The sequence below is a fragment of the Vigna umbellata genome, chromosome 3, assembly GCF_029865625.1.
Source record: "Vigna umbellata cultivar VRB3 chromosome 3, Vumbellata_1.0, whole genome shotgun sequence".
NCBI lineage: Eukaryota > Viridiplantae > Streptophyta > Magnoliopsida > Fabales > Fabaceae > Vigna > Vigna umbellata.
The window spans coordinates 53620278-53692366 of NC_142167.1; the positions used below are offsets into that span (position 1 = coordinate 53620278).

The 72089-nt window shown below is 31.1% G+C and overlaps 3 protein-coding genes across 6 annotated transcripts; 2 read left to right on the forward strand and 1 right to left on the reverse strand.

Annotated features, from left to right (window-relative positions):
• The first annotated feature begins 13688 nt into the window (after positions 1–13688).
• LOC124827570 (uncharacterized) lies at positions 13689–18503 on the forward strand. Of its 2 annotated transcripts, none has more exons than XM_047300647.2 (6): positions 13689–13975; positions 14124–14219; positions 14350–14568; positions 15410–15506; positions 17786–17848; positions 17935–18503. In XM_047300647.2, exons 1-6 carry the CDS (start codon positions 13697–13699, stop codon positions 18126–18128), a joined length of 948 nt encoding a protein of 315 aa, XP_047156603.1. In that variant the 5' UTR covers positions 13689–13696; the 3' UTR covers positions 18129–18503. The 2 variants fall into 2 exon arrangements, with proteins under 2 accessions (XP_047156603.1, XP_087967237.1); XM_088111111.1 differs by having other exon boundaries at positions 17734–17848; positions 17935–18108.
• A 2327-nt stretch (positions 18504–20830) lies between these two features.
• LOC124827571 (RING/U-box superfamily protein) lies at positions 20831–24589 on the forward strand. Of its 3 annotated transcripts, XM_088108211.1 has the most exons (5): positions 20831–21074; positions 21628–22243; positions 23395–23441; positions 23546–23636; positions 23739–24589. In XM_088108211.1, exons 2-5 carry the CDS (start codon positions 21922–21924, stop codon positions 24419–24421), a joined length of 1143 nt encoding a protein of 380 aa, XP_087964337.1. In that variant the 5' UTR covers positions 20831–21074; positions 21628–21921; the 3' UTR covers positions 24422–24589. The 3 variants fall into 3 exon arrangements, with proteins under 3 accessions (XP_087964337.1, XP_047156605.2, XP_047156606.2); XM_047300649.2 differs by having other exon boundaries at positions 20834–21074; positions 23546–24589; XM_047300650.2 differs by having other exon boundaries at positions 20834–21067; positions 23546–24589.
• Positions 24590–32415: 7826 nt separating this feature from the next.
• Positions 32416–33241, reverse strand: LOC148202940 (uncharacterized). Its single transcript, XM_088109707.1, has 2 exons — positions 32989–33241; positions 32416–32897 (listed from the first exon to the last, which is right to left on the reverse strand). The coding sequence occupies exons 1-2, from the start codon at positions 33239–33241 to the stop codon at positions 32416–32418; spliced, it is 735 nt and encodes a 244-aa protein (XP_087965833.1).
• Positions 33242–72089: the final 38848 nt, after the last annotated feature.

Genomic DNA, 72089 nt, shown 5'->3' on the forward strand with positions numbered 1-72089 from the left:
ATATATATATATATATATATATTCAATGTCTTTACATATCTGATTTTTCTTTTAATTTGATATATGTTCAAAGCTTAACTAAAGATTTGAATTGAACTATAACGTTTTCTTCTAAGATGTGTCAAATTTAGGATAATTCTACATTGAAGATGATTGAGCATGCTAATGTCTATGAAGGGTTATACTGCCTACAATTTTTTCCTCTTTTTGACAAAGACTTTGTTCCTAATACTTTTCTTGCCTATACATGTGTTGATGAACTTGTGGCATCATAGATTAGGATACCCTAAAATTAAAATTCTTGAACAAATATGTAAAAGTTTCTCAATATCTAGAGTGATTTTAAAACTCTATTTGAGATTTTGAATTAATTGTTTATTTATATAAGTAGTGGAATTAATTTTATTTATTTTGAATTCTATAATTATTTGAATTGCATATTTTTTGTGTAATGTTGTTAATAAAAAAATTAGAATAGATATGGCGCGTACTCGAAGTGCATTTTCACATTACGGAGAGAGTTCCTCACAAGGTGAGAGGAGAATTACTGGTTCTGCTTGCAGAAGACATGGAGCAGCTCAGCCTGATGTTCACGTTGAGGAGCATGGAGATGTGAGAGTTAAGGAGGATGTAGTTGAGGAGCATGCACATGAGGAACATGATATTGAGGAGGAGGAGCATCAGGATGTTCCCGAAGGTGGATTTCCTGAAGGTCCAATAGACGCTTCAGTACTAATACATTACATTCACCATGTTGTTTATGCAATATGACACGGTCGGATAAGTGCAAAACTTTAATTGTAATGGTTATTATTTAGTTGAAATAAATTTTATATTAAATATTATTGTTTAGGATCGGGGGAGATCAAGTTGATCTCTCATGCGTATGAACATCTGATGTTGTGATTTTTGGATATCCATATCCAATTCATGTATGATGTGTTTTATATCTCATGCACCTGGAAACAAATTCTTCAAAAAAAAACCTCCGACCAGCTACATCACCATCACCAGTTGTTTAGAAGCACCACCTCGAACCTCAACTGGCTCGAAGCACCACTCCAAGCTCTCTCGTGTCTTAACAAAAATCATCTCAAATCTCTTTCAACTCGAAAGACCACACTCAACACGAAAATGATATGGAGTGAAAAGTAACAGACTCAATGAAAAATAAATAAAATGAGAAAGAGAGAAACACACTAAACTAAATAGAAGAGATGAGCTGATTTAAATAGGGTGCAAATGGGATGTATGGTTTCTTAATAGATTAAATGAATAGGGATGCATGTTTCCTAATGAGGAAATAGGATTTTTAAAATGAAAGTGGGTGCAAGTTTCGTAATAGGAAAAATGAGATATTATCAATGCTTCATTCAATGCACAAAAATCCTCAACAATACACAATTAATTAATAATAACCATCTCATTAATTAATTAAGAAATTGAAGATGTAAAGTGAAAAGATTGGAGGTGCAAGATGAAACAGCCTGAATTTTAAATTGTAAGGATTTTCTAGGCCCAACACCTTATGTAAGAGAATAAAAGAGATTGGCCCATTTGTCTGCATTGTACGTCCATTTGACATGCACTAATGCGACATCACTCAATATGTTTCAACATACTCTTAAAAAAATATATTTACGAAGATTGTAATTATAAATTCTAATAATTGAAAATCAACTCTTTTTTATAATTATTAGATTTTTGTATATTAAAAATAGTTTGTAGCAAAATGTTTTAAAAGTGGATATTTTTATTGGCAAAAAAATATTAACTTTTTAAAACAGTCAAAATAATGTTATACATATAATTTTTTTCACCCACGTTCATCTTTTTTATCTTTATTTATTTTTCTCATCCACATTCATTTCTTCCTCTCGTACACACGTTTGTCATCTACACTTTTCTCACATTTATTTACTTTATCTATTACAACCTTTTTTTCTATTTGTTATTTATATTTTATTTTTTAGATTATGAAGTGTTGTATGTGAAACTTTATTTTTTAAATTACGTCAGTTAAGTAAGTTAAACCAACACATAAGTATTAAAATTAAATTATATTTAGCGATTGTTTATTGGACACCAAATTAAATGAATTTTAAAATAAAAAATAGTAGCGTTAATTTGACTAATGTTAAACTGTTTTAAATTAAAAATGAATTTAAAAATTATTGGTGAATTAGCATTGGCTTAATTAAAAATGAATTTAAAATTTATTTCACAGATTTTAAATTTTGATGTAATTTTTTTTTTGAAAGTTTCTTATGATTTTTTTGGTGCTTTTAAAAAGAAATTCAAATAATTTGGAGCTCGTTAAAATATACTATCAGTATTATCCTAAGTATGAATATATATTGTGTATGAACAAGAATCAAGTTTAACAATAACAACAAGTTCAACCCATTTATAGTCCATAAAAAACGAAAACAAAAACAAAAATTCATAAAAAAATGAAACTAACCTTCTTGAAGGTGGGTTCGTCTGTAAAATAAAATAAAAATTACATGTGTTGGTCACCCAAAACTTTGTCTATGAAGGATTTGAGCAGAGAAGAAGGATTCACACAAAGATAAAGTGAATAAATTTTTACATTCCTACCTAAAGTTTTAATGAATTCACTAGCATATAACATCTCTAAAGTGATATTCCTATGTCTTATACTTCTTTGACTAGAACATTTAATGTCTTACATAGCTATATTTTCACCTTCGCACCAAGTATTATCATCAAATTTTCCCAATATGACGTCGAAAATTGAGAATTTTGACATCTAATGATCATATGATGTCAAAAAAATATAAATTTCAACGTCAAAATTTAACATTTATTTACAAAAACGTCACAAGTCATTTTTTACCTTGGTTTTTACGTATTACGACATTGAACGCTAGACATCAAAGTCTTTTTTGTACTAGTGTGTTTACTTTTTTTTATAAAATTAAATTTTAAAATGAAAGATAAAAATGTTTTCACATTCATTAGAGTATAAGCATTAGTGTGATCATATGCACCGTCCTAGTGTTTGTATCGTCCTGCCTTAACAATTAAATAATTATCTTTTTTTCTCAGTCATGTTAAAAATATAAAAAAAATACAAAATCTACAAAAACTAAAAATACTAACATTTTCAAATAAATAATCTTTTAAAGAATTATATAGAGGTGATTCCTCATTCTAAAATGGGAATACATAAAAACAATGTCAATTTTTGTCTGAAGGTTAAAACCAAAAGAAATATTTTTGTTTCTTACAGTGTAATTTTAGAAAATTTAAACATTTTAAAAACTACGTCGTACTTTTGTACTGACACGATAAGATACTAATACTTTTCGTATGTATAAGTGATTTTCGAATTTCATAGATTATGTCTTATTTTATTTTATGTTTTTTTATAATTTTTCATAATAAAATATAGTAACAACTTCAAAACTTCTTTTTCTAAATTTATTTTTTCCGGTTATGATTCTGTCGCGATCCGGTTATGACATGCTATCAAATTTACAAAAAGGAAAAATACATATTTATGCAGAAAAAAAAAAGAGAACACTATAAATTGAAAAATAAGATGAATTTATTAAGTGATGGAGGAAGAGAAACACTATAAACTGGTAGTTCACTTTTCTTAAAAGTTATCATATACGTATTAAGATATAATTTTTAGATTGCATCGAATTTTATTATAATTAATAATTATGTCTTAGAAAAATATTTGAAATTAAAAATTAATCACAGTTTCAGCAAAATATGAGATATTTTATTTTATAAAGATCAACTAAAATGTTATTCCAAAGGAAACAAAATCAACAAATTCAAATTTTAAAGATAAAATTAAAAAAAAAAAAGCGTAGAAAATATTCATATTTATGCCAGCTTTTAGTATGTCCAGAATGACCACAAAAATTGCAATTAGAATTAGCACCAACAGCATTAATAGAACCATGCCTGGTCTCAGTAGTGAAAGGGTCAGTGACAGTGAGCTGTCGTTCTTGTTGTGCAACATAAGAAAAAATTTTGGTGATAGGAGGCAGCGGATCCAACAACAGAATATGAGAACGAACATTAGCGTATTATTCGTTAAGCCCACAAAGAAATTGCATAGCTTGATTTTCAAGCTTACATTGAGTAGAAGAAACTTTACAGGTGCATTTAACATTGCAGGTGCAAATAGGATCTGGTCGAAAATTCTCCAATTCATCCCAAATAATTCGAAGTTGAGTAAAAAAATCTGTGACGGACAAATCACCTTGTTTAATGGAAGATGCCTCTAGTTGCAGAGCAGAAATACGAAGGAGATCGCCCTGAGAATAACGAGATTTTAATGGAACAAACGAAAAAGAAACTCGAGGGATTTACTGAGAAAAAGCTAAAATCAAAAATGCTAGCATTATACAGGGACGTCTGCATGTAATATAAAGGCATGCAGAAGGTACTGAAACAGAGCAACTAACTAAACTAACTAAAACAGAAAAGAGAATTTGAATTATAACAGCTAACACTCTCCCTTAATTCAAATTCTCGAAGGACACCATTCCAATTTTTGATCGCATATTCACGAACTTATCAATGGCTAAAGGTTTGGTACATAGATCTGCCAATTGTTCCAAAGTCCTGCAGTATGTCAACTTGATCCTTTCCTTGTTAACAACATCACGTAAGAAGTGAAATTTCACTTCAATATGTTTGCTCCTCCCATGGCTGACAGGATTCCTGGCAAGGTTTATGGCTGAAGTATTGTCTATTCTCAGTTCCACAGGTTCTTCCAGAACAATTCTCAGCTCAGATAATAATTCTTCAATCCAAACTCCTTGGCATGCAGCATAGCAACCTGCAACATACTCGGCTTCGCAGCTGGACAGAGCAACGACAGTTTGCTTCTTGGATGACCACGAGATGGGTGCTCCATTAATGAAGTATATGAACCCGGAAGTACTTCTCCTCTCAACAGTGTCACCACCATAGTCAGAATCGCAAAAACCTGTGACCTTCAAACAGCTTTCCTGGTTTCCAAAAGGAAACAATATTCCATAGCCAGTGGTGCCTTTTACATATCTGAGAATACGCTTGGTAGAGTCCATATGACTTTTCCTTGGTTGGCACATGAACCTGCTTATCAAGCCTACACTAAACATTAAATCAGGTCTACTGTTACACAAAAATCTTAATGACCCAACAACCTGTTTGTATTTTGTGGCATCTGCATATTCTTCAGCATCGTTATTCCCAAGTTTTATATTTGCCTCTAAAGGACTTTGAGCTGCATTGCACTGGTGCATTTGGAATCTCTCAAGTATTTCATTTGCATACTTCTGTTGGTGCATAACAATACCTCTTTCAGACCGTGTGAACTCCATCCCGAGGAAATAATAAAGTTCTCCCAAATCTGTCATATCGAAGTCTCTTTTCATGTTCATCTTGAATTTATCTACATCCTCCAGCCTTGATCCTGTTACAAGTAAGTCATCTACGTATAAACAAACAATTAACATATTACCTTTTGATGTTTCTTTCACGTAGACACTGTGTTCAACCTTGCATTTTTCAAATCCTTGATTTATTAGAGAAGAGTCAATCCTCTTATTCCAAGCTCTGGGTGCTTGGCGTAGACCATACAAGGCTTTCTGCAACCTATAGACCTTTCTCTCATCATTCTTAATCTTAAAACCTGGAGGTTGTTGTACGTAAACCTCTTCTTCCAACACTCCATGAAGAAAAGCAGACTTGACATCAAGCTGATAGATCTGCCATCTTCGAGCACAAGCAATTGCCACCACCATACGAATGGTTTCCAATCTCGCCACTGGTGCGAAGACCTCGTCAAAATCAATGCCCTTTTTCTGCAAAAATCCCCTGGCAACGAGACGTGCCTTATACTTTGACACCGAGCCATCTGGATTTAGTTTTCTCTTGAATATCCATTTGACACCAATGCTACATTTTCCAGGTGGGAGATCAACTAAGCGCCACGTGTTGTTCCTTTCAATGGAGTTAAGTTCTTCCACCATTGCATTCTTCCAAACAGATTGTTTAAGTGCATCATCAACACTCACAGGCTCTGCCTCTGCCATTAGAGCTATGTGGATTAGACTCCCTTCCTCATCAATAGCAGAATCTGAGTATGTCTCATAATCGGAGAGTCTTGAGGATCTCACAATCTGCCTTCTTGGTCGTTGATTACCAACTTCAACACTGATGTTCTCAGCAGGGTCATCCTCAGTTTCAGGTACAACCTTTGTTCCTTCTTCTTCTTCAAGATTTTCGAGAGTTTCTCGTATCACGATTCTTTTAGGATTCTTATGCATGCTGCTCCAGTCCCAGGTTTCCTTTTCTAACACAAGCACATCCCTGCTGATGACCATTTTTTGCTTCTTTGGATTGTAGAGCTTGTACGCTCCCGTGGAATGATATCCCATGAACACCATAGGTTCACTCTTGTCTTCAAGTTTGGTACGTTTCTGATCTGCAACATGAACAAACGCAAGGGAACCAAAGATTTTTAAATGCTTTACAGAAGGTGTGTTACCTGTCCATACTTCGAGAGGCACCTTTCCTTTGATACGCTTTGTAGGACATCTGTTTAAGAGATATACAGCTGTAGCAACTGCCTCTGCCCAGAAATCACGTGGCACGTTCTTTTCTTTCATCAAACATCTTGCAGTATTCAGGATAGTGCGGTTTCTTCTTTCTACAAGAGCATTATGTTGTGGGGTATATGGAGCAGTAACTTCATGACTTATACCTTTCTTTTGGCAGAAATCTTCAAACGCATGAGAGGTAAACTCACCTCCACCATCAGTTCTAAGAACCTTCAACGTTTTTCCACTTTCTCTTTCCACACCAGCAATATACCTCTTGAACACATCAAGAGCTTCTCCTTTCAATTTGATCATATAAACCCAACACATTCTGCTGAATTCATCCACGAACACGATAAAATACCTATTTCCACCAAGGGATGGTGTATCTAAAGGACCGCAAGTGTCCGCATGTATGATATCAAGGCATCCTTTTGATCTCATCTCTATTTCAGATCGAAAAGCTTTTCTGGGTTGCTTGCCTGCCAAACAAGATTTACAATTATCATCTGGTATAAAAAAATGTGGCATACCTATTACCATATCCTTTTCTTCGAGCCTTTTCAAATCTCTGAAATTTAAATGTCCATATCGTAAGTGCCACTTCCAACTTTCCTCGTTCTTAACAGCTGATAGACATTGTATATTCTCGGTTCCATCGAAACATACTTGAAATGTTCTATTCTGAGAAATCTTGCTAACCAAGACTAATCTATTTTTGCTGTCGTATAGCTCAACCTTATTTTGATTTCCCATAAACACAGTAAAACCTTTCTCAACCAATTGTCCAATGCTAAGGAGGTTGCATTTCATATCAGGAACATACAACACATTTGAGATAACTACCTGAGAACCATTCCTTCTATTAATCACCACATCTCCTGCACCTTCAACCTTTAATGTGCTATCATCAGCGAATTTAATTTTGCTCTTCTTGGTCTGTTTAAGATTCACGAGCCACTCCTTGTTGCATGTCATGTGATTTGAACATCCAGAGTCGAGATACCAGGTCTTGTTTAAAGAATTTGTACCTTCTGTTGCTGTTAACACCATCAGAGTTAGCGTTGTCTCTGTGTCCGAGTCTTCTTCAGCAACATGCGCTTCTTTCTCCTTGCTCTTCTTCTCTTTGGATTTCTCTGGAAAACACTCAGACGCAAAGTGACCGTACTTATGACAATTGAAGCATTCTATATTCCTTTTATCTTTCTTCTTTTTCCAGCTTTTCTTGTAACCTTTCTTGTCTTTTGAATCAGATGTACTAGTATCGGATTTCTCATCCGGTTCTTCATTATCAGCGTTATTTCCTTCTTTCTTCCACTTCCCTTTTCTTGGTTTTCCTTCCCATTTCTTGATCTTCCTTTTCTCTTCTCCTTTTACATATCTGACTTTCAGAGCTTGATCATCACGTTTAGATTTCCTTTCAAGCTTCCTCATTTCATAGGCTTCTAAAGAACTTTGAAGTTCCTCAATCTTGAGTTTAGAAACATCCCTTGATTCCTCAATGGCAACAACTATGTGGTCAAACATTTCCGGTAACGACCTCATGATTTTCTCGATGACCATCGTGTCTGTAATCTCTTCACCACAGGCTTTCATTTGATTTTTGATCGTTATGACTTGACTAAAAAACTCATTTATTCGTTCACCTTCCTCCAATTCCAGATGCTCGTACTGTCTTCTGAGTGCTTGAAGTCGCACCTTCTTCACTTTTTCTCCTCCCGAATAACATCGCATCAAAATACCCCATGCTTCTTTAGCTGTAGACGCGTTCTGAATCTTTTCAAAATGGACGTCATCAACACATTGATGAATGAGCATCAACGCTTTATCATCTTTCTGCTTGAACTCCTTTTCTTGTCCTTCTCTGCCGGAAGAATCATCCTCTGTCTTCTCAATGACTCCACTTACACCTTGCACACGAAACACCACCCTCATCTGGGTGCTCCAGCGGTTCCAATTTTTATCTGTTAAAATTGGAAGTTGTGATGATGAAAGATCAGCAGCCATTCTCACGAGCCAAGAACAATAATCTTGAACAACAAGAAAGACACCACCGGACACAACAACGAACAGGAGAGAACCCACGAAAAACCCACACGCCCAAGGTAAGAGAACCAGGCTCTGGATACCACTAATGGAACAAACGAAAAAGAAACTCGAGGGATTTACTGAGAAAAAGCTAAAATCAAAAATGCTAGCATTATACAGGGACGTCTGCATGTAATATAAAGGCATGCAGAAGGTACTGAAACAGAGCAACTAACTAAACTAACTAAAACAGAAAAGAGAATTTGAATTATAACAGCTAACAGATTTTAGGTCACGCCAGATTTCCTCAGCACAGTCCATCCAAAGTATGCTCTGGCGAATAGACGATGAAACAGAATAAACGAGCCAGGAAACGACCATATTATTACAATGTATCCAAGCACCATATGTTCGATCAGACTGTGATGGTTGTGGAGCACTGCCATTGATGAACTCTACCTTGTTTTTGGCACTAAGAGCAGTGATCATAGATCTGCTCTAAGAATGATAATTCGTAGAATCAAGCGAAGGGGATACAAGGGCCATAGCTGGATTTTCATTGGGATGTAAATATAGAAAACTATGAACATTAAGAGATGGATCATTGTCACCATTCATGGTTGCAAAGAAAACAGAGAGGTGTGATAGAGGAAAAGAGAGAACCTGGCAACATATCCTGGGCGCTGCCCAGTCAAAACAACAGCTTGTCGTGGGAGAATGATGTTCTGGACTTGGAGAGTGTGACGATGCATGAAATTGGATATTTACTTGTACTTGACCACTCTTTCTTGAATGATTATGTTATGTACCCTTACGTTTTGCCATCACAACAACGAAAGATACAACTCTCGAACTCCGACAAGAACAATCGTCTGCAACAATATGTTAACGTTAGCTCCGGCGATGGTGTGTAGTTGATTTATAAAGTGAATTTTTTTTTAAAAAAAGGTAAAAATGAAGAACGATAATAATAAATGAATGTAAAAAATTTGTGTTTTAAAGTATATTTTTGTTATAAGTATAAGGAGAATAGTTCCATTTGGAATAAGATTGAGGAATGTGTTCGTCACCCCTCCAAGATCGCTTTCGTTTGAGTCGTGTGGATGTATGTTATTGCATATATGGAAATAAAAATGATTTAGTTATAAATTGGAAAAAAAACACTATTAGTCTTTTTCTATTCGCCTCTCAATATTGTCATTTTTCTATTATTAAAATGTTATCTTTCACTAGGCTTGTCAAATTATAATTTTCTAAAATAAGATATTTTTGAATTGGATGTTTCGTTGTTTTCCACAAGATAATAATATAATGAAGGTTTTACTTATAACAATACATACAATTTTATTTTAAGGTGACAATGTAGGTCGATCCAATCCAATCCGTTTAGACCCGTCCCATATTTGGCCTACAAAATATGGGCTGAACTCAATTGTTCCACTTGTCAAAAATGGGTTGAATAATGTTACATATCATCTCGCATTCCCAGTTGCCTGTAGGTTCATGAGCTAACCCACATCACTTTTAACCAATTCAATGTTATATTGTATATGATCATATTAAAAACTACACACTATATTTCATTTGTTCTTGAATCCTTACTTTTTTTTTTTCAGTATCTTTTAACTTGAAGTCACTATTCTTTATTTTCTTTTAGTTTTGCAATTCAAGCAAAAAAAACTAAACAAATTTTCCTTCAAACTCAAAAATTCATGCAATGTTAAAGTAAATAGTTGATTGATATAATTAATATAAAAACACAAAATAGATAATTTCCGTGAATGAAATGTAGAAATGTACAATTGAACACAAAAAAATTAAAAACTCAACAAAATTGGATAAAACCATAAGGATTTTACTTTTTACAAAATTCTAAGAACAATGAACCAAAAATAATTTCAAAATATGCGCATAACACAAAACATTAAAAAAAATAGGTTTCTTTCCTTTTTATTTCATATGATAGAAAAATGAGATAAAAGACAAAATTCAAACGCGGATGATACAATCATACACTAAAGAAAAAGTATTATTGTTTCTAAATTTAAATCCTCAAGTGGTACAACAAAAATAAATCAGAGAAGAATGTGAAATAAGATAGGGATGACGAAATCACTGTCTAACAAATTGATAAGTTAAAATGAAGATTTGTGATAAAGATTTTAATCTTTGATAAAAATTAAGGTTCTAATCCAAGAACCAAGATAATTCTTTATCAAATAATGCAAATGCATATAGTATGACTCAAAAGTGTCTACATAAACTTTTGTACCACTATACATAAGCACATAAGTTTAAGAAAACATAAAAATCCTAAAAGAAAACCCAAGCCTAAAATCATAAAATCATTTCTAAGAGAAAGTCTAAAAACGTAGAAACATAAACTAAAATTTTCTAAGAACTATTCTTCAAATGTGCTCAAAGCCATGATCTTCATGTGCTTTGAATTTCCAATTGCTTATAGCATAATGAGCCTTAAATAGATTTGTTTTTCCAATCTCTTGCTCATTGTTTTTATCATAGATATTTTGAATTGTAAAAATTTATATCTTCGAGTTTCTAGTATGAAATTCAGGAATAGTTATCTATCAGAAGATAAAATTTATTATTTAATAATAAGTATGCTATTATAGTAAACTTGTAGCGTTTAACGCTTATTCTAGATGGCCAAACATTCGTTAGACACTATTCTAGTTAAACACTCTTATATCGTTTAAGGTACTTAAGGTGTAGCGTTTATCGCTTCTTTTCTTTTATTCTAGACGATTAAACGTTATTTTGTTTACATTTTCTTTTGTTAAACTTCAAAATAAGGTTTGCTTAGATGATTTTATCTTAACAGAGTTCTCACCTTTCTCACCTTTCATTTCTTCAATCATGTAAATCAAGTTTTTTGTATTTCTTCAGCATCCAATTTGCTTCGTCTTGCATAATCAATGTCATAATGATATGTCTTGATCATTTTTGTGGTATTTTTGTGTGTACATAGAAGCTAAAGGTGTTTTAAGAATGTATAATTCTTTGAGGAACTTTCACAAGTGGAAAAGGTAAATTTGATGTTTTTAAATATGGTTGATTGTTTAAAATTTTGGATTGCGAATGAATTTTGATGTGATGTTGAGATTAGTCTGTTGCTTTAAATGTATTGATGAACTATATGAGTAAAGCGACTAAGTTTGACATTTCGAATGTATTTTGCTTGGTGTTAAATTGTTATTTCTCAGTGTATGATCGAATAAGGAAGTTGTACTTAAGCATTTGGTTAGATTGGTACATCTCATGGTAGGCTTTTACAATTACGTGTTAACACTACTGAGTGCCACTTTTGTCGAGAGCTTCAACGCTAAGCGCCATCATTAAACGCCTTTTTTTTCGACAACTTCAACAATGAGCGCCACTCTATTATCGTTTAGCACAATCTCTTGTGTGTTCTATTTTGTTCTTTTTCACTTTCTCTGGTTTTGTGTTTCTTTTATTATTGTTGTTTATAGAATGGTTGATGAAATTATGGATGAATAAACATGTGCATAATGGTGTATAAAATTGGGATAATGATAGGATTGTTAATGGATATGAACATGTATGAAAATATATGTTGGTTGTAATTGATATGAATATGATATCAATTAGTATGGATGAATATAAATATGAGTGATTATTTGATATTAGGAACTTGATGTGCAAATCATGTTTTATGGAGGAATGTATGAGTTTGGCGTAGTTTCAGAAGTCTCATAAGGAGATTCTATGGTGATGTTTCTTTAGTGTATGCATTGATGTAAGGATTCAAGTAAGAAAATATCCTAACATTCTAATAACCATTCAGACTCATGTAGAGTAGAATTAGTTATATGTTGAGAGTAGTAAGAGATCTCTGAAGGTAAGATAATGTGCTTAAGCATGAAGGGGATTAACTTTGCGAGTGATAAAGTGAAACTCATTTGACAATGACTTTATAAACCATAAACGTATGTGTTGAGTGATTTTGATATTAAATGCATGTATCCGAATAATTGAGCTTATAGAGTCTATAATTGTATGTTTGATTATTATAGGTTTAATGTCTCCCTAGGTCCCTATTTTTGTTCAGAATTTGAAATAGGCCCCTTTATTTTTTGGCGTCTGAATTAGGTCCTTATTTTTGTTAATTTGATGCAAATAAATCCTTTCCGTCAATTTCATCAAACGACGTTAATGAATGTGTGACGTGGCCTTACACGTGTCAATACTGTCTTCAGGTCACGTCACACATTCATTAGCGCTGTTTGATGAAATTGACGGAAAGGATTTATTTGCATCAAATTAACAAAAATAAGGACCCAATTGAGACGCCAAAAAATAAAGGGACCTATTTCAAATTCTGAACAAAAATAGGGACCTATTGAGACATTAAACCATTATTATATGAATGTTTCAAACATGTTATTTTATGATGAAATTAATTTATCTGTTGCATGCTTGTTTCTTTTGTAATTTAACTTACCTTCTCTCATGCTTATGTTTATTTTCTACTTTTATTTACCTTTATCGATGTCAAGAGATGAAGAATGATGTGATGATTATCCAAGTGAGAGATGTTGATGCAAGCATACATATAGGTCATAGGAGCTAGGTTCAGCTTCTATATTTTGAAAAATTTTGTAACATTTATGGTGAACATTTAGTTCCTTCATTAATAGATGTATAACATTATATTTATACATTATTATTTTGGATAAATATAATAGTTTAGTTATATATTTACATTTAGAAACTTATGAGATATCATCTATGTAGTATTTTATTTAATAGTTTTAAACTATATTAAATAGAATGTTACAAATTTACCTTACAAATACCAATTATTTTATAGAAACTAAAAAGGAATTTACATATAAATTTTAAAATGTATAGCAATAAACAATTATTTTTTATTTAATATGTTTCTCATTAGTATCTAAAACAAGTTTTCGTCTGACATTTAAATTAACAAATACAAATTTTGACAATCAAAATACTTTTCTCTTGGTAAAAATAAATATATTAATTAACTTTTCTAATTTATTATATTATATATGAATTGATTTCAGTGTTTTTAGTATTGAAGTACGAAAATGAGTGTTCATTGTGCTGCAATATCCTTGCTTTCCCTCTCACTCAAAGCTTCCATCTGCTCCATCAATGAAACCGCCAATAAGCGTAAGTTTCAGACACGGTTCAACTCGGGCGCGCCAAGCAAACTCAGCGCCGAGTTTCTCTCCCATGACTCACCGGAACCCACCAACAAACCATGCTTTTGTGGAAGAAGACACTTCATTGAAGCTGCAACATTGGGAACTACCTTGTTTCCTGTTCAACCTTCCGTAGCCACCGGCCCATATTCTGATTACACGGTATGTGGGCTTTTGCCACCTACCCAGATAACAGAAAACAGAAAATATCAGAACTTGGGTTCAAATTCTAGCGAAAGATTATGCTTCTCTTGACGTAATTTGAAAAAAAAAATTCTTTTATAATTTTACTTTGTTTTTGTGTTTGTAGGCTTTACTTAAAAAGTTTCACCCACCAAGACCTGATTGGTACGAGGAGTTCTATGCTGGGGTTATGAATTCGGCTACCGAGTCTTACGAAGCTGAGGTGTTTTGTACATTCTTCATTCTTTACGGGGGTTGTTTGGAGTTTTATTTATATAATTTTGTTTTGGGCGGTGCTATGTTTTTGTTGTTGTTATTGCACTGAGTTTAAGTTTGAGGCGATTGCTTGTAAGGTTGCAACGTACAAGTCTCAAATCTTCAGTAACTTGAAGGGGAAGGGTCTAAGAATCTTGGAGATTGGCATTGGAACTGGTCCCAACCTCAGTTATTATGCTAGTGGTTCTGATGTAGAGGTCGTTGGCATTGATCCAAACCCAAAGATGGAAAAGTATGCTCGATCCTCTGCTTCGTCAGCTGGACTGCCTCCTTCAAATTTTGAGTTCATACAAGCTGTATGTATGATATTCTTACTAGTTTGAAGCCTCCCTTTAAAATGGGAATAGAAACCATGCCATGCTTACTAGTCAAAACCTTTAATTACTAGAATACAGTGCAAAGAAACTTTCTTTGAGATACTTTCAATGCTTGTGGAGAATAGGCTCTATCTGGTTTAAGCTAAATGTGGATGATGAGGTAATGTCATTATTCCGTGTCAGAACTGTAATTTCATAGCCTAGTAGATAGTTGCATTTGCTTTGTGTATCTGACAACAGATACATATCAGACACTTCAATATACTTATATATGAAGTACCTAAGCCTTTAAAAAAAGTTATGAAAATCTAATACAATTGTATGAGGCATATGAGCATGTATAAATGGAAAATTAGAAGCCTTATCTCTAGATTAACTGGAAATGGAATTTATACCTTTATGGATGGTGCTGAAGAAGGGCTTGAGGAATGATACTATTTCTGTTTTTAGGTATTAGGCAGTAATTTATGATAGTAATTTTTATTTGTTTTTAGTACTTTGAAAAGTAGGCGCTTAATTTACATTTACAGAATTGTGACTACATATCTATTATGTTTTATGTATTCTTTTACATATTTTATTCTATTCTGCAAGTATTGAATCTCATATATTTTAAAAATGGTCGTATGGTTATTATTAGATATGAATATTGTATCTGTGCATCGTAGACCTAATATAATAATCAGTAGAACATGCACTGTGCCAATTTGAAGTTATTCCTAGAAGAATCACCTTTCACTAGATTGTTGTTTTATTAAATCTAGTGTCTGTTTCTTCTTGTGTTAATTGGTCTTCAAGTTTTAAAGTTTGTTATGTTTAGGTCGGTGAGGCCATACCATTAAGTGATGCTTCTGTTGATGCAGTTGTTGGAACACTGGTATTGTGTTCTGTTAAAGATGTTGATATGACACTGAAAGGTAATGAAACTTTTAGAGTCTTCAGTGCTTTTAGTTCAAATATTTTTTGTTCCCTTGGGATTTGGTGCTGCAGTGTAGTTTGTTTCCATATTGAAACAATTTACATTTTTTGATATTGAATGCTTTGTTAGAAAGTTGGTGTTAGGTATCTGAGTTAGAGACCTAACAAGTTCTTTCAAGGTTAATTGTATATTAACGTTAATTTTTTCTTTAATAAACAAATGTAATGATTACTAAAGATCAAATATGTGTTCAATTACCTTAATCATTAACTAAGTTCAAACAAAATTAACAGAATTAAAGTTTTTGTATCAAGACTGTAATTTGTTTTATTGTACTAAAAAAAGAAATATGTCAATACTTGTTGAATTCAAAGTAGTCTAAAACAATCCTCATTTAACCAAAAACTCAGAACATTCTCATTAAATTTCAACATTCAAATTGTGTTCAAATAAACCATAATCCTTGCATAAAATCACCATCTGTCCTCTTAGGATAAGTTTGGTTTCAAACCCCGGTTCAAACAGGAGAAGTATGCCTTACTAATGTGTCTTGGATGATCCACATCGTAGGGTTAGATGTCAATGAGCATATTAAACTATCCATGTGGCTAAGAGCCCTCATAGTCCAGGCACAACAACGCAATTGTCAAGGGTGTGCTCTACCATTGAGCTAATAGCCTGTCGTGCGGGCCTCCTGCCAGGATCCACTATTCCAAAAGCACGAGAAACCTCATTTCACCCTATCCATGTCGTCACACAGGACCGACATGGATGGGTGAAAAAAGGAACTCTTATCAATTTGTTCCGACCTAGGATAATAAGCTCATGAGTTTAGTCTTACTTTACCATAGAGAAACGAAAGAATATTTCCATCTCCAAATTTTATTTAAACATAACTCGCTTCTTTTTGGGTGTATTGTGACCAAGTCACCACCTCCAAATCATCTATCCTAAGGTGCTATAAAAAACAGAAATAGCTTCTATTACTTGTAATTCCTTGCTCTCAAGTAATTTTTAGTTGAAACAAGAGAATAACTCAATATCTAGAGCAAAGTATCCAAACATAACAAAAATTTCAGTATAAGTTTAGCTAAATTTAGAGGATCACTTTTCTTAATTAACCCTATTGTAATGCTTGCATAGAAATCAATACATTGTGACCAAATCACTACCTCCAAATCATCTACCCTAAGGTGCTATAAAAAAAACAGAAATAGCTTCTCTTGTAATTCTTTGCTCTCAAGTAATTTTCAATTCTAGCAAGAGAATCACTCAAAATCTAGAGACCTGGAGCAAAGTATCCAAGCATAACATATATTCAATATAAGCTTAACCAAATTTAGGGAATCACTTTTCTCAACTAACCCATCAAGATTGATGACAATTCCAAAAGAAAAGAGAAAAATAAAATTTAGAACAAACAAACTTTAATTGAAAAACTGACGGATTGAAAATAACCCTTAGCTCCTCATCTACTACAAGGTGTGATCAGATTTTGGAAAGATGAGATTTGGAGGAATGAGAGCAGAACCTGGAGAGAGAAGAAAGTTTGTTTTGTTGCATGCTTGACAGAGAGAAGAATGAAAAAAAAGGCAGCGTGTTTTACATGATGGATGATAGTACATGATGGTTTTAATTAACATCTTTAAGAACTCTTTAGGCATGACGCATGGTAAATTTGCAGGTCCACCCATCCTATTCTATATTTCAACCTTTTTTGTCATAAGAATGTGGACGATGAGGATCAATACTCTAGATCACTTGGTTGTACAGTAATACCATAAGCAAGAGCTTAAGCTATTAGATAAAGAACCATGGATTGTTGTGTATGTAGCAAATAACAATTATAAATATCATGAAAACTTTAGTTACATGATAAAACAGTCATAATACGTAGATTACAAAATTAGACTGTACAGTGGGAAATTGATCTTATCAACTCAACAATTTTCTCATGTATAAATTTTCACATTAAACCTGTTTATCATGCTGCTTTCAGTTTTTTAAAAAGTATTTAGAGGCCACAGAGATTTCAAATCTAACACATGACTTTGATCCCATGACTTTGATCCCATGTTAAGAAAGAGACTTTAAGCCTAATTTAAACTTATAAAACTACCTTGTAAGATAAGGTTTGTATATTATTATATATTTAAAATTAGTTTTATCTGTAGTGAAACTTCGACATAATTTTGGCTAAACATTCAGGATTCATTTTTGTGTAGCATTTTTAAAATTGAAGTTTATCATCCAAATCATTGGCACTTTTGCATGCAGAAGTGATGAGGGTGCTGCGACCTGGTGGACTTTATGTGTTTGTAGAACATGTGGCTGCAAAAGGTGAAACGGAACTTTTAAACGGACTAGTGAACTTAGTAAATAGCTTAATTTTGGTTAATTTTTTGTGTTTCCATGGACATATGCAGATGGAACTTTTCTCAAATTTATACAGAGAGTTCTTGATCCTCTGCAACGGACACTTGCAGATGGGTGTCACCTTTCTAGGGAAACCGGAAACAATATATCCAGAGCCGGATTTTCAGATGTTGAGCTTAACATGGCATTCTTGTCTAGTGCTACATTTATAAACCCCCATGCATATGGAGTAGCTTACAAGTAGTATCAATCAAAGCGTGTCTTTGAACCTCTTAGCCTACCATCTTCATAGCTTGGAAAATATATTAGCCATATTCAGGTTCTTCACTAGAGTTGCAGGTTTCAACACAAAAGTCTTGTGACTAACTGTGAAGCTTCGCTGTGTAGAATCTATCTACACACATGTGTGTCCTTACAAAATCAGTGTTAGTTCAACATGCATTGATCATGTGTATTGCAAAAATGGTTGAGTTAGAGGCTATGTATGCTTTGATCATCATGTAAAGTGCCCCTCTTTATATTCTCGAAGCTTACATTGAAACAGGTAACTTCTTAAAATTTGAATTTTGTTTCTAACTTAATTCAAAAAACTGTTCCTAAAGGTTGTCTTTTACTTTTATACTCCGTTATCTTACTTGTGAATGTGATATTTTCAACACTTACTATTGTTGGGCATGTTTTTAGAAAATCAAGCATATTCTATTCTCCCTCTGTTTCTTATTTAGTATATATATGTGACGTTTAAGGATTAGTTTCACAAACCAATGAAAACATTAGCTTACATAATTTTTTTTAAACAGAAAATCACTTACAATAATATGTCTTCTCTATATGCAATAAAAGTGTCAATTTTCATCTTTTCTTCTATATTTGCAATAAAATATCAAGTGTTTCTCTTACATCAAAGAGCAGTCTGGTGAAATAGAGTATCCAAAAGCATTTTTTTTGTCCTTATTTCAATGAAAATAGGTTTTTCTTTACAGTTATAAATCTTAAATTTTTTACCACTAGAAAATTTTGTGTGCTATTAAAAAGGTCTTCAAATTTCTCTATGATTCAAGTGCCAGCATTTTTTTTCTTTTTGGTGAGACACTATCACAGTTTTTTAGTTGATTTTTTGAGAGTATTTACCTATTTTTCATTTTTCTTCATGTAAACTTAATGCGATCATCATAAATTTTATTTTTTGAGAATAAAGTAAATTTTATTGATGAATGTGAAGTTAAATGGAAAGGTGAAAAACAATAAATTATCCACCAAATAATTAGCAGATAAAACTGGACTATATTTACACTATTGTATTAATGAACTCATGCAAATTCCAATTCATTCACTCCTTTTTACTTCTCTTAGAACTTTTCAAAAGAAAAAGTATAATTGATCAAGGGGGAATTTATATGGTCTTGAGCTTCTAGACAGTTAATTATAAACAAAATTTGAAGCAAAGATGAACAATTAAAAACGAACAGAGAGGATTGACATGTATAAGAAAGAAAGAGGATTTTCTTGTATAATGTGCTAATTTGATGTGAACATGACTTAACAAGAACTTGGTTAGTTTGTTGTTGCACTCATTTGTTTTTATACATCTGAATGGTGTGTTGGAGTCTATGATAATTGGTTTACCTTTCCCTTTGTTATGATCCGTGTCTCTGCTTGTCTTCATTGTACAAGTACCAACTGCTATAAACATTATCATCAAATAGTCACTCGCAGGATCATTTTTCAATTCTATGGTACCATGATTAACCACCTTGTATCAAACAAACATCATCATTGAATAATTGCACATTCATCAACCTATACTTCTATAATTTGTATTTAATGTAAGCTCCTATTATTAACCAGCTAATGGAGTTTTGCTGTCGTTTGATCACGCATTGGACCCACCTTATGGTGTGGTAGGTGAAGTTTCTATTTCGTTGGGTGTTAATTATAAGCACAATTGCTTAATGTTTATGACTAATGATAATAGAAAACGACAAATTCAAGTGTTGGTTGGTTTTGGTTACTTCCTTTAACTATTGTTTTTTGTTTTTTTTAGACATTTGCAAATTTGGTAAAGTAAGTGTATTAATATTAATCTAAGAAAAATATGTTTTGATACACATAATTTTTCTTATATTCATTTTACACTACTTTTTTTTTATTTTCTTCTTTTTCAAAAAATTACAAAAATTCACTTTTTAAAATCATTTTACCATTGTTAGGTGTATCAAATCAATGTTAATATGTGTTTTGCTACCCCTACTCTTAATCCAAATAAGAAAATGGTAGTATTAAAAAATATTTACCCTTCTATTTAAAATTATTAAGAAATTTCCCCTTAAAACAATTAACTTTAATAATAATTGAAGCTCATTTGTAAGTATAAACATGGCAGTAAAAAGCATAAGATTCCTTTGGTAAAGTTAAAGCTTTAGCTAAAAGGCAAGAGGTCTCTGTACATATTATATCAGCAGCACCTAGCTTTTGCTTAAAAAACTATCTATGTCATGTTTCACTTAAATAAATAAGAGCTTTGATAAGTTCTTCAATTATAAAAAGATGACTTTATTTATTATTTTCATAAATTTAGAAAAAAAATTAATTCAATTATTATTTTCATATTTCATATTTCATATAAATAATTTCAAAATTAAATTAAATATAAAAACATCCCTTCTCAAAGTGAACGTGTCCTTGAATTATCACTTGACTGCTAAAATAGTTAAAAACAAAATTTCATGATGAATTTACATAATTGAAATTTTGTTTCATTTTTTAAAATTATTGAGTGACAGTGTTGGAAAACATTTAAAACTAGTGACATTGTACTAAAACAACAAAACCTTGTAATTAGAATAAAAAAAATCCATCAATGCTTATGATCATGCAAAAATGAATAATAATTAAAAGGAGATTCCAGAAAGTGGAAACGGCGCGTTTAAAGTTCAAACAGTTCATTAGAAACAACACAAAGAAAAGATGCCGTTGCCAGCTGTTCAACCACTTGCTTTCGTATTCTTCTTCTTCCTCTGTTCGGTTAGTTAGGGTTTTCACAATTTCACTCTCTTCTCCGCTTCGCACAATGCGCCTTTACAATCAAACTATACAACAATGCAATTCCTCTAAAAATTGAAGACGTAAAAAGCAATTTCTGTCACTCCAGAACTCGCACGTGCCGTTACTGTCACGTGTGCGGTACGAGGTTCGGTTTCTCCCGTGTTTTTCTGGCTTTCTCATATGCTCTATTGTGTTCTGGTTTCTACTATTTTGTTTTTCTGTTTTAAAAAGAAGTTCACTATAGATTTTATTTATTTGCATTTACTCTATATTTGGTAAAGTAACATTTGAAAATTTTTAGACGTGGTTTCTGTGTAGTTCTGTTAATTGGTATTCTTTGTGTGAATGTTTGGTTTAACTTTAGTAACCGAGTTTAGAATTTTTTTACTATTATGTTTCTTTGGTTGATGTCACTTTTTGAATTTATTTGGTAACTGATACACTAATATGATGTTTATCGCTGTGCTTGTTTTTGCTTTAGTGATTTTTTTAGAATAATGTTTCTGTGATTAGATGTTACCTTTTGAATTTTATTACATTTTGTCAACTAATTTGATGTTTATGGCTTAATGTGATTTCCGAGACTAGCTTTACTTGTTTACTGTATTTTACCTCTTTCTTTTTGGTGGTTGAAATAATAATGTTCTCTCTATTTTATCTAAATGGTGAATGCGGTTCTTTTCTTTTTTTGATTGTAGAGTTTTTAGGGTGATGCTCTTGCTGGAGGTGGAATTTAGTTTCTATTAGACGTGTAGGTTGAAGGTGGAAGCTATTGAGTGTTGAATTATTTGGCTTGAGGAGTTGGAACTTGTTTTTGGAAGTGTCCCTCTTCTGTTATCGATTAAGTAGTTGATCAGTGACTGAAATAGTTGGATTGGAGGCGTTCAGAATTGGGTTTATTGTGATATTCTGAGAAAATAGCTAAAACGGGGTCTCTTTGTTGTGTGGCTTCAAGGCCACATGGATCAAATGCAGGCAGTAGGGACTGGTCTATGGGTCCAAATGAACCCTTCTGGCGAACGAATTCAAGTTTTTCGCCACCTCCAACGAGGTGGGATTTCAGATTCCAGTCTGAAGGGATGCAGTATAGTGTGAATGACAGCGTTCAACTCTACGGGTCTTCTACATCATCAAATGATAAAGAGAGTGGGAGCTGGGTCAGAGGCAACCACCTATATGATCTTCACTATTCTGCTTCAGATGGTACTGGTATTCTCCTTAGCAGTCCATCTGACCTTTCTCAGGGTCCTCAGTGGACTCCTCCTGCAATACAAGAAATCAGTATTGACAATTATGGAAATTCAGCTCGGAAAGGTAAATCCTTATATATGAATTTTCAAAGTAGTATAATGTAGATGTATATAAACCACACGTAGCAATGTGGTTGTAAAAGATGGTTTGCATACAAGATAATGGAGCCTTAATGCTCTTAGGGCTGTTAGTCTCTAAAGAGGTTGCTTTCAGAAAGGTCTTTTTAATAATAAAAAAGGTAAAAAAATTCATTTACATGCGATCCTATTTGTCTACAGCCTAGTGAAACAGAAACAAAGTATAAATAGCCAATTGTATGAGTGGTAGTTAGCTGTATTGTATTCTATATATAATAGTTTTTGCGTAGTATAAGTTATTGTATTGTATGAGTGGTAGTTCAATGTGTGTTTATTTTCTGCCATTACCATTTAATATGGAAGCCACTTTGTTTTGCACCTTGTTTCATAATTTTTAAAAAGTATAGAATAAAAGGAAAAGCCGAAGTGACATTTTTGTAATCAAAAGTGAAAATAGAAAACAAAAACAGAACACTTTCATAATCTACCGATTAAGTTGCTTCTGAGTTCCGTCCTACTGAAAAGGTGTTTGGGAAAAAAAAAGTGCTCAACAATCTTGCTGGTTATTATCAAAAACAGTTTTTCTCTACTCATTATGTTCTTGCTATGGTTATGCCTTTGACAATTAGTTTGAAGCAATGAAACGGTAAACAGTAAACATGTTTTTGGTCATTTTTTTGTTTGTAGAGTTAGGGCTTACATCAAATGGTAGAGAGCTGAACTAGTATTTCTATGAATTGTCAGGTCTTCTGTAGCATGACAAGAGGAAACCCATACATTGACAAATCTGGTCTCAATACAGAATTGAGTCATGATTTCTTATAATTCTGCCTCTAAATTATATAGCTTTAACTTTTTCATTTTTTAATTATTGAAACTCAATTAATAATTTTCCTTTTCTTGTGAATCATGACATTATTCGATTCCTTGAGGATGTTGAGTTTTGGATCATAATTTGTCTGTTTGATAATGTGTCTCAATAAGGTAGCAATTGATGGAACTGTTAAGTCATGCTGATATTAGTAACAATAAAACTGAAGCACTCAATTTTGTTTGTGGTTTATTCTTTCGCTATAAACTTGTTTGTTGTTACTTCTGCGTATTGAACTGCTCCCTTCTCATTTGTACTTTTGATAGATCCTCATCCTTCTGCGGGCAGGGTATCTTTTACTCCCAGTAAGGAGGTAGGTTTCCGGTTAAGGACTGCTAAAAGATACTTTAGTTGGGCAATTATTTCTGATGTGTTTGTCTTAAGAAATAAGCTAACAGGGAAGACATATATATGCAGGGAACATCTGTAAATCCCAACAGTGGGGGCTCAACATCATCTCTGTCGGAAAGTAGTGAATCTGAGTCTGCTACAAAATCACATTTATCCTGTCAGAGGAATTTCTCTAATCTTCGTTCTTTCATCTCTAAACCCATTCATCCTATGTCTTTTAATTACCTAACAACTACCAGAGATGCCTTTGATCCTGCAGTTACAGATTTTACAGAGTTTGATACTGCTACTCCACTCCGAGATGGCCAGCGTTGGAGTAGCGCCAGCAGCAGTCAGGAGTTTGCTGACGTTACTGAGTCATTTGAATTAGAAATGCCTGGTCAACCACATTTTCCTTCCAATGGATTTAGGTGTGGCTTGTGTGAAAGATTTCTCTCGCAGAGATCTCCTTGGAGTTCCCGTCGCATTGTGAGAAGTGGAGACATGCCTACGATTGGGGTTCTTCCTTGTTGTCATGCATTTCATGCTGAATGCTTGGAGCAAACAACACCAAAGACACGGAAAAGCGATCCTCCTTGTCCTGTTTGTGTAAAATTGGAGGAGGAAAATTCCCCTGATAACCGGGGCTTTTTGAGATTGACTAATGGTTTTCCTAGGCTTAAATCATCTCGTGGCGATGGACCTTCCAGACCTTGGGGCTGTGTACAGGTGGGTGATTGTGTTGAAGGTGCTCTGCATGCACCTCCACGCAATGGTATGCTCATGCTTAATCGAAATCGTGTTAAGAAGAACCTGTCCCTGAAAGGTAGTTTAAGCAAGGAATTTCCAGGTAAGGTGAGGAAGAATGGAACATTTTCTTCACAGCTATTTAGTGGAAGTACAGCTGATGGAAAGGAAGTTGGTTGCTCCAAGGCAACTGCAGGTTCAAGTGTGTGGAGGTAGCAAATGTTGGTAAGTTGTAACTTACACCTACATATTTGCAGAAGCTGACCGATCCCTAACCTCTTCCACATTTTGTATAGATTCATTTGTTGTATGTGTTTTGGAATTCACACCTGAACCTTGATCTTATTTTCCCTCATTTTATGTATTTAGTTTGTTTTATCTTTAGTTAGGGTTTTAAAACATCTACTTTAGTTGATGGAGTGCAGATTGAAAAAGTTCCAAGGAGAAAGTTTAATTAAATTTTCCTTAGAAACTAATATTGCATGCATAACTACGTTGAGCCTTGTAGAGGAGTATAGTATGCCATGCTGAGAAGAAGTTTTGTTTAGGATAAAAATGCTCAGTGGTCGTTTTGTCTGAAAATGATATGATTTTGCTTTTATTTTATTTTATTTTCAAGATTTTCTAAAAGCAAGAAATTAAAGTAGAAAAACTTTTCTTAAAACAAATAGTCTTTTTCTCGAGAGAAACAACTTAAGTTCAATGTTAAGTTAACTGAGTTATCTTACGAGTTAAATATTTGTGAAGATTATAAAACTTTAAATATTGGAACTAAAAGCTTTAAATTTTAATAGAGATAATACTTAACATTTTGAAATATTTTGAAAGATTAAAAATGCCACTGAATGCTCCCATTTTGCTGAAACGGAATAAATTGAAGAAGCGATTCGAACTAGTGAAAACAACTTTATTTTCTCCAACACTTCATTTCAAAGGGTGAAACGCTTCATTTGTACCCATGGAAGTTCAATCCGAATGGCATTCCAGATTGTAAGATCTGAATGTATTATTATTTCAACATATGTAATTTTAAAATATATTTGAAATTCTATAATTATAATATATTTTTATTTTGTATTTTAAAATGTAAAATATGAAATTTAAATTTGTATTACAATTTAACATATATTTCATAATATAAATTTTTATATAAGATTATATTAATACCAACATATTTATATTTAATATTTTAGATTATATAATACGAAATGTCTCCAAGTAATCCGAAACTGATACCTTTAGATAAATTTGATATTTTTAAATATATAGAAATACCGGTTCACATTATTGAAACACAGGAAGAATTTGCCTCTTAAAATGGACGAGGCTCATAACATTAGTGGCCTCACTCAAGGTTATGTACATTTGAATGGGTTATGGGCATATCTTCCTGCACCTGCAATTTTACTTTATACACTCCTAACTTTCATAATTGGTTTTTGTCTCTCATCCTTCCCTTTCTTCTCCATGCTGCCTCATGCATCCCATCTCCACTTTTCTCTTCATAAAAAAATCATGCACCTCCATCTCATACTCTAATGTCTTCGATGGTGGTCCTTCTTTTATGCATCTTTATTCCCGGTCTCCGCACCACTTCACCTAACACCTCCAACAATCTTGATCCTTGTGTAGCTTGTTTTTTTAGTTGTTGTAAGAGACTAGGTATGCCATTTTGTGTTTATGATTATTGGGCTTTAGGAGAACATGGGTGTTGACGGAGAGGATAACGGAAAGGAGGAACAAGAAGAAAACTCCAATATATACTGGATTTTCAAATCTCAAAGTCATTACCGGATCTGGGAACCATTTCCAGAATGCTCAATCTAATATAGTTTTTCTAGATTAGCCAATTCGATAATTACTTTCGGATGGGCCAGTCAATATGTATTAGAGTTTTTTTTTTTTTTTTTTTTTTGCATTCAGTACTTTTGTAGGTTGAGTTTGGTGAGGTTGTTTAAATGGTTTAAGGGGGGATAGGTTGTTTGTTGTTGTTATGATGATTTTTTATGTGATGATTTTGATATAATGATTTCCATATAGAAAAATGTATAGGACATTGAAATCCAATAATAGGTGGTGTAAAAATATAGTCCGTGGAGCCTAATTGGAAAAAATAATGAACATGGAAATACTTCGCATCACCAAATAAATGAATCTAGTCATGGTTTCATAAATCCAATTTTCAGCTAAATTATGGACTAGATCCAGATAGATCATATCATAGTCATTTAGTTACAACATGTTTCAGTAAGCAACTAACATAAGACCCATGAAATTGTTCATGCACGTTTCAAATATTGGGAAGTCGAAAAGAGAATAAAGAAGAAAAGAGGGATTTATGGTTTTGTGCCAATAAGAAGAAAGAAGAGAGCAATCAGGGTTTTCGAATTTTAGGAATTTAGGGATTTAAGAATGAACGAAGAAGATTACTTACTAGAAGAATGGACAAAGAACCCTAAACCAAAAGCATAAAGACTCAGTCAACGTGAGAAGAACAAATTTCTTCTTTGTCAGTGAGTGAGACACAATGATGTCAAGGAGTGAGCTGAGTGCGAAGAAGAAGATTAAGGAATGAGCAAGCGTGAACAGGTAGTGATTGCGAGAGTGAGTGAGGTGAGTAGTGAGTGAATGCGAGAGAGTAAGGTGAGTGACAAATTATGAGGACGGAGTGCAAGAGACAATGATGAGTCTCTAAAAATAAATTCAATTTTAATTTTTTAATAATTATTTATTTCCAAATTCAAATGTAAAATTAGTTGGTAAATTTTGTTTAACTTACATACTGATTTTATTAACAGATTATATTCTTTGCCAAATTTTCTCTTTAACGTGCCAACATTACATACAAAAAATTAATAGGTAACTTTTTTAGTCATTACCTACGAAAAATATATGTATGTAACTCAATTTACCCTATTTGTAGGTAAAATTCGTATGTAACAGTTAATTTACCTACGAATCCAAATCCATTCGTAATTATATGTAAGTAAATCACATTTTTCTTATAGTCCTGGATACATCTCGTGGGGTATATCTTTACAGACAAAAGTGCAAGTTCTATTAGTGTGTCATATCTGTAGCTATTTAGGAACCTTATGTCTTGTGACAGATATTGTTGGGGAATCGTTGCAATAATCCATATATGTGAGCAACTAGGTGATGCATACTTTGTCCATACAAAGCAACTAGATGGTTATGTAACACTCTTAATAGATATTAATTTGGTATCTCCTTTCTTGATGCATGGTTTAATTGTTTGTTTATATTTTGGTAGGGTTGAATATATGAGGTCACGACAACCAATATTTGTTGGTCTTGTAAGTGTTTTCCATCAACAAAACAATGTTAAATGCATTTAACAACTTAATTGCATTAGGGTGTGTTCAAAATAGGTCACTTACATCATCTGAAGATTCTATACATCTACTTCAATTAACATATTTATCACGCTCTAGCAATATCATTAGTTGTTGCATTTCAGTTTTGTATCGTCTCACATATTTTTTATAAGCATACCTTACATTATATAATTATTTTATTGTAGTAACATTGTCTTCATTGTTTTTCTTGGGGTAAACAATATGGTTACATGTTTCAGTACGCACTTAGTCATGTCAACAATTATAAAATGCTCATGGGACTCTAATCATTCAACATAAGACTGACTGACTGAAGTCTTTGAAAATTCATGATTGAAAGTGCTACATATTCCATTGTCAACGTTCTACCTTGTAAACTAGTTTCCTTCACAATTTAAATGGACAATCACATTTCCTTGTTCTAGTTATACTTGGTTGCAATTTTTGTATTTTCTATACTTATCATCTCTTTCACATCTAACAAAACACGTCCTCCTTTTAGAATGTCCATTAGCTTTATTAGCTTTATCAGATTTCATAATAATTACTACAAAACCAAGACTGAAAGCAATACCTCAGACTCACTCAGATAAGTCATCATACATAACGAATGTATCATCAGTTGTAAAATGTTCACTATAATCTCCTTCTACCATTTCAACTACACTCATAAACATTTCACATTCTTCCATCCACTGATCAACTTCATTTGATAGTCTATTAAAATAACCTTCCATGTCCAACAAGTTTAACACCTTTCAGAAGAACAAAAAGATTAGGTCAAAAACTCCCACTACATAATTTTTAACCATTCTGCATAATTATGTAGAAAAACTCTAGATAATACCAGATACAAAATTTGAAATTCACTTCCGGATCCGAATTGCATTCCAGATTAGACAATAAGGAATACATTTGTAGATTAGTTGATCCAGAATTAGCAAATATATACCTGATTGATCACTCGAAAATGAACCCCAAATTTGGTACTACGTTATGAAATTATTTCAACTTAATCCGATATACACTCCCAAATTTAGTAGTGTATTATGAATTACCAAATTTGAAATGGAATTAAAAACCCAAACACCTATCTACCGCGCCCCTACCAGACCCCACTGAAGAACTACAAAAGCCATAAAACAAAGTCATACCTCTTCTCGAGTTGAACATAGGCTTGGATCTTGGATATTAGTTGTTGGGTTTTGTTCTACACGACAAAAAGCAAAAAAAGAAAGAAGAAAAAGATGAACGGTAGTGACCAGTGAGGAAAAAAGGCTGGAAGAAAGAAGAAGAATAAATTTTTATTCTTTATGCAAATAACATTTCATAAGGGTAAAATAAGGATTTTAAAAGTTAGATGGTGTAGAAAAATGGATGGTGCAGGAAGAAATGTCCACGGGTTATTTGTGGACTCTGGCTTATTCTATCTTAAAATTATTTGAGTGTTTCACCCTGCACCTCCAAGTCTTTCACCCTGCACCTCCAAAATTTTCTAAAATGCCTACACTACCCATAATTAAGAAGATTTTTATATTTTTAAAAGAAATTAAAAGTGGTCAAAAGATTCTGTATTGGTTAGTGAACAATACAATTATATTTCTCTCTCTTTCTGTCACATCTCATTTTCCTTCGCTGCTTTCCTCTCCCATCTCATTTCGCACAGTAGACAGACGCACACAACCTCCACCATCACACAAGAGCCCCTCACTCTTTCGTCTCGGCTTCCTCTTCCACTGCCGATTATAGGTCGTCCATTGTCACAATCTCAATCTCTTTTTAGACGGTGTGGTTTGCTTGTTTTGTTTTGTTTCAGAGTTTTGTTTAATGGTTGCAGGCACATGACACACATAAAGAAATCTTCTTCCTGTTGAGGTTGGAAGGCTAGAGAGATAGAAGAACTCCTCCAGCGTTGGCCAGTACAACACCCACCCACGGCCCTGCGGCACAGGTTGGTATGTGTTTTTTCTAAATACGCAGTAGCTTTTTTATTTTACATTTGCATTGCAGATCCGTGTGAATCAGGTATCTAGAATCGCCAAGACTGAATCAGATCTCCATAACCGATTCATCATTCATCGGATGTCCATACCTGATGCAGTCTAAATCGGTTATGGAGATCCGGTTCAGCCCTAGTCGATTCTCCATACCCGATTTTTAGGTTTATTTTTTTTAATTATATTATGTTTTTGCGTTTGGTGTTTGAATCATTTTAAATGTTATCATTTAATTAGTTTAAATGTTTAAACTTCCTGTTTAAATTTTAAATTTATAGTTATATGAATTTTCTTTTAATTAAATTGTTATATTAATTCAAAATTTTTATTTATATAAAGAATTGAATTAATTGTATTTTTTTCTGAATTTAATAATTTTATTTATCTTAATTTTTTCGTTTAAATGTTTTTGTTTTAATTATTTTATATTTTCTGTTATAATTATTTTAAATATTCTGTTATAATAATTTTAAATTTTCTGTTTTAAATTTCTTTAACTTTTCAATTCATAGTTATTTGATTTTTATTTTAATAAAATTGTTATAATTGAATTAATTATTTATTTATATAAAAATTTGAATTAATTTATTTATTTCTAATTATTTTAATTTTTCTGTTTTAATTTTTTTCAATGTTTTGTTTTAATTATTTTATATTTTCTGTCATAATTATTTTAAATATTGTGTTATAATAATTTTAAATTTTCTGTTTTAATTTTTTTAAATGTTCTATTATAATTATTTTAAAGTTTCTGTTTTAATTTTTTAATTTATAGTTATTTGGTTTTTATTTTAATAAAATTGTTTTAATTGAATTAATTATTTGTTTATATAAAGATTTGAATTAATTTTATTTATTTGGAATGAAATAATTGTAATTGTTTTAAATTTTCTGTTTTAATTATTTTAAATTTTTTGTTTTAATTACTTGAAACTTTCTGTTATAATTATTTTAAATATTATGTTATTATAATTTTAAATTTTCTCTTTTAATTTATTTAAACGTTCTGTTATAATTATTTAAAACTTTATGTTTTAATTTTTTAAATGTTCTGTTTTAATTTTTTGAATGAATCTCTTTAGTTTAGTTTGTATATATTTAATAATTATTTTTAACTTCTTTAATTTTATAGAATGTAACTTTTTTTATTTAGAAGATCTTTTTGTTACTTTTTTTCTTTCTGAAATATTAGATTTTTCCAATTAGTTACAAATGTTTTAATTACTTTTTTATAATTATTTGAGATATTTATAATTTCTTATAAATTGAAGTTATTTTGCTTGTAATAATATACTATTTAATTTTATAATGAATTAGGTAAGTTGATTTTATTTTAAAGAAATTATTTTCAATAATGATTTAATATTTTTTACTAGTGCAATTTGTTTTAGTTATTATTATTTTTGTAATAACATTTTTAATAAACAAATTTAGAATAGACATGGCTCGTACTCGAGGAGGTTCATCTTCACATCGTGGAGGGAGTTCCTCACAGGGTGAGAGGTGGAGACCTATTACTTTTGCTTGTAGAAGACATGGAGCAGTTGAGTCTGATGTTCATGCTGAAGACTATGGAGATGTGAGGTTTCACGAGGATGCAGTTCAGGATCATGCATTTGAGGAGCATGATATTGAGTAAGAGGAGGATCCCTAGGATGTTGCTAAAGGTGGATTTCCTAAAGGTCCATTAGACGTTTCAGTATTGACACATTACATTCACCATGTTGCTTATGCGATATGGCAGGGTCGAGTAAGTGCAAAACTTTAATTTTAATGATTATTGTTTAGTTGAAATAATTTTATATTAAATATTATTGTTTAGGAACGGGAGGAGATCAAGTTGATCTCCCATGGGAAGAAGTTAAACAAATTAGGATCCTGCCACAAGGGCATTAGAGACATCGTTAATGGTTCTGGTCTGATGTCTCTAGTGGGCATCTCATATGACTATGTCGATAGGGGTCTACTGTTGGCATTTGTAGAGAGATTTCATTTCGAGACCAGTAGTTTCCATCTCCCCGTGGGTGAGATGACCGTGACTTTAGATGATGTGTCATCGTTGCTACACCTCCCAGTTTTAGGCCAGTTATGTCATCTGGAGGAAGTAGATTTTGAAGAAAGTAGACGCGCCATTGTGGAGCTTTTAGGCGTGGATGGCGGGAGAGCTGGTGCTGAGTTACATGCAGCTCACAGTGCGAAAGTCAGATTGAGCTGGCTTCGAGAAATCTACACTGAGTACTGTGAGCAGCAGTAGTGGGAGTACGCTGCCCGAGCATACTTGTTGCATCTAGTTCGATGCAGTATATTTGTTGATAAGACTGCCACATCCATTCACGTGTCTTATCTTTTTCTCTTTAGAGATGTACACACATGTGGCCGATATGTCTGGGGCGTTGCTGCACTAGCATATATGTATGAGCAGCTAGGAGATGCCAGCTTGGCTTCGACCAGACAGATGGCAGGTTATTTGACTCTATTACAGGTACAAATTTAGTTTACAATTTGATTTGGTTGAATTATTTCGCTGTGGATTACGAAATAATTTGTAATTTTTTGTTTTGTAGAGTTGGATATATGAGCATTTCCCTACATTGGGAAGAAAGCGTGTGGTGTCTTCGTACATGGAAGACAGACCGCGTGCTGCAAAGTGGGAGTCACCGAGGCTGGGCTCCACCCTCTTAGAGGTCAGGGTACACTTGGATGCGCTAACATATGATTCAGTCATCTGGTACCCTTATGAGTCACATCGGGAGACTCGTCCTTTTTATGGCGTTCGTATGTTCTCGGGATGGATCAGGATTGGTGAGACGTTGTGTCGACATTTGCCTGAGCGTGTTTTGAGGTAGTTTGGATTTCAGCAGTCCATCCCTCGAGACCCACCCGTTGTTGCAGATGCGGACATACTGGCGACCGATAACAAAACAACATTAAATGCATTCAATAACTTGATTGCATCAGGATGTGTCCAAAAGAGATCACTGACAACCTCAGAATCCTCCACACATCTACTCCAATGTATGTACTTGTCGCGATCCAACATCATCATCAACTGTTGCAGCTCAGTTCTCGACCCTCTCAATGAACGTTTATATGTATATATTGTTGTGTAAACTTGCTTTATTGTAGTTACATTATGATCATTATTTTGTTTCAGAGTCAAAAAAATATTTGCCGGTGTTACTTGGGTTTTAGTCATATCAACAAGTACTGCTTGTTCAGTAGGATTTAACCTACCAGCATAAGGATGCCCCACTAAAGTTTCTGCTAAATCGTGGTTGTGGTATCCACATATCACTTGCAATACCCACCCATCGCCATTACTAGATGGTTTGTCCCCTTAATTGTAAAGGACAATCACATTTTCGAGTCCCATAAGTTCTAGGTTGGATATCGGGTTTGTATTTTCTATATTTTTCATCTCTTTCACATCCTAACAACACAAACGTCTTCCTCCCAGGTTGACTGGTAGCTTTATCGGATCTTATAGTTACCACAACAAATCCTAGATCATATGCAATCTCTCTTACCCATTCAATTAAGTTTTCACGAGAGGAAAAAATTTTATTTGTTGTGAAATGATTCGTCAGATCTCCTTGAGCAACCTCATTTATAAAGGACGAAGATTCTGATAGCATGCTAGAATTTATTTCAGAATTCATCTCATAACGATATTCATCCATTTAGACTATAATCACCTATAACAAAATAAAAAAAATAATATAAAAAATTTAAAATTTATATTATAAAATAAAAAACTAATACAATAAATTACACAATTATAAATTTATTAACAATATATAAATTAAACTTAAAACTATATATAAAAATTTATTAAAAATTTAATCAACTAAAAAAAGAACGCCAAATTAAACTTAAAACTATATATAAAAATTTATTAAAAATTTTCATATACATTGTTTTATCCAAAAAATTATAAAAATTAAATATTTAAAATGCATCTTTTATATTAACAAAAATTAATAATTATAGAAATGAAGTTAACTAGTTTTATAAAAAAATTTATACAACAAACCTAGTTAAATAATATTAATAAAAATACATGAAAAAATAATTATAAACTAATAAAATACTAATAAAATAATTCAAACAGTAATATAATTAAAGTTTTACATATAACATATATTAAACATTTCACCATCGGATTCTATAAATTCAGTTTTTTTATAATCGATAGGTATTAAGGTTGTCTTTCTTCCAAATAATTTTATTAATTTTAATAAATTTAATGAAATTATTTATAATAATTAAAATTTATATAATTACATTATAAACTTAGTAAATAATTTTAAAAATAATTACAAACTAATAAAATAAATAAATAACAAATATTATTAAACTTTTTTATAAATTAGTAAATAGTAGTCGAATTTTCATATCCGAGTAAGTTACAATCGGATACCCACATCCGATTATGTTGCTTTGGATATCCACATCCGATTAGTATTTTCATTTTCAGGTTTTTTATTAAAAATTAGTTTTATTTATTTTAATACATTCATAAAATTATTTTATATTAATTAGAAATTATATAAACTCATAAATAAAATAAAAAAATATTAAACTAATATAAGAAGTATTAAAAAAATTAAAACTAATATAACAAGTATACAATGTTTGGAGGCATGAATAAAAGTCGGATATCTAAATCCGAAGCTTCCTAATCGGATGTCCAAATCCAACACCCCTACATCATCTCCAGTTCAATTTTGGTTTTTCCATGCAACCAGATTAACAAAAATAAAATACTCTCTGTATGCAACCAAACAAGTATATGCACACAAATTAAAAAACAACACTAACCTCTCTTCAGTAGGAACACAGAGAAAAATAAACTAACACGTTGCAAGTGCACCACCACAACAACTAAACCACTTTAAGTTGTACTCGGACAATCTTTTTAGACAACACTCAATCGCAAATACAAGCTGCAAAGTAAAAAGCTCTAAGAAAAATATTATGAAAGAGGTTCAAAGGTACACAGTTGTAGTGTTTTTTTATAGAGATGAAATGGGGTGCAGGGATGCAAGGGTGCATGGGTGTAGAGGTGTAGGGGGTGCAGGAGTGAAGGGATGCACACAGGAATGCATGTTTGGTTATTGGAGGAAAATGGAGGTAGAGTCAGTGGGACACAAAAATTCTTACTATTCAAAAAATTAAACTTTTAAATCATTTATTAATTAGGGATATTTTAGGAAATTGGAGGTGCAGAATGAAATGTTTGGAGGTGCAGGATAAAACACTCAAATTATTTTTTATACTCCATAATGTCCTACTGCAATTCCATGAGAATGTGTAAAAGACAAACTTGCCCTACTCCCTTGCTGGCACCCCTTGATGTCGCTGTACCCTTGTCCATGGTTTAGAAACATGTTTTGAATTGTGTGATCCACAAGCTTTATTTAAAAGTAATTTCTGGAGTCTAAAAATGTCTTTTGAATTATACAGCTTCAGAGTCTTTTATGTTAAAAAATTATTTACATATGTAAATCAGAAATGTCTTTAAATTATACAATTTATAAAAAAATATTTTTCGATTACACAATTTAAACATCCATAAGCTTTTTATATATATAAAATAATTTTCAGATTACACAGTTGAAAACATATTTGTAAAGTAAAATTTTAAAGTTGATGGAAAACAATTCTGCAAACTTTTCTTTCATTAGTTTACAACACAATACATGGACAAAGGAGTGACGGGGACAGCAAGGGGTAGGGCAGTTTGTCTTTTAAACTCCACACGAAGGTGTAGGAGAAAATTACGGGAGTGCAAAACGCAATAACCATTTTATTTTATTTCTCTTTTTGGAATAACGTTATTAGACTCCAAGATAGAGTAATAAGCCAGACTCGATTATGGGCCACAAATAAGCCATTCAATTGCACATAGCCGTGAAAAAGGCCCTCATCCATTATAAGGAAGTCTAGCTCGAAGGTTTAAATTTTAGGCCGAAATACTATTTTAACTATCAATTTTATTTTGCACCCCATATTTTTTCTTCAGCAAAACTAAAAATATTAAAATTCTCATTTTATTTAAAGTTTTTTTTTTCTTTTTAAAGATTGTACAATGTCATAATCTTACATATTGTTTGATCCAAAAACTTAGAAAAAGTATATTAGATTTCACAATCTAAAATACTAATTTGGAAGTTAATTTTCCTTTCTTAATTGTGTAATATAAAAATCAGTATTGTATTTTGGATTACATAATTCAAAAACAAATTTATAAAAGGAATGGCTTTAATTATATATACAAGATTATTATAAGATCTGTATTAAAATTTACTAAAAAAATAAATTCAATTGTTGATAAAAAAAGTAATAATTGATACATATAATTCACATAATAAATCATGAATTAATGTATTAAATATTACTCGTTAATTTTCTTACCAAATACTAAAACAACTCATTTTTTTTTTCAGGAGCCAATAAATGAACTCTACTTTTAAAATAAGATATTTAAAGTGGGAAACTTAAAATCTACTTTTTTTTTTTGTTAATTTAAAGTGGGTAAAATGAAATTTAAAAGAAAGACTAATTAAAATCAAGAGCTTGATAGATTTGTTTAGTTTGAAAGAATATGATTGGCACAAAATGAAAAGAAGAACACTAAGGTACACGGCATGACTGCATGTGACATTTAAGCATAGAAGAAAGACAAAAAGCTCAAAATATCTCAGAAACTTTCTGGTCATAACTCATGCATTGTACCATAGACAAAGACGAAGATGCTACATCTCTGCCTGCACAAGAAAGATCTCACTCAACAGTACGTGGCCCTATCCCATTTCTAGTATACATTATTTAACATAAGGTTAACCTATGTAATATGTTTGCTACAGACAAATCAAGAATAATAAAATTAACAACTATAAAGGAAAAAATCTTCTTTCATTAAAAAAAAAAATTATAAGATTTTCTTATGAAAAAAAGTAAAAAATTAAATAAAAGGTACTCGTTTTAAAAGAAAATTCTCATCATAGATTATTTATGGAAACAATAATTATACTTTCACCATCGGTTTTCAGCATTTACAAACAAGGAGGGAGTCACGATAATGGAGATATCTAATAATATCATAAAATTACAGTATACTATTTTATTTTTCTTTTTACTCGTCTTAATGTATATTTTAACATAAAAATGTGATTAAATAAGTTTTTTTCTGTCTCACTATTATGTTAATTTGTTTTTCTTTTACTTTGTCTCAGTATTTTGAATATTCTTAATTTAGTTCCATTCATTTCAAAAAATAAATTAATATAAATGTTTCCGTAAAATTTATAATAATGTTCGTGTTATATCATGTGTCAACTTTTACTATTAATGTGTCATTCATTGTTTGTCACAAGTAATTAATGTAACATAACATTATTGCTATCAATTTCTCAAAACACCATATTCATTTATCTTTTAAAAAAGGGAGACCAAATTAAAATAATAAAAAAATAGGAACAAAATTAAAAAGGAAAATGAAAAATCATTACTATATTACATAAAAAAAAACCTATTCAACATATTGTAGCTCGAAAACTAGTATTATCTCAATCAAAACTTTCTTACATGCATCTTTCTTTATACAAGGTTATTTTGATGCATAAGTAGAATTTTATATGATTAGACACGGAAAAGAAAGCAAAGTACAAAGTGATGATTTTTTATAAAAAGGTTAATAGGATGGCATACACGGATAAGTATTTTTCTCGAGTAATGATAGATAAATATATATTTACATTTATTTATTTGATATATATTACAATAATAAAATGATAATAAAATAGTGAATTTATAATTGTTTTGATATTAGGGTCGAGAAATATACTTTTACATTTTTGAATCGGAGTGGGTGTTTACATGTCAAAGGCACACTCAAATCACTTTTCAGTTATACCGATCGATTATCACAATTAAGTCTTAAATGTCCAATAAATGCAATCATTTATCTCATCTTACCTCTGTATCTATAGGTTTTGAAATGAGATTTTGTTTAGGAATGATCCAATTACGATCCAATATCTTATAAGCACGTTTTACCTTATTAATTATCTTGAGGTATTCTTAATATGCGAGATACCGATCAGTCACTGATGTTGGTAATGATCGATGGGTCTACATTGTTTTGGAAGTTTTCGAGATTGACGACCGCTCACATAGGGATTGTGTGGATCCGTGTAATAAATTTTTGAAAATAAAATTAAAAAAATAATAGTATAAATAAATGTAAAAAAATATACATATTAAAAGTATATTTTTTATTTTTCCCATAGCACTAAAATTTTAGCATTCCCCCACAATGTAGTACTGATAGGAGCCGATGGGCAAGTTTAGTTTCTCTTGGCATTAAAACTTTGAAGAGTTTTGAATTTTGATAACCACTTGAAGGGACCATTATCAGTTGATTCTAATGCCATGTGCTTCTGCCTACTTAGCTGTAGACAATTGCACATTCTATTCAGAAACGTGATGCATAAATAGGGTTCTTGAATTGCCTCTTGCTTATGCCATGTCCAATCATCACCACACATTGCTATTAATACTTCTTCTCATTCTCACTTCCTATATCTGTCTCTGTCATTTTCATCAAATGGTAAATTCATAAGACAAAGACACTAAGCCACACTTTTAGTTTTGCTTCTCTTCTTACCATCTTTCAAAGAAACCTTCTTATGTATTCACACACATGCTTCAGTGTCTACATGTGAAAATAGATAAAAATACAAATTTTAAGATAAGGTTAGATCGAAAACGACTTTTATATTTATTTTATTTTAGATATCTAATACATTTCTCTTATAATAAGAGATGTATGTATAAACTATAGAATTAGATATTAATCGATACTATGATTAATATAATTATTGTCGAGTACGTTTTAAAATGAACAATAAAGTATTATTTTAATTCAATTCAGTCGAGTAAGTTTTAAAATGAATAATATTGTGGATATCCAAGTTAAAATCAAATTTAATTTTTAAATTAATGTTATACTTTCACATTTTATTAAACATTTATGTAATTATTTTTAAAAAACTCTAACTTTATTATTATAATATAATTATTAGATTTATATTTCATTTTTACTATAGGAAGAAGTTTTCTTCTAATTTTAAATAACTCTGACCTATTTAAAAATTAGAAGGAAAATTCTTCGTTATTTTAAAATCAATTCTAACTCTATTTTTTACAAGTACCAACTATCAATCATAAATCTAAAAATTATATTATAATAATATAGTTAGTTGGTTTAAAAATAATTTCAAAAATAATCATAAATCTAAAAATTATATTATAATAATGTAGTTAATTGGTTTAAAAATAATTTCAAAAATATTTAAAAAGATGTGAATTTTTTTAAAAAATATCGTTAAAACATATATATAAAAATTAAATTTGGTCTTAATATTTTTTTAGTTAGTGCATGGTTATTAATATATTATTTTTTATATTTATATTTGTTTAAGTTAATATTAGAAATGATTACCTTAAGTAGTAAAACCTTGTGAAAAACTATTTACAAAATTGTTATTATTTTTATAATTATAATCACAAATTTGCGTTCTCCTGTACTGAACTAAAAATTAATTTGTATAAACTGAACTGAGCTGTAAAACAGTTCAGACAAACTGAACTGAACGGTTTTTTGTTTTATCAAACTGGACTGAACTGAACTATACTAAATTGTACTAAACTACAATATAAACTAAACTAAACTACTAACTATACTAATTTTAAACTGAATTATACTAATTTTAAACTGAATTGTACTAGTTTTTAAACTGAATAGTATAACAATAAATGTTCTTTTTAATTGAAATTTATTTTAATATTTATTTTATTTTATTCATAAGTGTCTTACAAATTAACTTTTTAATTATTTGATATTATTATTTTCTATTTTATTTATATTTCTTTTATTATTATATGTGTATGGAAATTATTTTATTATTTATTTATTTATTTATTTTATTTTATTTTATTTTTTATTTTTTTATTTATATTTATTTTGTCATGAATATTATTTTACTTTTATATTTATTGTTTTAATTATTTATTTATATTTTTTTGTTTTATATGTGTATAATTTATTTTATCTTTTTATCTACTTATTTTATTTTAAAATAATTTTTTATTTATATTTATTTTGTTCCTTCGTAAAATTGTTTTATTAATCAATTATTTATTATTTATATTTTATTATGTAAAAATTAAACTAATATTTATTGATTATTATAATATAATAAAAGTTGATACTAGAAATATTACTCTTAATAAACGTTCGTTAATTTTTTTGTCATTTGATATTTCTATGATATTAATTATTTTTGCTATATTACTATTTTTTTATGATATTTCATTATATATTCATTTAATAAAATTTAACGTTAAAAAATATATTTTAGTTTTAGTATGTAAAATACTATCATTTAAAAATAATAATATTGATATTTATTTTAAAGTAAGTTGATTTTTAAAATAAATAGTTATTTTAGTGTGTGCCCTTACACACATTTTAATATCATTAAAAGTTTTTTTAACATATTTTTACATATTTAATAATATGTTGAAGAATATAATATATTTAAAGTATTATTTTTTTTATATAGTCTTTTTTTATGATTTATATCACTTAATCATTTAATAAAATTAAATTTTAAAAAATATATTTTACTTTTATTAGTTAAAATAATATTATTTAAAAAGTAATATATGTTTATTGATGAAAAAATATAAAAATTTGTGATAAAAAAATTTTGTCTTAAAAAATTCATTATTAATTTTTTATTTGAAAGGTTTCTTTTATTAATATTTTATTATTAAATAACGTTTTCTTAGCAAGATGGAGCAATTGAACGGGAACTAGAGAAGAGAAAAGAGTACATACAGAGAGAAAAGAGTAGACACAGTTCTCACAGTTAACTGAACCGAAACTATTATAAGTTTAGTTTTTAAAAACTAAACCATAAAATAGTATACTCAACTTTTAGTAAAAGTGGATCAGTTTTTTTTAACTATAAAGTACAGTACAGATCAATTATTTTTGTCCAGTTATAATGACGATTTTGTGATCGTTTCTATAACCATACAAAACATAATTATTGTGTTATACATATAGAAGATAGATATGGATAGGATTTGGGTTCATTTAGCAGATATAAGTGATGTTTATTAGATGGAATTAAAAATTTGATACAGTGTAATGTCGGTAGTATATATAACCAAGTAAGGATCAGGTGTTTTTATGTGAATTGTTTAAATGGGAACACATTAAATGTTTCCAACATTAGAGAATATCTTTTTATGCACTGGATTTTCAAGGAACTATTCATAAAGGTGACATGGTCAATTTGTACACTTGCAAAGTATGTGCCAAACCGAGAAGCTTGTTGATTTGAGAATAAACAGTTAATTAGAGGACAAGATCTCTGATGATTGAGCAAAATTCTTTACTAAACTAAAGAAATATATGAAAATATGTTGATCGATGCATATACTCCATTAATTATATCCTCATTTAACCAACTTTATATGATTATCAATAACATTAAATATTAAATATTGAAGTTCATAAATTTGAAGACGGATGAAGTGTAAAAAAAATTCAGATAATTCCTTCAACTGTAGAAGGAAAAGCTTTTAGAAGAGAATGCACTGCCCAGTTGAAATTTGAGCAAAAAACAAATACTTTGTTTCATGGTATGAAAAATAAAAAGATACATCTCATATCCTAACGATTATATTTTATATAGAAAAGAGTTTGAAAAGTTAAAAAGATGTCGTAAGTGTAAATTGTCACGTTGTTAAGACAAGATCGTTTAAAGATTAGACCGTCTAGTAACTCATGTTTATAAGTTTAACAAAATTCTTAAACGAAATATCACTTTAAATGAAAGTTTGTTTTAAAGAAATATCATCTAAGAGAAAAATATTTTGGAACATCTTTTCTATATAAAAACAAGCTTATATAACGTTTTCTAGACTATATTATCTTATAGACAAAGTTTTATTAACAACGTCTAAAGAAAGAAAGTGTTTTATTAAAGAATCATCTAAAAGACTATATGTGTTATAAATAGTGTTTTACAAACAACGTTTTACAAGAAAGCGGCTTACTAAAAGAAGTGTTTATCTTTATGCTAACACTGAAGCTTAAAATATGTTTATTCGGACAGTGTGAATTCAAGCAAGCGTCTTATGAAAGTATTATCTAACAAAAACCCGTTAAACGCTACAAATCTCAAACAGTTTTTGAATATAAAGCATCTAATGTCTTATACCATCTGATAATCATATGTTGAATGTTTTACTAAACGATACATTTATTAATAAGTTGACAAATGATAAAATGTTTTGAACACACGATATAACTTAACACTTATCAACATTCAAAATATTTAATGCATGTACAATAAAGTATTTTGATGTTTGTATATTTTATTTTTGATATTTGTGCATATCACAAAAAGTACAAAGACTTTATTAGAATCATTGCACACAAGAAAAAAACATTGAGAGATATGAAGAAAATTCTAGGAATGTTTCCCTTGAAGACTTCTGCTCTGACATATCATATAAGCTATGTTTTGCTAAAAGCTATGACAAAGCACTGTACCTCTGCAAAGTAGAATTCAGTCTGACTTGTCACCTAAAAAGGCTACCAAGTCTACATGAAGTTAACTTATCTATCTAATGGTCATTTCTCAAGAAAGCTATAAATAGACGAAAGTTTGAAGAGAAGATAAGAGAGATAATATAGTGAACTCGTGAATGTTCAAACAAGCTTATTGTTGCTCTATATCGTCTGAAGCTAAATTTTCTATGAGAAAGAACCTTAACAAAATCTCATATTTCATTGTATTGTTTTTATCCTCTCCTTGAGAGTTACTAATCTGGATTTGCTCATAACACTGATTGTGTTATACATTTTAAAGAGAATTAAAACACTTGATGTTTTGCTCAGTCGAGTTAAAGAGTGTTGACAATATTGTCTAGGGTTGAACCATAAGTGATTAGAATACTTATATACCAAGAGTTGTTAAACTCAGACTAGTCGTGTTGACTAGGTGAACCAGGACAGACGTTAATACTCGTTGTTAACCTGAAGAGGTAAAACTCTTGTAATCTTATTGAAGATTAGTGAAATCCATTTAGAGTTCTTAAGAAAGAACTGAACGTAACTTAGAATTGAGTGAGCCAATATAAAATCTTTATTTTATTGCTTTGCTCTTTGGAACATTTTTCATACTCACCCTTTATAAAAACCAACATCTAAACATTTTATCTGTATTATATATCTTCTAAAATTCCATTAGAAATCCTTTGTAAAGAATTTTAAAAATATTATTCACTTATCTAATGTTTTTCTTTAATTTCACACATGGTGAAAGATGATCAATAAGAAAATAAATATAATCACAAAGAACGGTCTGTGTAGGTGATGTGATATCTCCAAATAACTCTAAAAGTTAAGCATTTTGATAAATCCAAATGATGATAATTATGAAAATAGTTTTTTTTTGTTAATTTATCATTTTAAGGACAATAAAAATACTTTGCATTTTGACCATAATTTTCTACTAAACTGTTGTTAAAATGAAATTTATTGACTACGATTTTAAATGTCTTTTAAGGTATACAATTTTAATAACTAAAATCACAACAATTTTAAAACTGTTTTCGAAAGTCGTTTTTAATTTGTTTTAAAAGTATTGTGTAAGTAATGAATTTATTTTTTCTAATATAAATATGAAGTGAAAAACATGACCATATAATTGAAATTTGAGTTTCAAATTTAAAATTATTTTCTTAGAAAATTGATTGGAGATATACAAACTAAATTAGCATCTTGAATTGTAGTTTGTGTACCTTCCTACTTCAATTCCAAAAAACTAGTTTATAGAATTTTAAGATCTACGATTTTCATACATTCTCAAATCATATTAAATAAATATTAACCTCCATCCATGAGAAATACAAGAATCCATCCATGAGAAATACAAGAAGAATATATCTCAGTTTCAGTCAATATCAATTCCTCACACAAACCTAAAACATCTTCTTTGAATTGCCCTCACTCCTATACATTGCTCTTCTAGGTTCTATTTTGCTTTATCTCCTATGTGTTGCAATTTGGGAAAGAAACCCAAAACCATGGATAAAAAAAATGCACTTAAAAGAGAAGAAAATGGAAGAGAAGTAACACAACTTCTAGAATTGGTGCAACAACGACAAAGATTATAGTGTTGTCATTTAGAACGTTAAGGAAAGACTTCGTGTGATACTCAAGAAGAAAACATTAAACACTGATTAAAAAGAGAGACAAAGAAAAGTATCGTGAATTCCTGAAGAATTTAGAAGATTATTTTGTCCATTAAAAATCATATAATACATATATGTCTTCTTTTAAATAATTTCCATTTTCCCACCATACACTTCTTATACAAATAAACTCGATGCCATTTTTAGAAGAAATCAAGACATTATTCTTTTTCTATTTCTTCCTTTCTTAAATATACAAGTTTCCCTAATCACGTTAAAAATAAAAAAAAAATCAAAAGAAGTAATAATTTTATTTAAAACACATTTTAAAAAAAAGGTTTAAGCAAACAGAACTAATATCACTAAATGTAATTAATTTTCATTTTATCCAAATTAACACTAAATAACTAATTATATATTAACTAAGGTAGACACCATTGTCTAAAATATATGTTCTATTATCAATAAAAGTATTAATTATATATTAGTGTCTACCAACTATTAGATACTACTTTATTCCACTTAATAAAGTTAATTATGGTTTATTTATTTATTGTCTTAATGTGTAAATTTCTTCGGAATTTTCTTTTACAACTCAAACTTGACATTGTGTTTATATAAGAGATTTCTATAATTTCAATAAATTCAAATGCATGATATTTGAATTGCTTGCAATACACTTTTTATATTTTAAATATATTATTTGGATAGAATAATTACAATATTTTACATTTCAAATTTTTTGTTTGAATAAAGTTATTGAATTTTTCTTCTAAAATAAAATTTCATTTTAAAAATATTTATTTTAAAATATAAAATTTTAAAATTAAACTTTAAAAAATATATTAAATATAAATATTTAAAAATAACTTTTTGTAATATATAATATGAAGAAAAAAGTGACTAGTTGTAGAATTCCACTTTTCTTCTTTTTTGAATTAATTTTAAATTCTATTATTTTATTATTTGAAATACCTTATAAAACCTCCTAAATTTTAATTTTCTCTTGATTTTTTTATCTAAACAAATAATTTTATTTTAAGAAATTTTAAATTGATGAAATAAATGAATTATTTTCTTAAATTACTTCATCCAAACATGAAAAAGAATGATTTTGGATCAAAATTCAATCTTACTCTAATTTTGTTACTCAATTTAAAACTAAAATATCTAGAAAAACGAAAAAAGAAGAAAAATGAAGTGATGAGAATGTGTAATCTCTATAGTTCCATCCCACAAGACAGCAATGAGGACAATTTGAAAGACTAACTTGGTCAAGTAATGTAGTGTAGTGTGTTTATATTAAATCCATATAGAGAGCATGTGAGGTCCATGTGAAGATTATCATTACTAGCTTTTTAGTTGTAAAGAGGTTGTCTATATCCATACCCACCACACCATTGTGTCCTTAAACATGTTTCTGTTTAGTTCTTGCATTGTTTAAAGGTGATTACTATGATGTTCCCCTACCTATAAATTGTACTACTCCACCTCCCCATAGGCTATTTAGGGATCCTAGGGCTCCTTCATTTTTAACTTATCAAAATAGTTTGTATTATAGACTCTTAATTGCTAAGCAATGTCTTACTAGCAAAACAAAATAATAATAATAATTTTTAAATCACAAATTTAGAAAAAAAAACAAAGAAAAGAAAAGAAGATTCACTTTTAATTCATCGAGACTAATATTTTGCTTTAGATTATAGTACTCATTATGAAGAGAAGTGGGATTCAACTATTTTCTTAGTGGTTTATAGGTCTCATACGTTTTCAACTAGCTAGTTTCTCATGCATCCACTATGTATATATGTGGTCCTTATTATCATTATTGATATATACTGTTCTTATTGTGGTTCAAAGCTGTATCCAATTAGCCATGAAAAGGGTGTTTTCCTATATTTCTCTCTCTCTAATTAATTAGCAAACTTTATCCACTCATGTGGGTTAATGTCATTGTTTGCAAATGGTGACGTATAGACTCTTCAAGTAGTAGAAATTTGCCACATGGAACAAAGCTAATACTTCTGATAGAACCCTAATACCATACGTAACAAACATTTCAAGCTGTTAACCATGCAAACAAAAGCATTTATTAATTATTAAAAAGATAAATAAAAAACTTATATCTATATATTTTTTTCTTCATAGTAATATTCTTGTTTTGACATTTGACAAGATGTCTTATTGAGATTAATATATGCATGGTTCGGTATAGGTGAAGATGCTTTGTTTTCTAGTTGGCTAATTATGAGTTACTGGCTTTTGTAGTTTTCTTTCAATTCTTTCTTGCGATGGGAGAATATTGACCGACTCAGTTGCTTCAAAGGTTGTCATGCGCATGCATCAATTCATGCTTACCATAAAAGAGATAGAGACATGAGAGTAAAATATTATACCAAATTATTTTTTTTATTTTTGTCAGTTGAATTTTATTAGAAATTAGGAATTTTGTAGTTTTGATGTTTGTTATTTAACGAGTTTTTCAAATTTTAAATAAATTTTAATTGATAATGACAATATTTTGTAAAAGAGAAAAAGGTCTTTCGGGTTTCATGCCTTTTTAACATGCTTGATTAGAAAAGACTACTTTTCTCCACTGAGAGGGGGAGCTTTAAATTTAATATAAAAAATATAGAAAAAAACACACACACACACACACATATATATATATATATATATATATATATATATATATATATATATATATATATATATATATATATATATTTATATTTTTTATGAAGAAAATTATTTTACACAATAAGTGAACCAACCTTTCCTTGCATGTGCCGATCTGGCTTCCATGTTATATACCGTTGGAAATTATTGTATATATTGCGTATGTTTAAAAAAATATATATCTATGATTTTTTGTTTTATTAACTAAATTAACATTAGTAATTTTTAAAATAAATATTTTATAGAAGTTATTAAAATAAATGTTTGGTTTGACCTATTCAATTAGATGTAGTTTTCCCTTATCTCTTTTATTATTTATAAAATTACTGTTCCCTAAACTTGAGAATTCAGTTATTCCATATTAGTGGGAAGAAACTATTGTATTTTGGAGATCTTGCTATGAATAAATCCTTGAAAATGTAGTGGATAAGTCGTTGAAGTCATTGTAAAATTTACATGTTGATTTTCATTTGTAATAATATAAAATGTATATGAATTTGAATAAAATATATACAACAGAATAAGAATAAGTATGACACGTTTAGTTTAGTGTATATTTGTCTTTACCTTCATTTTCATGACTAATGTCATTAGTGCAAAAAAGCCTTTTAACGTCACCTTTAGACGTCCGATCCTCGAATATCCAACGTAAAAAATGACCGGTGACATTTTTTGTAAATAAAACAACCATATAGACGTCTGTTCTGGAGGGAACAAACGTCTACAGCCATATAGACGTCGGATGTGGGGGAACCGACGTTTAAAAAGTCACTTTTTAACTCCATTTAGACGTTCGATCCCGCCAACCTGATGTTTACAGCCATATAGACGTCTGATGTGGGGGAAACCGACGTTTATATACTCATTTTTTAAATCTAGAAAGTCACTTTTTAACTCCATTTAGACGTTCGATCACGCCAATCCGACGTCTATAACCATATAGACGTCTGATGTGGAGGGAATCGACATCTATATACCCATTTTTGAAATCTAAAAAGAAACTTTTTAACTCTATTTAGACGTCTGATCCCGCCAATCCGACTTCTACAGCCTTATAGACGTCTGATGTGGGGAACCGACGTCTATATACTCATTTTTGAAATCTAAAAAGTCACTTTTTAACTCCATTTAGACGTCTGATCCCGCCAATCCGACTTCTACAGCCATATAGACGTCTGATGTGGGGGGAACCGACGTCTATACGGTTGCATTAAAACACTGTGAACGCGAGGCAGCAGTTACGCGCACTTAATGTTCATCTTCTTCCTCGCGTTTTCTCTCTACATATTACATTTTTCAGGTTCGTTTTCTCACTTTTTGCACCGTTTTAAATTAATTTTACTCCGATTACATCACTCTTTGATTAATTATCTTTCATTTGAACCGATTGAAATACGTTTTCGTTAGGTTTTGGTGTAGTTTTGCTCGTATCCTTGGGCGACGTTCTTGGTCGGCAATTTCTTGCGTTTTGGACTCCTCTCCACTACGTTTTTAAAACCATCCAATACAAAAAAAAGTACAATACATTCTCTTCAACTAAAATATAAAGTTGTAAACTCGTATCACCAGGAGCTAGGAGCAACCCGAGACGTTTTAGATGCAATCAAATACGACAACGTTTTAGACGTCTGATCTATAGTGTCAAACGTCTATATAGACGTCGGACCTGTATGGATCGGACGTCTATATAGACGTCGGACCCCCGACGTCTCATTAACGTCACCCGTATAGACGTCGGACAGAGATAAGACATTAAAAGCCCAAAATAAAGATATACATTGGTTTTGAAAGAAATCATATAACTTTTTCGTGTCTTAGTATTTTTCTAGATACTATAAATGATATAACATTAGTTAATTGATGTGATATATTTTTTAAAGATATCTTTTAATGAGGAAATGCAACATCCTATTTTTAACAGTAAAATATTATATATATATATATATATATATATATATATATATATATATATATATATATATATATATATATACACATATATATAATAGAACTATTATAAAATAACAAACTTACAAAAGATAAGATTTACACTTGGAGAATCATCTGACTTTCCATTCACTTTCCTCTCATCTCTTCTTGGAACAACTGAAAAGACTGTACCCCTAAGCTCATACCATTAAGATGATTATCACAAAGAGAAAACAACACACAACACACAACACAAAAGTAAGAGTAAGCTAGTGGTAAAACAACTCATCATAATTATAATAAAAATTCAATCATACATTATATTACACACATGATAAAGCATAAATCCCAAATTATATCACATAATCTATTAATTATTGCAAAAGAACGTTAGGTTAGTAACGTTCTCTCCAATATTCAGAAAATTTATGGATGCAACGTTCAATTGTTTTAAAGCTGCAACGATCATTTTCTTTATAGCAAGGTGCTTTATATGTTCAATAAATAGAGCAACTATTTTCATTCCAAAATATATCAAACTATTTCTCTCATCCTCTCATTTTCTCATTCTCTCCTCTCTCTCCTTTTAAGAAAATTATGGGTTATTTTTATACTCTTTTGAGAGATCCTTGCTAGTTTTGAGATCCTCATAAATATTCTGGGAAGTTCCTGTTGTATCCTAGGGGACTTACCCAATACAGCGCAGATAAGTCCTTAAGGATAGTGAAACTACACGCCTTAGGAAATTTTGTTCGTGATTATGTCGGCTTTTTACAACACCTTAGACTTGGCTCATCCGAATATAGTATGAATGTTGAACTAAAATAACTTATGCACTTGTAATGATAATACAAGTGACCCACCTCAAGCTACCATACAAGGTTAGTCCCTAAATGTCTTTGGCCAAGGTAAAGTCTCTAGACTTGACCTCCTGCTTCTTTTCATGACATAACCAACCATCTCTACTTGAGTTGGGGTTATTAAGAGCGTCAGGATAAACTCCTCGTATAAAGTTTCGTACATTCATACAATAACAACACAGGGCACCACCATCACTAGTATAAAAATAGTGTACAACGTCGAATATTTTTAGCCTTTCACGTCGAATTCGAGAACAACGTTATATTGGGAGACATTAAATTGAGGTTGAATTTTGTCAATCTACGATGTTAATCAATTTTTTTAATTAATTGTAATCCTTTTTTACAACTCTACGAGACCTGAAAAGCAGAACTATGAACGATAATATAGAATCAACAACAAATAACAATATCAAACAACAAACAAGTTCAATCAAACAATAAACAAGTTCAACAAATAAGTTCTTCAAAACGAAAACGAAAACTAACCTTCAAAAGGTGGGTTCATCGGAATAAAGTGTTGCCACTAGTGAGGGAGAAAACAAAATGCGCCTATGAAGGACAAGAATACGAAAATAATCGGTGAAAACAAAACTAAAATCATACCTAAAGTAGTTGATTAACGTGCATTTGTATCAAATGAAAGAAAGATTACATATGATGGTCGTCAAACTTCGTTCGAGAAAAGTTTGAGCACAGAAAAAGGGTCTCACGCGCTAAGATAAAGTGAATGAATTTTCAATCTCCCGCTCAATTTTTTATTGAATTCACTAACCTTTTCACGTTTAACGTTGAAGCATTCGACGTTTTTATATCTTTTTACGACGAATTATAATTATAAATGATGTTTAATATTTGCATTTATTTACAAAATTGTCACCGGTCATTTTTAACATTGGCTATTGAGTGGTTAGATGTTGAACTCGAGACGTTATATGTTGTTTTTGCACTAGTGCATGTAACCTCTCTGCGAGGATCATGGAATATATATCATTCCCATAATCAATCACATATTCATCATTAACATATCCCTCTCATAATCATATATATATATATATATATATATATATATATATATATATATATATATATTGACACACACATAACACAAACATAACACAAACATTGCATATTATCACATGAAAGCTTTGATTATACATTAAACAACCATAAACACCCTAGAAATCCTTAAAAGTCACTAGAAATACCCTCGTCAACAACTCCGAAAGGGTCCAAAACTCCCAAAAAAACCTAAAGAACGTCCAAAACTAATAACCAAAACTTTGAAAACTCCCCAAAACTGATGCAATGACGCTTAATAGCGATCGGGCGCCCAACAGCTAGCGCTCAGCGCCCTGGCCACTAGAAATAGGTACTCAACGCCCTGTTTGGGCACTCAAGCACTATTAGTAAGAACATGGCATATTTTCTCACTTTTCACACTTTACTCCCAACTTCTAAAGACCCCTATGACCCTCCAAACAAGTAGAAACCTTAGAAAACATACTTCTAACTCAAAATGACCATCCAAAATCCAATATCACTTACCTAAGCTACCCAAACTCAATTCCACCTTTTCTAACTTCCTTATCAGCAAACCAACATTATGTACAAGTCATAATACACCAAATAAGTCACTCCAACATCCTAGTTTACTCCAAAACTTGTTGTTTCAAAATCTCACCATACAAAACCTCATTTTTTTTACCACAAACACTTAATAACTCTGTCCAACATGCCCATAAATGGTTCTACTCCATATTTTCATCTTTTAACAGCCTAGACAAGTCATAATAGGTTCTTAATCAACTCCTAACTGTCCAAAAAAGTCCCCACCTCTTACCTTCAATTTTCACTACTCAAAACCCTTTTTTACTCAAAAACACTTCATTTCTTCAACAATGGATCACCCCCTTCTCCATAAACTTTTTCAATCATAAAACATTTCTAACAAGTCTCAAGTTACTTCATAACTGTCCTAGAATAGTTGTTCTCTCACACCAACCCCTGTTTCTCAAATTCACCTATTAAAACCCCCTTTTTAGCTTAAAAACTCAAGTAAAAGACTCTTCCTCAATACCATAACAGATTGGACAACATTCAACATCTCACAACAACATTCTAAACCAGACTGGGTTCCAAATTAAACTAGCAAATCATACAAACATCATCTAATCAAGAATCCACATTCCAAAGCACTTGAAATTCATAAATACCACTTTAACAAAACAATTCAACCACATGCATTTATTTCATAAACAATTAAACATCCTTTCATACTCAAACATTTTAATTCTAAAAACAATACTAGCTTCCCTTACCTCTAAACAAATTGCCCCAACTTTCAAAACGTCTTGCCAATTGCTTGAAACGCAAGGAAACTCTAGACGAACCTATGAAACACCAAAGGATGATCGGACAAAGTCCTTATGACCTCAATTTAACCAACAATAAAAGGGAAAACAAAAAAGCTACATGCAAAGGAGGATTCTTGGACAGAATCACAGATTGAAATCAAATAGAAACAGGGGTAAAAATTACTTGCTCTAGACAGAAAGTGATCAGCTCGAAATATAGACCTCATCGTCGTGATCGATTAGACACCTCTTGATTGTCAAAGAGATGACTCTGGAGTCAGAACTCTTAAAGAGAAGGTAGAGAACTCTAGAAAAGTGGTTTCTAGAGAGATGATACGTTTTAAAATAATGAAACTCGTTTATAACAAAACTATTTATAAATAAATAATTTAATATTAAAATAATCAAGTCTCACTATTTTTAAACTACCATCACTTCTAAAATATCATTTTCTAAGATTTTACACAACTAAAGTATTTCTTTTTATTCAAAATAGGGTGTTTGGTCTCCCGTTTACCTTCTTCGTTTTCGCGCTTCTTCGTTTTCGCGCATTGAGAACCTCTCTCCCTCCGATTTCGTTCATTATTGTGAGCTCACTATCACCCTCGTAAACCTCTCTCTCATCGTTGTTCTCATCCCTCACAGACCTTGCTCTTTTGGTGTCTCATCTCCGTCGTTTCGAAGTTCTACTCTTTCCTTTATTTTCTAAATTACAGTCACACACAACATCCCCTCCACATTTTAGGTTTTCCCAAATCAAAATCGTTGTGTTTATCACCACTTATATGCTCACTGTTATTGCTCTGGTCATCACTTTTGTTGCACTTTCTACCCTCACTCTACTCTTTGCCATTGCCAAAAATAGTGGTGATTTTTTCAATCTACTACGACCCTCACACGCGAGACCTGGTGCTGCAAGAGTGATGCCACCCACAGGATTCTACCTCCACCTTGAACGGAGGTTTAAAGAAGGCACCAACCTCTGTTCCTCTCCGCTCTCTGCCATCGTCGAAGAAAGTGAAGTGCAATGATGATTTTTCTAATTCGCAAAGAGCTTGACACGGGAGACTTGGTGCTACAAGAGCGAGACCACCCACGAAATTCTACCTCAGCATTGAATAGAGGTTTGATGAACGCACAAACCTCCACACCGCTTCGTTCTCTACCATTTTTATTAAAGGTGAAATGTGGTGATGATTTTTGCGTTGTTGCATGTGGGTTTCAACATTTTTTTTTTGTGTTTGAATACTACATCATTTTAAATAGAACCAAGGATGTTCAACTTATTACATCGGTGTAATCAACATAGGGTTCAAAATCAATATAATATGTTCAAAATGACTGATTTAAAATGTTATATTTCAAGTAGAGGTGAATAATAATTATTTTTCTTTTTCATGTTTAGAGTCTTTAATAAGTAGATCAACTTTTAATCGAATACGTTACTGTTTTGGTTCGTGGGATTGAGGTCAACTCCTTCCCTTGATTTTTCTTTTGACTTCAAGCTCAAGTCAAAGTTTCTCTTTTACTTCGTACTTTATACCATTCGGTCAGATTAGGGAATTACCTGCAGAAGGCACTCAATGCCAAAGTCAAAAGGATTCGGTGATACTTGCAGTAAATGCGTAATAAATGTAACCAATCTACTATAATACTTCAAACATGTATTTATAGATTTTTGAATGGATTTCGGATTAGCATCAACCTAATTACGGCCAAACTAGTAATGATTTTGATTAGCTTTAACCTAATCATCCTTAGTATTAATCCTCGTTTAGTCCGACCGCTCGACTAATTGACTAGCTCTTAAAATTCTACATAAACAGAACCCTCTGATCTTCTGCTGACCAGACGATCATACTATACATTTACTAAATATATTATGTATTCAAATTTGGTTAGATTGAATAACTTTGGACTCAAAACAAGTATAATTATAACAAAATTTATATACATTAAAATCCATAAAAGATAGTGTCGCAACCAGGATTGCGACGGGATGGCGAGCCGAAAAATAAACGGGATTAAGAAAAAGTTTTGGAAGTCGCCACCATAATTTATTATGGACAAACTATGGAAAACCAAAAAAAATAAGGCATGGTCTGCGCAAACTAGATTTTAGGTTCGGGAATCGGTTACGAGTAAGGAAGATATTAGCACCCTACTACCTGTAATTAAATGTATAAGGTTGACGTGGTTTTGATAAATGTTTAATTTTCCCTTAAAAAAATAAAGAAACTATTAAGAAACAAAAATATTTTTTTTGTTTTATAAAATCGAGAAGGATTGCCTTGCTCCTACGTATATGCATTTATGATGGACAATCAGGGATCGCGTAGTTCTTTATATAGATTTATATTTTTGAAAAGCGAACCCCATAAAGATTTGGTTTAACAATATTGACATTTTTTTCAAAGATCTCGTATTTTTTTATTATTTAAGAATGGTGGAAAAAGAAAGAAATTGACTAATTCTAATATTATAATTTTGCCCTTAATTGTTAATTAATTGATAACGAAAAAAATAGGAAAAGAAAATGTCTTGGTTCCAAGAAAAAGAAATCAAATAATATTCAAGACATTGATTATAATTATTGTTAGAAAATTTGTCCAATTTTAAAATCATATTTTCCTCTTATATACTATTTTAATTATTGTTTATAATTATTAGCATAATATTGATTCAAATTATTACCATATTAAACTAACATTTCAAAAATATTGTGTCTGGTATTATTGTTATTATTTTATCCTTTTTACCCACCATTAATTATTATTCTTTTATTTTTTTATTTTTATTTATTTATTTATCCGGACGAAATTGGGTGTTGACAGATAGGTAATATGTAATTTTTACTTTAAGGTAGATAAAATTATTTTTCTAAATTTAATCAAAGAAATATGTGCAAACAAATCATATAAAATGTATTTAAAAAAAGTTACGCAAGTTAACATGAAGAGTCTTTCAAGTGATTTAGGTGATAATACAATAACAATAAAGGGTGGCAAGCGTAATTTAAATTGCACATACAGAGTAGTTAAAATGAAAATTTATCATAATCATTTAAAAATGTCACATAAGTTTATTTTATAATTTCAACCTTTAGCCTGTGTTCGCATGAACAGATTGTACTGTTCATGCGAATTTGAGAGCGACGATTTACCAATGTATGGTTGTTCGTTTGAGCTGAAATGAACGGATCATTGAGGACGGATTTACGGGACACACTCAGTTTTCATCACTCGCAAAACTGAAGAGATTTGCGTGGATTGTTGATGAAAAGTCGTGTGTGCCCTTCACTTGATACGTAACACAAGGAGCGTAACCGGTTACAGGAGAGTCGTAACCGGTTACAGGGGTATGAAGCACTGGAAGGGGATGGCGTAACCGGTTACAGAAGCATGTAACCGGTTACAGGAACTTATTAATTTTGGTGGCACACATGTAACCGATTACGCAAACGCGTAACCGGTTACAGATTTCTTTTTTTTTTTATATTTATTATGCAAACTTATTTTTCAGTTTCTTTTATAATTATTTTAATATTATAATTTAAAAAAATTTAAATCTTAATAAAATTAGGTATATTATATTTTTTAATTTATTAAAAATAAGTTTATTATTTAATTTTTATAATTTTTAAACATTAATTTTATAAATTATTCATAATTTTTTTTATAAACATTTTTACAATTAAATATAACATTTATAAATAACATTTTATATTATTTTTATAACTAGGGGCATTTTGGTAATCTTTAATTTCTATCAATTAAACTTATTTTTAAAATCTATCACATCAATCAAATCCTATACTAATTCTCACAAACTTTACTTCTAATAATTTTAGTTTATATTTAAGATTCACTGTTAATATTCCCTCGCAATAGAAGTCTTTTCATTTGACATGTCATGTGTGATCATATTTATTATTGTAATTTTTTAATATGTAGGTATTCATACAAACGTATCTTGTAGATGGTTGAAATGTTGTCACGTACATACAGAATCATCACAAATATTATTGAAAATGACAAAAGTTGAAAGGTACCTAAAATCCTGTCCTATTCGTAAAGTGTTTCCTTTTTTCTTTGAATTTAATATTGACATGTAGTACGTGTAAATTTCTTTGCAACAAATTTTCTTTATCGATATATTTTAATTACCTTTTCAATGAATGAATAGTGGTGACTGCCAGAAGTTATTTCATTAATGTATTTTAATACTGTTATTTCTACTATCTCTATATTTTAATTGCTGTTTATTTTAAAATTAAAATATAAAATGTTCTTATCGAGATTGGCGTAGTAAATGTAACATTCTAAAAATACAGTGTAAAACCATATAATAGAATGATTACATATAATAATATTACAGCTCAATTCTTACAAAAGATAGGACGTACGGTTAAGGCCGAACGACCTTACAAAAAGGCTAGAAAATTAAAAATCGAACGTCATAAATAATTATGACCGAACGGTTTACAAAAGCCTATACCGAACGGGCAAACAAAAGCAAAGGGAAAAAGGTGATCGAGCAACCACCTTACTATCAGACTACTATTGATCGAACGGTTCTACTACTCGGTCTTAACTTCTAACTTTACTAAGTTATCTTCCTCTAGCGCCTCTTCCAATGCTTCTTCCAGCAACTCTTCTCCTTCTGCTCCAACCCACAGGGTGATCATCGCAATGACAAAGACGAACGAACGGAAATACATGACAAGATAGGAAATAAGGTAAGCTTATATAATTTAATTCATGTATAAACATATATTTCACACAATCAACCAAACAAGATAAATTCATCATTCGTTCATACAAAGCCTAATACTAAACTGACTGTCCGGACTGTATGAAATATGTGTAGCTACGACGTTCGTGCACCCGGACTGTATGAACTGACTCTTGAGAGCTCAAACCGAACACCATAAAGAACATGCCAAGTGCTAAGACTCTAGGCTGAAACCAATGAATACGGACACTTCAAAGAATAATACTTAGAAGAATTCACATGATTAAATCGTACGCTTATAAATACTTACTTATTTGAATTTACATCCAGAAATTCGAATGTTAGTCAATGACCGAGCACGGTAGAGAGAAAACTCTATTGAAGTTGGATGAACGTTATTTTCATCAAGATAGATTATAAAAGAAACGAGTATGAGCGCTTGGTGTAAGATCGAATACTACTCAGTATGAGCGCTTGGTGTAAGACCGAGCACTACTCAGTACGAGCGCTTGGTGTAAGACCGAGATATATTCAGTACGAGCGCTTAGTGTAAGACCGAGCACTACTAAACTTATAGTAGAGGACTTGATAAATATAATTATATACGATTTGGAATAGTGTTTAAGAACAAACGAAAATATACAAATACATACATACATACATACATACATACATACATACATACATACATACATACATACATACATATATATATATATATATATATATATATATATATATATATATATATATACTGAAGTTTATAACCGAATACCAAGAAACAATTATGCTTGGCCGAACGCTCATGCACAGTTTTTTTATACGAAGACGCTCGTCCTCAACTAGGATTCTTCCCAAATGATAGAATCCAATTCCAACCAAGTTCACTAGAAAAACCTGAACGGTCAAGGATCATTCAGTGACAAACGTACTCTTTCATAGGGGAAATTTATACTTGGAAATCATTTATCTCAATTCAATTCTCACCATATATCTTCATAATTTCATACATTCATATCATAGTAAATTTCATATACTTCATACATCAAAACATAGCAACCATCATATTTCATATAGTCAAACATCTCAATAATCATGCTTCATTTTAATTTAGCAACTCAACGAACGTTCATGCAATACAACAACATACAAATTAAATTAGATAAGCTTCCCTTACCTTTGAGTGTGACTGACGTTCACAGAGGCAGAACACAGTACACCACTACTAGTTCTTCTACCCTCAATGCTCGACAATTTTCTAACTAAACCAAGTAAAACCAAAACACTCTCAGAACCACTCATTTGGAGACTGGTGATCAACGCATGAAACCAAGACTGGGTTTGCATGTCTAGGAAAACGAACGACAGAGTGAAGAGAAGGACTTACCAGCTCAGCTTCACAAACCGAACGGTTTATCTGGAAGCTCTTGACACCGGAAGTGCTTCTACGGTGTCTGAATGGAGATCGGAGAAGAAACTGTGAAGATTTCGTAGGGAGAAGATGAAGGAGATTTAGAGAGAAAGAGGAGAAAATAAAGTTCCAGAGTTTGGAGGAGAGGTTGCATGCAGAGAATGACGTGGATTTCTGAAACTCAAGGTTTTCCTTCCAATGTAAAAAACGAGCGTCCGCTCATCTGCTGACACCTGGCTTCCACTATCTGATTTTCGAATCATCTTCGCTTAACACCTGGCGTTCGTCATCTGAGTGTCGAGCCCCCCTCTTGACACGTGAACTCCACTAAAACGAATCCTGAGTGTGTTTTAAATGGGCTCTGACAGAATACCGTAAGATTTTCTCTTCAAAATATTGAATTAATTCTTTTGATGATATGAAAGTTGTATTGTTCGTTAAAAATAAATAAAACATTCGCTTGTACGAGATTTTTCAACACTTAAATTAAGAAAATATTATACGAGTATAGAATATATAAGTATAGTAAATGAGAAAAGTTTAATAAAAGCTTTTACATCATTATATATATTTGTAAGTTTTTTTATCCTTCTAATAAAGCCTTATAACTAAAACATATATTTATTTATAAATTTAAGGTTTATTTAATAAAATGGTCTTGTATTTGAAAAGATAGATAGTTTTATCGTTCTATATATTTAAACATTTTTTGGTTTTGTTATTGGTCACTATTCTTCTTTATCTTTCAAGACCTGTAAACATTTTAAAAAATTTACTTTTGTCATCTTTCTTTTATAATAGGTACGCTCAAATAGCCTTTTTTTCTTTTTTTTATTTTTTGAATTATGATAATTATATTGTAAACAAAGGTTATTGAGATTGGAAATCAGTTATCATCAAGTCGTATTAACCTTTTTTTTAAAGGAAGACTATGTAAAAGAACTTTCTTCTACTTCCCTTTTCACCACTCATATGGTGATTCCAACCATACTACCACCTAGCGTGGTCATAATTGATTCTTTAGAAAGATCCAAATAGAAAGATCTTTGTTACAAGATGTTGAACCTAATTGAGTCATTTTCGCCAAGAAGAAAGGCAATGACAAATTTTATTCTATTATCAATCTAAAGTACTTTTGGGAACTCTAGGAACTTGCAACTTATTTATTTGAGTTTACCTTTGGTGGTATGATAGAATAGTCAAATATTATGACTGAAACTTGTGATGTCAAATATAAGCTTTATATGAAACAAATTAATGCGAGTGAAGATTTTATGTTTGTGTACAAGTTCTACTCTAAGGAACTCGACGTTCTCTTCGCTTATGAAATTCCTCTGATATGTATTTAGTGTGATCATCATCTAAGCATACAATGGTGAGGATATCAATATTCTAAATAGATTAACATTATATATAGTTTAAAATGAAGCTTTATGATGTAATCTCATGGCCACTTTTGGTTAGCAAGCTTTGAGAAAGTGTGAACTCAATTGTATTGTTTCTCTTTATTGAAATCAAATGAACCCTTTAAAGATAAAGGAGTTCTATTGATATGAAAACACTACCAGGTAGGGATAAATAACTGACTCAAAGAGTCAACAAAGTTGTTGACTAAGTTTAAGTCATCACAAAAGGCTTTTGTTCAATTGTAGATTATAAACAAACAAGTTAGTATGAGCTATATGTTAATAAAGATCTCCATGTGTGATTGTAATAGGAAGACAAATGGAAGGAGGCTTAACCATGCATGGTGTTCCTTTACAAACAAACTAAAGTTTGAGATCCTAATACTTGAGTTCGCTACCAAGTACAAAGGTTCAATTTCGTAGGAGAAGCCATAGACTCATTTGTGGTATTGCATAAAAATTAAATCTTTCCATATGTTGCACAACAACAGGTAATCCACTGTCTTCTTTAGTAAATTTTTGTTATAATTTATAAATACATGAACTAAACTTTGCATATGTTTATTTCAATTCTCTCATCATCAAAAGAAGTTCTTGCGTGGCCATACTATGGATGAAAATAACATGGCAGAAGTAAAGGATGACCCTCTTTCAAAGCTTTTCACCATATTTATACATTGAGGAGAAGACCAATAAAGTTATAATAGGACTTCAGAGTATTTGGACTTGAAGTTGTTGTACCATTTTACATTTCCTTAGTTGATGCATTGGAGGTGGTTGGTGGAGAACTAATGTGAAATCTTTTTATCATCCAACTATCATGCATGCAATTTGTAACGTGTCTTTGTATTGACCATATTGAAATTGCCACATTTAACTTATAATTCACTATCATAAGTATATGGAAATAATGATTATGGAGTAAGGCTGATCATAACTTTACGGATGTTTTCAGTCTCAAGCCACTAAAAAAATTTGGGAACACAAAGGTCCAAATACAACAATATATGTAAACATGGATGACTCACTCACAAAGATGTGTCTACTTAGCTCCATACTATGAACGTTAGTCTCTTTGAGAACATTTTTTTGAAAGTTATAGTAAGTATTCAACTAATTATTTCACATTCATTGTGGGACTCATTGGCAATTAATATTAATTATTTCTCAATATTTGTCCATAAAAATATGTAAATTTGCATTTGACACAACATCAACCGACATAAACTTTCGTCTTACACCATGAAAGTCAGACATAAATATTTGTATGTTGTTTTTAAACTCTTCCAATTTACGACATAATAAATAACTCTGATGTTACGTCGGGATTATTGATAGTCCAATGTAAATTTATATTAGGCAAATAACCAGACATAGATTACGTCTCTCGCAATGTTTGACCTTTACAAGACATAAAAGGCCTATAATAAACATAAAGAAGCTTCCTTTGTTTTAATGTTTGAAGCTATCACTACCTTCATGGTCATAACCTCTATAAAGCTAACAATGTATCTAAGAAAGAGAAATCCAAACCCAATGTTTTTAATCCTCTTATGCTATATATGATTATTAACTAGGTGTATTACACTTTGACTATGACAATGAGTAGTCATACAATTATGCATAATACTTAACTATTTTATCATCGCCTTCAAACATCTAGCCTCCTTCATTCATACCACCAGCATGATATGCTCAGACTTAATAGTAGTTAAAATTATCACTAATTGCAAATTGACTTCCAACAAATTATAAATCCAAATAGTGAAAACATATTGATCAAGTGACTTTTCAATGTCAGCATTGCATGCACAACCTACATCTACAAACCCTTAGTTTCTCTATTAGGGGAAGATTGTCCATACATCAATTCATACAATATGAGTTCATTCAAATATCTCAACATCCACTTCAAAGTTCCCAAATGAGCACATCCAAGATTTTCCATGAACTTGCTAACCACATTTATAGACTGCACTAGATTCGATCTACTACACAATATTATACACATTATGCTCCCTACTTCATTAGAATATGAGATAATCTTCATCTCCCTTTCATATTCCTTATAATTAAGAGTTTAAATAATTGAGATATTTTTTTATGATCGAAAGGTGTACTCATATTGTTATTTATGATCTTGTGTTCTATCTTTATTATTCACATGCATGATCAAATATCTATGTCATTTAGTGGTGTATAATCATTGGAAAATATTTTGAAACTTATACATTGATAGAAAAACCAAGAGGTTTAGTGCTAGACATAGAATTTTCTCTTGGTCATTCTAAATATTTTTTCTTAATGCAAATTTTATGTTAAAATAGCTAAGAGGTTAGTATTTAGAACTTGCCTATAAAGAATTAAGGCTTGTATGTTTGTAATGTGAATGCTTGAGTATGTTAGATATATATATATTGTGTAGATTGTTGTTCTTGTGTTCTATCTTTAATATTCATGTGCATGATGGAAAATCTATGCTAGTTAGTGTTATCTAATCATTGGAAAATGTTTTGAAACCTAGACATTGATAGAACAACCAAGATGTTTGGTTCTAGACATAAAATTAATCTCTTGGTGATTTTAAACATTTTTTCTCAATGCAAATCTTGTGTTAAAATAGCTAAGTGATTAGTATTTTCATATAAAGATCTAGAATTTATCTCTAAGAAATTAAGGCTTGTATGTTTATGATGTGAATGTTTGAGTATGTTATATATATATATATATATATATATATATATATATATATATATATATATATATTGTGCTGATTGTTGCATTGAGTTTGTTTCATGAAGTCTAACACTAGGGAATACTTACCCTAATCATTTTATAACTTTAATATTTACATGCTTTTAACTTGATTTTGTATCTTGCAAATAGTTGAATCAAATGATGTCCTTATTAACAACTTGAATTAGTAAATAATTACAATTAACCCAACAAATACAAATCACTTTAAAAAATTATGCTTAGACTTTCATTTTACCACTTATGGAGTTTGGTACACTTTTCAAGGAGTTAACATCAATATAATACAAAGTAGATTATAAAATTTTCTTTATCAATAGTATATAATGTTTGCAATTTCTCCCTATAAGGACTTAGGTTAAACAAATCTTAGTAACATACACCTTGCCCACTCTAAAAGTGTTATGTTCATCCTCTAAACACAATTATAGTGTTGACATGTACTCGCAACTATCTAATAGCTTGCGATATAGTTTTTTTCAGAAACTCATTAAATTGCTCCAATAAGCACTTGAAGTTTGATTACCTATTAATTATCGATACTTGTGTGTCACTCTTTAAATATATGAAAATTATTAGTCTTACAATGTATAGAAAATATTAAATATACTTTTATACTATGTCAAATAATAAAAATTGTAATTATTAATTAAAGTCATAGCAATTTATAAAAAATATTTAACAGAGAATTCATAATCACATAACCAATCACCAAACTAATAATTGTGTTTCTTTTTAGTTTAAGTAACAGTGGCATTCAACAAAGAAAAATGGACAATCATGCCTCTCAAGCTTTGATATTCCCTAAAGTTTAAAGTGTAACGAAGAAAAATCAAAACCCTAATTATACAACAAATCTCTAGTTAGGAATTGAATCGTTAGATTAGATGCTTCTTACTGACATAGTTGCAATTTCAGTTTGTCTCGAGCAGAGGGGCACGTGTGTGTAATGCTAAAAATGATTTAGAACAATCAAAAGTCAATTTAGGGTTTACAAATAGCAAAACATCAACGTTTGTTAATTATGGCAGACAGCAGGATTAGAAACTTTTTTTGTGTCGATCTTCTTGTCCATTTCAAAGTTAAAAGAAACTAAAAGAAAAACTACACTAGTAAAAAAACCTCATTTTAACGCGTTATATACGCCTAAGTTTTACTAGAACCGAAGCGTATAAAAGCACGGTGGCATTTTCGTACTTTTATAAAAGTTATATGCCTCGGTTTAAAAAAGTCCGAAACGCAAGATGTCTATTACCTCGGTTAAGCCAGAAACCGAGGCATAAAGGTTCAATATATTTTCAAAATTGCCATTATACTTTTCATTTTTTTTATTTTCTGATATAATAGGCATCGGTTAAACTAAATAACCGAAACAGTATGGTTATATTATCTCGGATATATTTTGAACCGAGGCAGTATAGGCGGCCCAAAGGCCTTGAACCCGTGACCTAATAAAGGGTTCAGCTTTATTTTCGTTTCGGAGGAGTCCAGATCCTCCTCTTCCCTTTCTCGTCTTCCCTTGCTCTTCTTCCCTTTCTCTTCTTCCCTTGAACGCAGACCAGGAGGAAGTACAGGAGAGTGTTGTGATGGAGGTGAGTGGAGAGACGCGGCGAGGACGCGTCTGATAGCGGCGAGGTCACGTCTGATAGCGGCGAGGCGAGGCGCGGCGCGGCGAGGTCATGTTTGATAGCGGCGAGGCGTGGCGCGGCGAGGTCTCGTCTGATAGCGGTGAGGCGCGACGCGGCGAGGTCGCTTCTGATAGCGGCGAGGTCTTCGATGGAGACGACTGCGCGAGGACGTTGGCCGTTCGCGGCGCAAGTTTCCTTCTCCTCCTTCCTCTGTATTCGTGTGTTAGTGCGAATGGGGATGCGATGACGGACAAAGGTGGCGGTGGCGCGTTGCGGGGAAGGCGACAGTGGAGTGACTCGTTTTTCAATTTGACATTTTAGGGTTTCTGAAATTAAGAATTGGAGAATTATGTTTTTCATTTTCAGATTTGGGATTTTTGTTCTTGTTTCTGCGACTTAGGGTTTCAGTCATTCATCTAATTTTGGGGTTCCAGTTTTGTTATCTGAGTTTGTGAAACAATTTGTTATCTGAGTTTGTGAAATAGCGTGGTTATGTCTTCAGATTGCAGAGGATATTTTCTCCAAGCGCGGGTCTTGTTCATCTTTAAGGTTTTTCAGTTTTGGGGTATTTGAAATTAGAATCTGGAATTGAAATCAAAATCTAAGCACGGTAAAGAAAAAAAAAAGATCCTACTGCCTCGGTTCAGGTTCTACCCGAGACAGTAGAGGCAGACAAAATAATTTGGTTCGTAACCGAGACAAAGAGTCTACAATTTTTTGTTTCGCCTGAATATGCTTCAGTTCAAGAACCGGTGCGAATGAGTAAAATTAACCCGTGCCAATTCCGTTCATTACACTAGTGCTACTTTTGTAACAGTTTGTTAAAATAACGAGACAAGAAAATGCATAGTACATGACCTGATTATTTTGTTTAGAAAAACTTGCAATAGATAAAACTTTTATGAATAATATTTAGTCTTATTCTTTCTTTGGAACACGATAGACCACTAGAACAATAAAATTTATGTGTTGTTTCATCATTGCATGCATTGTGATTCATTATTCTTTTAAGAGAAGCTCACTCAAGCAATGATCCAAAATGAAACATAGAATTATTGGAAATATTAGCTTCAAAGTCAGATCGTAGTTTCATCAAAAATTGATCTCATTTGCTAATCTCGTTCATGATTTAAACAACATTTAAGACTCCATTAACAATCAAACATTATTTATACAAGTATTTATAGTGGTTCAAGTCGTGCATAAGACTATCAAGCAAGATCAAATTTTGATCAAGCTTGAATCTGACTTTTAAACTACTCGTTCCAATCTAATGAACTATGCCTCATATAAATGCTTGCTTGTATTTTGTAACCTCTTTTCAACATAGAATATTTTTATATTAATATAAAAGACTAAAAGTTATGTCATAAAAGAAATTATATAAGAGAATTTTTATTTACAAGAAATAATTGTTAATAAATCTTAATAGCAATCTAAGATAAAAAATAATCTAATAAAAACTAGTAAGACTAATAAATACAGTGTTTTCGTTCATTCATTAACAAATGTTAATTGCAATTAAATTTTAATCACAAATTTACAAAATTATAATTTTAGACCTAACTTTATAGAATTATTGTGCTTTTCTTAACGTTTTCCAATTTTAGTCTTTATCCTCATAATGAAAATTTCTCTGCTTATTTTCGTACTTCATAAGTATTTTCTTGTTTTTGTTGTTCTACGGTCATCAACTACTCCATGCTGGGTGGATTTTTCTTATAATTTATTAAATGCCTCAGAGATATTTCTTAACATTATTTGAATATCTCAGTTACACATAACTTTCGCTGATATATCACATCATACAGTGGATACATTTAATTCGCATACATATTGGCAAATTATATATACATCAAATTATGTGAAAATAATAACCGAATTTATAAATATGTATAATGAGCATATGTATTTAAATTATCACAGCGGTCACATTTTCTTTTTCCTTTTTTATTTATTTATTTTCATACACATTTTAGTCGTGTAAAAAGTCATTTTTGACATAGTGAATAGTAAGAAAGATAGATGAAGATGGTGAAATAAGGAAGTAAAAATTAAGATTAATTTTGTTTGTCGGTTGAGTGCATAACTGACATCAAAAGTTGCACTTTCTATGACGGATCCAGAATTAATATAAAGTGTAAAATTTTTTTATGCAACCTAAATATACGATGGATCCAAAATTATGTAAAAAATTCGCTACACTAGTAATTACATGAAATATAATGTATTTAAACCCACCGTGACAAAATTTTAATTAATCTCATCAGTCAGGTAAGGCTTAAACCAATTAATATTAAGAGTAGGAATGATAACGGGTCGGGTTGATCATAAGTAGTGTCTACCCGTAATCTGATCCGACAAAAAAAAATTCACTTGTTACCCGACCTGCAACCCGCATGGATACCCGTTTAAAAAATATCCGCGGATATAAAATATAATATAAATTAAATTAAATATAAGTTAAAATTTAATTTTAATTATATTTAATCTTATGAAATATAAATTAATGTTAATTTTAATTAAATTTAACTTAATACAATATAAATTATATTTTTATTTTTATTTTTTACTGATACAGATAATATAATACCCACACCCGACCTGTTTATAAGCGGGTATTAAAAAATCTGCTACCTGTAACCCGCAAGTAATAATTATCCGTGGATATCTGCAGGCGTGGATTTTTTTGTCGTCCTAATCAAGAGTCTTGTGTTTGACATAATTTTCTGAATTTACATATTTTTCTTTTTTTCTAAATTATCCCATTTTCTGCATATGCCTTCATCTATGTTTTTTTTTTCCACTTTATTTTCCTTGATTCATGCTTTATAGCACGTGCACGATATTATATTCATTATAGCACGTGTTGTGATTCCCGCAACAAACTTTTCTATCGTTAAAATATTCTATGATGATTTTTGGAGTTCTACAGAAATTTTATAATCAAGTCACTGAACCTACTCTTTACTTCATATACATCACCATCGTGTTTTAAGAGCAAGGGTTCAGAAACTAGAAGTTAAGTAAGCATACAACAATGGCTGGAGGTCGGTCTTTCTGTTTTCGCTTTCTTTCTTATTATCTGAATATGCTTAAATATATGTACTTGTTTGACATATTTAGATTTATTGAATCTTTAGTATAAATCTGTTTGATCAAATCCTTCTTCTCTTTTATTCCTACTTCAATTCCTCACTTTTGTATAACAATCAATTACCTTATTTTCTTCGTGTTATGTTTTTGTAGTGGTTCACTATAAGACTAAAAAAATTTATCCTTAAGTACATTTATGTATAATTTTCCAATTTCTTACTTTCATCCTATAACTCAACAAATAAAATAAATTAGGGATAGCATTGATAGCAATTGGGCTGATAAACAGAACGGGTTATTGCCTAAATATGATATTTATATGCTTTTGACATGTGCTAATTTAGGAAATGAATGCCTTGCCAACAACTTATAACTAGTTGATCATCAATTGTATTTCATAATTGTAATGTAGTAAGAGCTCGCATGTCAGTTCAAGATTGTTGTTATGTTTATTTAGCTAATAGCCTTATGTAAGAATATGAGTTACGTCTATTGATCTAGTGTTAAAAGACCAATTTTATAATTTTTATTTTCTTGAATTATATAGCTGTAACTATGTAGGTCCCAATATATGTACATGTAACAAAAGTCGGCACACTGCATTCCATTACAAAACCATTTTTCGACTTTTGAAATACCTAAATGTCAATTTAATTTATGAATTGTGATATCATGGTTAAATTCAATTAAAATGAATTGAGATGGATATTCCTTCATTAAAAATATACACGTATTTTTAATAAATAGATTGTTTTAAAATTTTCAAAATTAAGCGATGGCGTGTGCAATAATGCTTTTAAAAAAATGGAACCCCACGCAAGAAAAATAAATGTATATCATCCATTTAAATAATAAGATTAAACAATATATCAGAGTTTAGTTCTTTAGGATCTTGTCCTGTTAGTTTATTTTTATTTTTCAAAAACTATTGGGTTAGGGTAAACTTTTGTAAGGGAAGAAAACAACTAAAAACCATTCCTGTTTATATTTTAGCTTTATATATATATTGCATTTGGCGGATAAAATTTTAGGGAATAATTTGTTTTTATAGAAAAATTAAAATACATTATGGTAAAAATATATTATTTCGATTGTTAATTCTACAATAAATTAAAATTTTAGAAATTTACAAGAGTATTTTGATTAAATCATAAATTATATAAGTTTAATTTTTCTTTTTTACACATATTATTATCTTTTTTCTCAAATATTTAGAATTGTTCACTAGTACAGTAAGAGAAAATGACAGCGGTTATTTTTGTCCATAGACAGCGGTTTTCGAACCGAGGCATATTCAGGTGAGACAAAAAGTCTACTTCTTTTTGCTTCGGGTGCAAACCGAGGCATAAAATGGTAAGATTTTGCCTCAGTTATTGCCTTAACCGGAGCAATAGATGTTTTTATTTTTTTTATTTTTTATTTTTTGGTTAAATTGTTGATAAAAGAAAGCCAAAGATTAGTGTTTGGCCCAAAGACAAGATCAGTGGTTGTCATCTTCTGTCTATTGCATAGCACGGTGGTTGCAACAACACCCCCATCATTCACTATGAAGCAGTCCTTGAAATTCCAGGGTGATCAAAACCACCACGAACACAGCGACTCCGCCATCGCCACCAAGTCCGTTTTCGAGTTTTGCTTCTCACTCTCTTCAAACTTCACATCAGGCCCATACCTCAAAGTCTCTTACACGCCCACTGCCTCTCAATCCTTCTCCCTCTCTCTCAAGTCGTGCCTGGGCCTCTTGGGCTCACCGGCCCACTCCCCTCTCGTCTTCTCCGCTAACTTCTCCCTATCCCCAACCTCGACCCCTTTTTTCTCTCTGCAATTCAAACCCCAATTCAGCCACCTCTCTCTCCATAAAATCGTTTTCTCTGATACCCCACCACCCCTTTCTCCTCTCCCTCCCACACCTCAAATTGTGTACAACAATCTTCCTCGGGTTGGCAGAATCTGAAATTGGAAGATAACAGAGACAAATCAAACCCTAACATTTTGGAAAACTCTAAGAACGATGCAAAGCACGGTCTCTCTCCTATCATTAGGGTTATGGCTCGGACGGAGCAACAATGGCGGCACCGACGCGAGGAATGCAACGACTAAACACGAGCAATGGAAGCGAGAGCGACGGAGCGAGAGCGAGAGAGCGACGGAGTGAGATCGAGAGAGCGAGAGCGAGGGAGCGAGAGCGAGAGCGATGGAGCGAGAGCGAGAGCGAGGGAGCGAGAGCGAGAGCGAGGGAGCGAGAGAGTGAGAGAGTGACGAAGCGAGAGAGCGAGGGAGGGAGAGCGAGGGAGCGAGGGAGGGAGTGAGTAAGTCAGATCTAGAGGAAGAAGGAAATGAAAGGTTACGTTTTTTTGGTTAAGATACGTGCATATATGTCTCGGTTCTATGCTCGGCCGAAGCAATACATGCATATAGGTCTCGGTTCTACACCCGACCGAGGCATATAGTCCTCAGAAAAAAATGAAAAAAAAATGAAATGATTATATACCTCGGTTCCCGTTTAAACCGAGACATAAACACTATTTCGCACTGGTTCTGAACCAACCGAAGCCATAGGCTCTGCACATAATTCAAATTTCAGAGACTGTCAGGGGGCAGGTGGGCTTTTAGGCTTCGGTCGTTGCTTTAACCGAGGTAATATGACTTATATGCTTTGGTTGATTTTGAACCGAGGCGTATAAGTTCGTTTAAACTATAAAAATGCCACCGCATTTTGATAGGCTTCGGTTTCACCTAAACCGAAACCTATAACGCGAGTTAAAAAGCAGTTTTTTTACTAGTGGTTGCTTAATATTTTTAAACTGTTCAATTATTTTAAATATAATTGTTTCAATATCAAATGATATTATTAGAATCAATTATTATATATACACGAGATATTGGTTATAATAAGAGATGAAACTCTGTCATAGTTTTATTTTTAAAAGACACTTTAAAAAGTAAAAAAAGAAATAAATATTTAAACTGTTTTATATTTTAACTCTTAAACAAAATTATTGAGTATGATGAAAACAATAATAAAAAAATAAATCACTCGATCGGAGCTAAGAACCTATATATTTTAACTCTTAAAGAAAATTATTGAGTATGATGAAAACAATAATAAAAAAATAAATCACTCGATCGGAGCTAAGAACCTATAATGTAAAACGTTTGAATAATTTATTTGAACAAAAAATATTTAAAATGTAAAAAATTTAAAAGTTAAATAAAAATATTCATGGTGGAAACAGGAGATTAAGCTAAATCAATTAATTTAAGTGTTAAAGCAAGATCCAATAATGAATATTTCACTAACTTTATAGAGCATTTGGAATTTTAAAATGTGAAGATGGATGCATAAAGAATGGGAAGAAATGATTTTAGTAGCAAGCAGGGGACAGCAGTGGGGTGTCGGCAATGTACTATCTTTTTTACTTTTACATTCTCTCTGCTAAACATTTATTCATTACTTATAAATAATCATAAGCCAATATCCTAGAGTTATAGCAACACAATAACTTTAAAGCCCGACCATACTTCTTTCCCTCATTGTGAAACTATTCAAGGACACATACAACTTTTTTCATCTTCTGCTTTTACATTATCTACCAAACCTATTTTCTTTCTTTCATTTATTACTCTCTCTCAACAACATAAACTAGAAAACATAATGATCACCCCAATTCAAAAGCCATACGTACAAAAGCAATAACTTCGTTGTTGAGCTAAACTTTCGGAAAAATTTTGAATTGTTGAGACAATTTTAGTACCCTCTACGACCTACCAACTTATAATAACCATATTCAAAGTTTTTTCTAAAGAGAAACTCGATTTATTTGTTATTTCCATACAAAATTCTTTTACAAATAACTAGACAATAAAAATGTCACATTGTTTTCGTTCTAAAAAACATGGTTCAAGACTCATCGTATTCATGTCTTCTAGGCTATGTATTGACTTTTCTCGATATGTTCACTCAAGAAATCTAACTAACGTCATTTGTGAAAAATGTTATACGAGTAAAGGACATGTGGGTTTTGAAAATCGAAGGAAATTTTGTAATGCGTGAATTTTATATAAGTGTGTCTGAAGTCTCATTATTTCTTAAATTTTTTTATGCATTTCTCTTCGAAAGAGTCATCATTTCAATATGAATTTAGTTATTCTTTTCTTATAATAAAAAATTTTAGTTGGATTATATCAAACAAATATATATTATGAAATATTCTTTTGTTTTTTCACCAAATCTAGTGTGGGTAGTTGGATTTGGAGGTTAGGGTTAATGGCTTTTGAGTATTTTCAACACAAAGTGCAAGAAAAAGCATGAGAAGAGTAGTAGCAGCAGTTAGTTAGGTTAGCTAAGCATAAGGAATAGTAAGTAGTGGTTGGTAGTTAGTTAGATTTGCTACTGTCTCAAACGAAAGACATAAAATCTATGGCAAAGATACGGCTTTCCCTCTCTTTTCATATCCTTTTGGGTGTGTTCGTTTGGAGTGATTTGGAGGAGATGATTTGGGGGAGATGATTTGAATGGATTTGAGTGGATTTGAGGGTAATTTTTTTGTTGTTTTTTTGAGTGGATTTGTGGGTAATTGAGAGTGGATTTGGAAGTAAAGTTTGTGAAAATTAGTGTAGGATTTGATTGATGTGATAGATTTTAAAAATTAGTTTAATTGATATAAATTGAAGATTACCAAAATGTCCCTAGTTATAAAATGTTATTTATAAATGTTATATTTAATTGTAAAAATGTTTATAAAGAAAAAAAAATTATGAATAATTTATAAAATTAATGTTTAAAAATTTTAAAAACTAAGTAATCAATTTTTTTTAATAAATTAGAATACTAAATAATCAATTTATTAAAAATAAATTAGAAAATATAATAATCAATTTATTAAAAATAAATTAGAAAATATAGTAATCAATTTATTAAAAAAAATTAGAAAATATAATAATCAATTTATTAAAAATAAATTAAAAAATATAATATATCTAATTTTATTAATATTAAAATAATTATAAAAAAACTTGAAAAAAAAAATAAATAGGAAATCACGTAACCAGTTACGCGAACGCGTAACCGATTACGCGAACGCGTAACCTGTTACGCGAACGCGTAACCGGTTACGCGAACTCGTAACCGGTTACGCGAACGCGTAACCTGTTACGCGAACGCGTAACCGGTTACGCGAACATGTAACCGGTTACGCGTTTCTAGCGTTTCTTAACCGAGGGCACACGCGACATTTCGCTCACAATCCGCGCAAATCTCTTTACAACCGCGGGTGACTGAACAGTGCAACCATCCCGCATTTCATCGCAAATCCGTCCGCGCATTTCACTCCAAACGAACGCATAACGAGCTGAATTCTTCGCTCGCAAATTCGCATGAACAGTAAATTC

Excerpts from the sequence above, each read along its gene's own strand:
- LOC124827571 (XM_047300649.2), top strand. The coding sequence starts at position 21,922 with ATGGGTCCAAATGAACCCTTCTGGCGAACGAATTCAAGTTTTTCGCCA. Across the intron at positions 22,244-23,394 it reads TGGAAATTCAGCTCGGAAAG|ATCCTCATCCTTCTGCGGGC; the intron begins GTAAATCCTTAT and ends TACTTTTGATAG. Across the intron at positions 23,442-23,545 it reads CTTTTACTCCCAGTAAGGAG|GGAACATCTGTAAATCCCAA; the intron begins GTAGGTTTCCGG and ends ATATATATGCAG.
- LOC148202940 (XM_088109707.1), bottom strand. The coding sequence starts at position 33,241 with ATGGATGAATATCGTTATGAGATGAATTCTGAAATAAATTCTAGCATG. Across the intron at positions 32,898-32,988 it reads GACGTTTGTGTTGTTAGGAT|GGGACAAACCATCTAGTAAT; the intron begins GTGAAAGAGATG and ends TTTACAATTAAG.
- LOC124827570 (XM_047300647.2), top strand. The coding sequence starts at position 13,697 with ATGAGTGTTCATTGTGCTGCAATATCCTTGCTTTCCCTCTCACTCAAA. Across the intron at positions 14,220-14,349 it reads CCGAGTCTTACGAAGCTGAG|GTTGCAACGTACAAGTCTCA; the intron begins GTGTTTTGTACA and ends ATTGCTTGTAAG. Across the intron at positions 15,507-17,785 it reads TGTTGATATGACACTGAAAG|AAGTGATGAGGGTGCTGCGA; the intron begins GTAATGAAACTT and ends TTTTGCATGCAG.